Here is a 72,089-nt window from a genome sequence, read left to right on the forward strand (position 1 = left end):
CGGTTTTAGTAATCTTGAGATCTGTGGTAAAAACACTTTCAGATACAGACATTTTATCTCGTATATGTGTGTGTGTGTGTTTGTGTTTAAATTTGTGTTTTTTAAGTTCATCAACGAACTCTTTAGTCTTATTAGGAACCGAGGAAATATTCAAAGATATCCTTAAAATGATCATTAGTAAAGCTATTGTTTATGGGAGCCTGTGTGCAAGAACATTATCGAAAGGAAACAAATACGCGCGCACTCAATTCTTACTCTGTACCCTGACTCTAATTATAAACTAGGTAACATGCTTGTTATTGCTTCGGAAATGTAAAGCACCAGGCAAGATCTTTTTTGCTGAACAGTAATTGAATCCTCATAATACGACCCAAGTTATTCCTCTCACTTTGGAAACACCTGTGTTATCAGAGAAATTAGCTATTAATTTATTTTGATTGTATATGGCAATATCAAGATCTTTTACAATGTAGCCTATTTTCTGCTAAACCTAATAACCATTACACCACAAAATAAAGACAGAAAATAATATTTACGAACTAAAGTAACCTTATGCTTGCTATTCAGTCACATGTGCTGAAATTTAGTCCGACAACGGAATTAGTGGCTGATTTCAGAATTAAAATTGTTTTCTAATTCCCATAGATATACTTTAATATTATTAGTATAAAGTTTGAAGTCACGTTTCTGGGTATATATCCTAATAATATTATAAATGCGAATGTGCCTTTTTGTATGTTTGTTTTGCTTTCACGCGTAAAATATTCAACCGATTGTACTGAAACTTGGACATACTTAGGGTCCCTGAGTTATAGGCATATTCTAGTTACAAATATCTCTCCGAGCTACGCCCCAATAGTCTCTAAAACAGTTAAAAATCTCATACTGGTCTCTAAAGTTGGAAAATATTAATTGAAAGAGCCTGTTAATTGAAATAAACTGTTCTGTATGGAAAAAAGACAAACCAATTAATTTATTAGTTGATGAAGTATATTTAGTGAACTGAATTGTGAATGTGTACATGGAAGGTACTGAATTTTGTTTCCTTAGACATTGAGGAACGGCTTATTTGCAGTAACTGGAACAGAGGAACTGGACGTTAGCATGATTCAACAAACTATTCGCTCTGTGACCACCATTCGAGCAAACAAGCGAACGCTGTCAGTCCATGATATAGAAAGTGGAATCACAAAGAAATGCACGAGATATTGAATGTTATTTTTATGACAGAAAATCGTCGAGGTGACATCGCTTCCATTCCTCACTGATGAGGTATACGATACTGATTAGCTATATAAATAGTGATATAATTCCTAGACTGGATCGAGGAAATAGTATGACATAGCGAACATGGAATGGAAGCAAAAACTTTACCGTATTATGTATAATCTTTACATATGGATGGCAGCTGTCTTAATTTAAGTATTGCACTCTGTCAGTATTATAGATGTTGATTACAGTTTTTAGTTTTCACTAAAAATATTTATATTCATACAGTTTAGAAAACTGTACTGTTTTTAATACAACCTAATTACAGAATGACATATTGTTTCTCGGGGCAAAAGAGCAAACTCAAATTTTACGTTATTGCGAAATTAGTTAATTTGAACTAGAAGTGCAACACCTAAAATAAGAATTACTCACAATTTTGCTTAACCTCTGGTCCTTAACAATAAGAAATGGGTACATGATGATTAATTCTAATGATATAAATATCATAGGACCCTATTATATTATATCACAAGTGCATTTACTAAGAAAGTTATGAACTTTGACTTTGGAATTGGTATAAAATGTAAAGAATCTTGGAGCATTTGAAAATAAAAATAAAATTTATACTGGAAAATCTTTTATTCATTTACCAGTGGTAGTAAATTGGTCTAAAATAGTTTAAGTGTTACTGAAATCGTGGGAGTTATTCAATAAAGTACACGGAATGTTGTATAGAAACTGCAGGCGAAGCCACAGGTATGTGCTAGTACATGTATAAACAAACTTGTGTAATATCATAACATTTTTATATAATCTTTAATTACACAATAAATAGTTTTTATATTTATGGAACAACACTTTAAAAAATTCTGTTACATTACATTTTGCAAAATCGTTTGTTAACATTTTACATACATCTACACAATTCAAAATACGGCGCAATGAAGGCATTTTTACGAACAGGGATATTTCGCGCTGTAGCGGTCCACTGGTAGCACTGATAGTGTATTTTCGCAGCGGCGGAAGTTTACGCCGTTATTGTCATTGTAAAAAGTGGGCGGGACTTTTCTATCCACAACCTGCCCAGCCAGTTGCCGTAGGTTTCCGCGCTAATTCATTACATTGATCAAACTCGGTGAACTCGTTGATAAATCAAAATAAAAAGGTGTTTATGAACAATGCTTTTAAATCCACAATAACAATGAAATTGCATTAGTTACTTTCACCGGTTTTCAAGTGCTTTAGTTAAATTTGATGGCTAAAACAATGGAAGAAAGAGAATCCAATCATTTTCTTCTAGATAAATTATTATAAAGAAACAAAGGGAGTAATTTAATGACAACAATAATAGTACACAAGCACCATTAGAATGTTTCTGAAATTATTGTAAGCAATCCGCAACTTTTAGTATTGTTAGCCAAGACCGAAGGCAACAATAGTTAAATTTTCAAAACTGTGATTTTTTCAGATATAAAACACTTTTTTCGTATTTCAAGGAACGAAGGATGCCTGATGTTCCGTACGATACACCATTCACCCAATGAACCACAAAGCATGTTTTAAAAATGAGAGTGAATGCTAAGAGTATGACAATTTAAATATAAAAATTACTGTATTTAGGAAAAGTAAGGGAGTTGAAAATCATGGTGTAGAACAATCAAAATAGAAAGATGATAATGTAGAAGATGATATGATGAATGCTTATATACCGCAGGGAGGAGTCAATGAACACTCGTATAGGGACAAAGAGTCCCACCCTACGGCAGACAGAACAACCAAACACAACACAGTGGAACAATTTCTTTGAAGAAGTTAGAAAGTGATCGTGCACATCGCAAACCCGCATGTCCGGGTTTATTATCGGACCAGCACAGGAGTAAGCAGTAAACAGGTGTTGGCAGCTTATTTGTGCGTGGAGAAATTAGTGTCTTCACTGTTGAGCTTTCACTGCCATGTTTGTTTTGGCCAAACTCGATTGTTGCCCCTCCCATTCTTCTGCCAAATCCTAGCCGTAGGCCGGTTCAGACTTTCATCGATGTCACTGATAGCCGAGAACTTGTCTAAAAATTTGTCAAAGGTTTTCAGAAACGGGAATGATTAAACTATTTTCGTCAACCTGTCTTAAAAACCATCAGGTAAAAAGGTGCAATTCTTCGGTTATAAATGAAATCTGTTATAATTTGAAAATGAAGAAGAAGAACTAATTCTAAAATATTGTGGCTAGTGGACAAAATAGAAGAACTCATAATTTGTAATCAAAATAAATAAAATATAAATGAAAACTATTATTGTTTGTTGTAACTTGAGTTAGTGCATTAAATATTTTTCGGCTTTTAATCAACCCTTCTCACCGTAGCTACGAATTGTCTCCCCAGAAAGATTCACTTTAGGATGATTTATATCTTCCAGTTGAACCTACTCTGAGTACACTAAATACCGATGATAGCGATTATATGTGGGAAACCCATGGATGTCCAGGAACGGCACATTACCAACCGCAAATGTCGAGATGTTGGGGCGGAAGGGTAGATTGATTAGTTTAGTCTATTGCGGGGGATGACTGTTGGAGTGAGTGGAGCTCCCTTAGTCTGGACATTAGAGAGTGCTATTTCCTGGCCACTCTGACTGGAGATTTTGGAACAGAGCTGGCCTTCCCTTCTTACATGACTGAGATGTATCCCATATTACTCCTTATGGGATCTCGACAGGAGGCGACCCCGTCTTCCATACTTACCCTTCCTGAATACATGAATATGATAGAACAACTTGACCAGCGGATACGTGGGAGTCTTGCAGGGTCAGGTACTTTGTTCAGTCACCCCTTACGTAGGTGTGGGGTTAATTAAAAAGGATCGATATAATCGATACCACGGCATGATAATATAATATATATATAATTCTTTCTTTGTATTATATTTTTCCTGTTTCTTTGTTTTTTAAGGCAGTTCGTCAAAGATAATTAATACCTATAAATAATCCGAGTCCAACCTCAACTAAGTATGCACATTTGGTAGATTAGCTATATATTTAAAACCATTAATAATAAATGAAATAACTCTTAGAGTCTAATGTAATTAGAAGTAGTAAAAGATTAGTTGCAAGGCATTTAATGTGTTTTTATTCACATAATAGTAGAAAAGGTTTTAGAAAAGAAGAGAAATTAGACCTGATATTTTTTCTCAGACTGATAAAACGTTGAATTTGCTAAAAGATTGCCAAGAAATTAATTATTACAAGAGATCAATGATCAAATAGAGACTCATTTTTGGTCCACCTGATATTTTGCTTACGTGGCCCACGGATTATTTTTGGACGCTGTAGGATTAGATGTTGAATTTGTGGTTGTTCGACCTCATATTTCTCAACGACAGCCTTCCCGCCTGTTTAGAAACTAGCAAATAAACAAACATTGGCCAACCTAACAGAGTGAGTGCACTTTTCATTCCACGTAATTGCCAAATATTACGGGGTCGGTTCCCGGGTCGCGGGGAGGCGGTTGAGGTGAACAAGGCAATTCTCCAAGTCGTATTCTGGAGAAATCTTGAATTGATGAGGCACGGGGTATTGGGGCCAATGCAATTTTGTCAGTAAGTCATTTTTCTTTTTTTGTATTGCTGTTACTATCTCATATTTGACTTACAAATCCATTGTGAATGTTTAAAAACAATATCTGTTTGGATATTTTTGTAATAAGAGTGAGATAATCTATGGTCAATAACGCATTCCATAAATCACTCAATTACTTCGATATGATTATTAATAGATGTTGAGCTTTTAGAGCTCGCGTATTTTTTTACCTTACGCTACTTTTACGAGCTGTGTTATTGTGGTTTTTTTTAATGATACGATTAATATATTTTTTGTGATTTGTGGGTCAAAATTAATATTTTCCTTTATACGTATATATATATATATATATATATATATATATATATATATATATACATATTATGTATATTAGTGATGGGTTTAATGATAATTTAAGATTCTACAGGTATAATTGTTTTTGTTTTAAGTAAGTAAACTAATTTAGCGAGGCGAATGGCTCTTGTAGAGCAAATACCGTACCATGTGAATATTATGTTATAAATATTTTCAATCTATCAACCAAAAAACATCTTTATTTCCATTATGTTTCAATAATTTATAAATCGTAGGACTCAATTATTATCAATTTTCATTATATAGTATATACGTTTTAATTTCTAAAATACTAAGAATAATGCAAATAGTCCTATCTCATTGAAGTAGGCCTATTGCTTATAGCCAGTTTTTATCAATTATGTAAACTTAAAAATGAGCATTAAGTAATCTACCCTCTTCCATATCCCAATAAATCACATTAAGCATTGTCAAAAACAAGTTAAAATGCGGCAATGAAATGAAGTGTTTAACTAATGTAACAACTTGTATGTTAACAACTCAAGCAATACATGACTGGTACACCAACAGTACAAAGTCAGGACTGCGGTACTGCTATTAGTGTACCAATCAGGTATTAACTGAGTTTTTAACTACAACATATTATTAATTTAGTGTATGTGGTAAGTTCAGTGCCATACTGTTTTTTTATAAAGGTTTCACCTTATTTACTCGGATTGTCAATCGTGACCTGAGGAAGAGGGTGGATTTCATTCCTTGAAATAATGTGTTCCATTTTGTAGTAACATATAATTATGACAAATGTCCAAAAACGCTATTACCTTTTAAAATCATAAATTGTCAATAACCAACTTTAAACAACCGATTAAAATGATTATGTTTCACTCGGTGTGTAAACAACTCCAAAATAGATTTAACAACTTAAAATATTGTTTATAAATAAATATATTATTTCCTTTATCTTATTTATCTTAATCTTATCTTTATCTTATAAACAAAACAAAAATTAAGTAATTATATGTATATCAATGTTTAATATGTAATTTGTGTAATACCGCCTATAGTGGTAGTGTTACACCTTAATATGACACACTTTTATTAAAATGGCAAATGTAATTAATCTTGAAATTAGGCCTATCCTCTCATTTTGAGAGACATCTGTGTCTGAATTTGTAAATTTAATATCCTTGAAATAAATTATGTTTTATCCACTTTTTTTATTAACGCTTTGTTTATTTTCATGTTTATGTATATTGTCATCGGTAGGTATAAAGTATGTAAAGAAGTAGACGAAATTCTTTTTCTCAAAAAGATGGATATAACTATACTACAATTGCAGTTTCTTTCTTTACATTACTTGAACAGAAAGAATATTTGAGTAACTGCTCAAGCATTGGAGACAGCAAAGCAGAAATCCGCAATAAAAGGTTAAGACACGGGCGGGTCCGCTTGACCTTTATGTGCCGATCAAGACCATTAATACAACTTAGACAATCTGGCTGCTGAAGAGACTAAGTCCTAAGCTGGAAAGTAGGTCACTAAATTATTGTCCTTCGTTTTAGGGTGTAATATTTGTGAGATTGGCCACAGAGTTTATTATAGGCAACCTCATTCATTTTAAAGAAACTGCCATAAAATTGTCAACAACTGGGAACAGGCTCGTATATCAATCATCTCAGCTAATACATCCATTAATTTCTGCGGTTTCATAAAAAAACAATAACAAAAAACAGCTTAACAACGATATGAGTCCGTAATCGACCCAGGAAACCGGTTGTCGCCGACTGACTTGCAAAACCTACTGTCAACTGAACACGCTAGTTCCTGCATCTACATTTTATGGTGATCAAAATAATTGGTTTCCGCCATCGCGTCGTCGGGTTCTCAAGGAAGTCATGCCAGAGGACTCGTCCTGGAATCCCAGCGATGGTCCAGATTCCATGAAGCCATTAGAGGATTGAACTTAGCATTCTTGGGGTTCCGAAGACTATTTAAGGCCGGAGGACACTTTTAGGGCAATGCAGTATATTCTGGGGCTGTCTCGTGTAGCGTGTGTTCCCTGATAAGAAATCGGGGAACCGATTATTTTTAACTCACAATATATATGGTGATAACATATTGTCAATCTTGATCGATTATTCAAGTAAGTCCACGCTGTTAATTTTAAACATAAACACGAATTAAAATATATTTTTAGCAATGAAAATCAAAGGCCTTTTTGTCTTAAAAACCTTCTGATATCAAAAGATCTTTAAACACAGATGATTTGTTTACACAGTTTTTTAAATCTGGATCAAAAGACACTGAAGACTTTTATTTAACTTACAAATAATGAAATATTTAATTTACTCTTAAAATTTACCAAGTAAATTATCTGTTTGATGTATAAATGAGAATTTTTAGGTGAATAAATACAAGTATAATGACTTGTTTTATCAGCAAGTGTTAATGATGATGATGATTATCATTATTATTAAACCAATAATATCAAATTATTTTGGTTTAAATTGATAAGAAAGTTACCTTTTCAACTCTTCAATATATATAAAAAGCTAATAATAATAAATTTTGTAGTCTTAAAAATATTACATATTTTAGTATTATAAACTATGTAAAAGATATACCAATATTCTAACCACCGTACTAAGGTAACCTCTACAATAATTGCTATCATAATATGTTTTATACATTACAATGCACGGTAAATGAACACTTGAACTATTTGATCATAATCGCCTATTTTGTTTCAATTTAAATTACCTACTAACAATATAAAATACATTACTTTTTTACACTCAGTTACTGGAATTTTAGAAAGCTGATCTCAAATCTCGTGTATTATTATGTTCAAAAAGCTAAATTTGGAAACAAATTAAGAGCTGATATGGAAGTAATTTTTAAAAAGAAATCGGAAAAAATGTGCTATTCTATTGGCAGGAACCTAGTCAATCTACCAGATAACAGAAACGTTTGGCATGAAAGCTTGGGTTTGAGTATAACAAGTAGTAGTAGTATAAGTTAATAGTATTTATTATAAGTAATAGTGTAAGTTAAGCTAAGTCATAGTATAATCACATTCTGCGGCAAGCTTTCACTTTTATATGCGCTAATAGATTTTCGCCATAACAAAAAGTTGCCAATATATACTTAACGTAAATCACAACAATAGGTTTTCATCTGTAAACCTTCCCCTTTCGAAAATATTAGCCACGCCATTGGTTTATTAGATTCTTTGACGAGCGTTTCGTCCATGTCTAACATTATTCCGGCTCATTAGATTGTTTGTAGGTAACAGATGACCTGGCCAGTAATTGTGGTTTTGAAACAGTGATGAAACGTGCCTATAAGTACTCGTTAAGTACGGTAGGATCCATTACAACATAGACTTCACTGACGGAATATAGAGCAGAGAGTACAGACTACGCCTATTCAACAAAGAAACCAAAGAATGGGCTATCAGCTGATCTAAGTAAGATTCGCTGTGTGCAAACCGTCTAGTAACAGGGTCTCAGCAAGGACTAGCAGACAACACAGCACACGCCGCGCCGAGACGTACACTCTGCACACGTCCGTCTTGTACTCGGTATTCAGGCTGGGCGGTGATTATTCCACTGCACGTCGCACTGTGAACAGGTGTGTCGCGCAATAATGCTTGTGAATCTGTCTTAATATCCTATCTAACCACACAAGTAGCTTAGAGCTGTAGTAACCGCAATCAATCAACATCAATGTTTATTCAATTCTAGTGTTTTTAATAGCCTCTTTTTTGACAGCTGACACCCTCCAATGATAATATTGATGTAATGAAACCAAAGTAAAGAAATATAAATCATTACGCATCATCAATGTGTTAAATTATACTTTAATGCACCATGTACGTTAATGGCTGAGCGTCAGCGAAGCCTATCACTTGAGGGGCTAATAATTTTTAATTGCGTCTCTTCGTCTTTCTATCCGCACGATATCTAAAAAACGAATACACTTAAAGATTTTAAACTTCATGGAGTTTTATTCCAATGTTAGATGATGGTGAATATCATTTCACGGGATTCATCTGAGTGGTAAAAACTTTTATTGGTCTTACACGAAAACTGTAGGGTAAATAAATTTGTAAACCTAGCACAAACATATGAGAGCCTTGACATGTGACATAGAAATACATCTAGGCAACTACCCCAACACATACCATCATCTTTTGATGACTTGTTGTGTAGAGTTTTATTATTTAAACACTACTGTGAAACCCAACTCAATGAATTAAAGTTAGAATTTATGACGTGGGGATTTAAAACTGTGTGTATGAATGTCTGTCTACTTATCTACTCGAAGGACATCCCAAGAATGACATAAGCTATAGGCTTTGCATGCAAACTTAATACTGTTGTTACACAAGACGTGGTGTGGCGTACTCATACCTTGTATAAGTATGTTTAAGCAAGATATTAAATTCTGGATATATATCTGGCAAATACTTTTAAAAATAACATTTTTATTAGCTTGGTATACGTGTTTAAATAGTACGCCTAGGCTGTTTGTAAAATGCAGTGGAATTGGCTAACATTATTGCAGAGGTAGCAATAAACATTATTTTGAAATGGGAATATATTTAAAAACATGATTTTTCTAAGTAAAGATCGTTGGGGTGAGGAAAGGAGGGGTTGTAAAACAACAAAAAGTACGGTTACAGCTTGAAGATCATCGTGATGTTTAAGATAATTACAAATTTGGCAAAGTTATGTTTCGACATTATGTAATGTAAGGCAAATTGTAAAAATATTACGTACAAAAGTAACATGTTAACCAATAAGTGTCTGTCTATGGCCATCAACGTATAACGATTTTAATTAAGCGTGGTTGTGGAGATCAGATTTGATCTTATGATCAGACGAGGAACTGTGTTCTAGAGAATTAAAATTATTCAACTAGTTCCGTTTCTTAAGCTTTACATATTTCCTAAATGTTATCATGAAAAGTTTTACGCAATAACAAATACAATTCTTACAAAATCCACTTAGTTCATGAACTTTCCGAAGACGACTTCAATCACCGAGTCTAATTTGCGAATTAATGATAAGGAATATTGATAATAATTACAATTGATAATAATAGCATTAAATAACATTGTTCTCACAAACGGTGGATGTAACTAACAACCTTTAGCCTTAGGGAGCAGAAACAATCTTTTGGTACTAATCATAAATGCAGTTCTGTACCCTACAGAGGTTCGATTTTTTTCTAGGTGCGGTCGTTAAAAAGTTAATACAAGATCAATACTTTTTACTCAATCTGTATTTAATAAGACATGTATATTTATTGTTTTATAACCTTACGAAGTAATGTACGAAATCGGACTAACATTACATCTATATGCACGTCATTTAATTTAAATAGATATGAAATGACAGACCTTAGTGATAAGAAAGCTTTATATTTACTCTAGCATGATAAATAATCGACAAAAAGTCTAATGTTTCACAATAAGTAATAAATATATTATACTTCACAAATATAAGATTTCATTTTGGTTTGAATTATATTCTCTTAAAACGTGCACTTATTAAAATGTCACAAACATTGACAACACGAAACATGTTTGTAAAAGAACATAAAACATAAGTGGTATTAGTAGGCCAGAATGTGATAAATAGGTGAGATTTAAAATCCCTTTAAAGTATTTCACGAGGTACACATTTTTGGATCAAATATGTTAATAATAGAAGATGAATCAAAACTATCTAGAAAGTCAAGTTTCAAATTTCTCCTGAATCTTATCAACTAATGTGTCACATAGTCTTTCACATTTACCATGCTGATGTGTGAACCCGTTCTCGTGTCACCACACCCTGATACACATCTAAACCTTCGCCCCCACAGCGCCCCCTGGGTGGCCCGTGTCACCTGTAGAGACACCGGTAAGTCACATCTGAGACCGTTGTGCCGCTCACCAGTCGAGCTAAGGCCTATCTGGCCTTTACGGGAAAGGAAACTAATAAATATTGTAGTGGGATGCAGCCATTGTTCTAACCACCCAGGTGTTGCCACTGCATGTTTCTCTGATTCATCGAGTGGAGATGAAGTATTCAGTTTGGACTACCGTATGGTTTTGTTTCAAAATCATTTTTATTTGTACAATTTTCCGTTATTATTACTTTTTTTATTTCTAATTTATTTTCATGTTAATAAGTTTATTTTAAACATATAAAAATGTATCAGTCTATGTAGTAGTATGTAGATATCTTTTATTTTTATAGCAATTATATGTAAAGAATAGTTAAGTTAGCTTATCTGTCACTGTTTAGCTAATTGAGTGGTTAGATTTTCGTTCTTTTATGTTTGGTAATTTTTGGGGTTTACTGTAATTTCAAACTCCTTTTGGCAAACTGTGCTAGATTTGTCAAAATTGATTGTTTGAAAGAACAATATGAAGAAATCTTTATAGTTTTGTGAAGCCATTAAATTTTTATAAAATATACACGGAAGTGAGAAAGTGTATGTGTTTACAGTTAATATGAAGAATTTCTTCAGATTATTAACTTACTACCTATTTTATGCTCTGTTAAATATAAAATATCATTTAAGCATACAATTCTGCAACTGAATTTATTTTGTATTTTAGTTTTATCCTATAGTAGTGATACGTAGTTATAGATCGAAACATTAACAATAAATTAAGTGTGTTACAATTTTTTTAGCTCATACATCGAGCAATAATCTTTCTATTAGGTGTTAGATTTTTATTGGTTAATATTTCAAATAATACAAACACGTTTATCTTTTTTATATGTTAGATTCTTTCTTTTTACTTTATGTATTAAACATCTTTACTTTTGTACACTAATGTCTCCTCTGTTGTAAATTTCAGGTATTAGATTAAATGTGCATTGACGATGGTGTTCAAAACATTCACATGAAGCTATGTAAACATGCTAACATACGCTAGCATGTTCCAATTTGGATCTTGACGACTTTTTAATCTTACAAGACACCTACGTAAATAGATACAATAATAATTGGATTTCTCAAAAATGTATAATTTCAAACATTTCTATCTTCTTCAATAGGGTGTTATAAGATAAATAAATATTGTACACAAATAAAAATAGGTTAGGTTAAAACATTTAGTTAAATAGCAGCAAAAGTAATGAAACTAGATCAAATTTAAACTGAGGATTAATTTAATATAAGTTAGGAGTTTCGTAAAGATTTCATTAGTTATTATAATCATTACAAGGAAGTTGGATTCTACCTATAATTAAGCTAGTAATTGAAATAATTTATACTATTGCTTTGGAAATTTCCTAACATTTGTGTGTCTCATAACTTTACATTGCCAGTATCATGAAATTTTACAATCTATGGTAACACTTGCATATTTGTGCTGTATATGACCAAAGAATTTGTCTCCTAGGATCCTAGGAATTAGTCAGACCATTCTCAGGATACGCCTCATATTTATCATCAGCTGGCAAATTGTATCATGAAAATTAAGATTAAGCTCCACCCCCTAAGGTGTTTAAAGTAAAGTTATAATTATCCATTTCAGATTCTTTGCCATTTTTTGCCATAATGAAAGTTTAAGACATTTATTATAAAAAACGTATTTTGAATGCTTCCATATTTTACCACGCAATAATCTTGTCAAAATTGTGCAATAACTGAAATAAACGCTTTGGACAAAATGCATGACAACCATCTTCAATTGTTTAACGTATTGTTCAATGGAACTGGCTAACGAACTAGTCTTGTATAAAGTGAAACCTAACAGGTCGACCGTTGATAAGTAGGGTTTTTACTAATGAATTGTATTACTGGCAATAATTAACAACCAGAACAAAAGGGGATTTGTAGGGCAAGTTATTGTGTGAGTATGGCCCAAGTGTGTCCAAGTGTGTGAGTCTGGGTGAATTAAACTGGAGTCTACTGGTGTGTCATCATAACATACGATCCTGTGCAGGGTAAAGCAGTCGGTCCACCTCTCCCATGTGAGATTCGTCCACCTCTCCATTAGGCGTAGCATGAGTCTGGGTGAATTAAACTGGAGTCTACTGGTGTGTCATCATAACATACGATCCTGTGCAGGGTAAAGCAATTGGTCCACCTCTCCCATGTGAGATTCGTCCACCTCTCTATTAGGCGTAGCATGAGTCTGGGTGAATTAAACTGGAATCTACTGGTGTGTCATCATAACATACGATCCTGTGCAGGGTAAAGCAGTCGGTCCACCTCTCCCATGTGAGATTCGTCCACCTCTCCATTAGGCGTAGCATGAGTATGGGTGAATTAAACTGGAGACAGTTGATGTTGTGGATTCCACTCTCCATACTATTATTCCTTTCCATTTCCAGGTTCCATCCTTAAATTCGTTCCCATTATTAAGAAACCGACAGATTTTCTTAAAATCGGGTGGTTGTCTGCTGTCTACCTGCGTGTCAAAGGGCACGTATTATGAAGTTACTGTAAAGCGGGTCAAAGACCAGTAAATTTACGATAATCCGAGAAAAATTACAATCAGTTCAGCTATAACTTTCGTTACGTTTTATCGGATCCTTCGATTCTCCGTTGTTTATTTTGTTTAAAATGATCTCTTTGATAATTAGTCATAAGGTACACGTTGAAGTTTATAGTTAATATTTATGAGTTACAGTTATAAGAAACTAAGAATATTTTGTATTATTATTTTTAGTGGTGGTTATCATTCTAAGCTTCGCCATAAATAAAAACAACATTTTTCGTCTTCCTTTTGTGTTTCTAACAGTGTGAAGGGTATTAAATCCAAACTCCTCACTGGAATGAATGAGTGAGAATTCATGGTACATAATTTGCTATCGTATCAACTCAGATATGGACGTGTGTATTTACCATATACATTTAAAATATTTAAATTTTAAAACATGTAGAACATATTTTTGGACAAAATGCGTAAAAATAAATTCGTAAAATATTTTCGTATAAGATATGAATACATACAGACCTAAAATATTTTCAGCTCACTATATACAGACCTGTATCTAGTTGCCTGAAGGTCGGTACTAAGTGTATCAAGTTAGATTCAAGATGCATTTCGATCTTCACAAAAACTAACGTGGCTGAGTATCAATTTCTTTCTTGGGATATATTGCTCTGTAAATTTCAGGAAAACGTAAGTGTTATTCAATTAAAATTGGCTCTCTGGTCATAACTACACATATTGCGGTCTAGACTGAGATTGTATCCGCGTGCTTAAATGGCGTGCTCTTTCCAGGATTTGAACTCGGGTTCTTAGAGTGATAAGCTGAGACACAAAGAACTCAGCTCACAGGGTCACAATGATCAATCACAATAGCAGTGTCAGCAAGTTGAGACATTTGCACTTAGCAACATTACCCACGCATCAAGTCAAGTCCAGAACCTCTCTCCTAGGGCGGCATCTCTCAGCTCGGGAAAAGTGAGGTGATTCAGTGCTACAGTGTCGTATAAATCAGTGCCTGACAAGGCGAGAAACATTTGTCTGATTAGATAATTCTGTTTCTGTGATACATTGCTTAGAAATGAATACACCTTAGGCGTAGCAAAAGAATTGTAATGCTACCCACATTCCATTGAATAGCTCTTAGATTAATGCACCCAAGGATAAAAATAGAAACAGTGGTTTACCTTATTTTTTGTGAGTGTCGATCGGAAGTATGCTTTAGTTTAATTCGTTCATCCTGTTTAATACTATGTCAGCTTTCTCTAAAGTTGTTTGCATGTCATGTTTGAGGCAAGGACAAAAAAAGTGTGACAGAAAGCATCTACCGTATGCGAGTATGCTATAATTTCACTGGAACATGGTCTGTGTTATACTAGAAACAAATTTGTGCATGATAAATTCAATACTGATTTTATTTTCGAATTTGGTGGAATTAGCGTCAAGATGGAAATAAAAGATAACCGAAGAGAACTAACTTCCGCTAGGGATAATACTACCATCGATATTGAATTACACTGATCTTCTACCAGGTAGATCCATGAAATGACACTAATATGTGATCATGAGATGATTATATATTTAGGATTTGGAAACACACAAACCGTGTGTTAGTATAACAATTACCCCGTGTGTTTTGGGGTATTTATTTCTTCTACCAATCGACATTTTCTAGATATATTTCTGAAAACCTTTTGGATATAACATACTAACTACAGGAGATTCAAATAGTTAATTGAATATCTGAAGGAAAGAAACTAATTTGCACATGAAAGTTTTTAATTTTAACAGTGTCTTACGAAAATGAATAGCCTTTTTATGTTTTTGAAACAAAACTCGTTAACGAAACTGTTTGCTATCTAAATTGTTTGATATCTTTGCTTCTTCTGACGAAATGTGAGGAAAACTTACTCTAAGAGGTGACAGACACTCTTGGAATTTAATTATTTGAATTGTTCCTTCGAATTGCTAGATCGTGTAGAGGAAGAGTGATTCCTTTTTCACTTACTCTAACAAATTACGAGACTGTTACAACTTCCACCCAATGAAAAAAGTCAAAGCAAAACTAAGGTGATAAACTCAGGCAAGGTACTCGTTCTTGGTGTAGTTGGTCCTTTGCCTAGGAGTTTATCTGACCTAGTTATATAAAAAACATTCGAATGATGAGACCTAACCTCATGTTATTAAATTGGCATGACTCAGTACACCTGATCTAATTCCAATGGACACTGTAGAGATGGCGAGTATCAAGAAACACTTGATATATGCTAAAACAGTAATGATCCTACGAGGTCCAAAAAACCTCAAAGCGAGAACCTTGAGCACTCATACACAACCAAGAGGATATTTGCACAGCCCTCAAAGTGCTGCGCAGTCTATAAAGGTATAAATCATCTCAGAGTTCTAGGAGAGGCGTTCAGAGCTACGGGCATTGTTTAGGCTAATATCGCGAGCGAAAGATGAAAGGTGGAGGAATGACACAGAGCCAGTTTTGGAGTGTAAACACGGTTATCATCGGCTATCACCGGCTATTCCTGACTTGAAACGCGCCGACACCTGGCTATCACCGTATCGCACAATGGCGAAATGATGTTCCTCCTGTAGGGAATACTCAAGTCATCCCAACCCATTTCTCCCTTTCATGTTACAAACTTTACATTTCTACAAAAAAAATTCAATCAAAAATGTGAAAAATAAATGTTAACAATAGTATGTTTCCTGATTTTTTCTATTGATTTTTTTATTTTTTATTCCTTATTGCATTAGGCAAACAACCTAATGCATTCGGATTTCTAATATTTCTAAAATGAATTAAATAAGAAATTGAGTTGAAGAACTTTGTTTCGAGTTGTCTTATCTTCAGAAACCATTGATATGAATGCATTTTCGAAAACTTTCCTAGAGACTGCGTATAATCTTTTTAATATATTATATACTTAAAGGCATTACGTAACATTCCAGTAAACTTTGATATTTAAATGATAACTTGCGTCAGCGTGCAACATTTCTAGTAATAAAGTCGTGAGATTGGATCAATCGAGTACTGTAGTTTGAACACTCTGTTTTCATAAACTGTTTTATTTGTATTTAAACATTATTATTGACAATTGGAATCATTACTGTTTCTGTTTTACATGGATTCCACGGACGCAATTTATTCTTATTTTCATTTAGTATCAAATGATTAATTTACCAAATTAGTCTCGGATCATCCGGAAGTTCCCAAATCAGGAGTATGCAAAGTGAGTTACGCAGCTTAACGTGATTCGGGGTTTATAATTGTTTGACTCGCCTTCGGCTCGCTGGGGGCTACGCCCCCAGGCCCCCAAAGTAAACGCTTGCAAATTCGGGGATAAGCGGAATTCGGTGACTGGTTAAGTCCGGACATTAAGTAAATGACAAGGGATTTAAAAATTGACCTTTTTCATAGATTTTTTTCCGGATTCGTAAAAACTTTTGACTTTGAGGGCATTTTGCGGTTAAACCGTTAGAGATACGACAAAAAGTGACTGGACCTTTCTTGTTGGAAATTTAATTTTGTCTTTCGATTGTGCCCTCAGATCTGATCTACGACCTATGGTTTAGCCAGAAATGAGCTCGGGAGAAAAGTCTGCACGGGTCAGCTATCTTGAATTGTTTAGTATAAACATAATAAAAACCGACCTCAAGGCAGTATTTTAAGTCGAACAGGGGGTTTAATATCACCAGGAGACTATCTAGTCAAGGCGAGAAATTCCCTGGGTGGGTGATTAATGTTAAGGAGGTTAAGACAAGAGGGGGTTTAATTTCGTCAGGATATTGTCTGGTCATATGAACAAATTCCCAGGGGGGGTTTAACGTTACCGGGGGATAAGTCTCCAGGGGGTTATCTGGTCATACCAGGATCTTCCCAGGGGGGGGGGGTTAAGAGATTTGGTGACTGGTAAAAATTCGGACATGAGGTCATGGCAGGAAATTCCCTGGGGGGGTTTAATGTTACCAAGGGGGTTAACACATCAGGGGGTTGAATGTACAGGAGGTTATCAGGTCATACCAGGAAATCCCCGGGGGGGGGGTTAATGACACACTTGGGCCTTTTTTAGAGGGTATTGTGTCTGTGAACATAATAAATATTCCTCTGTCCCTATCTACTATTGACGCTTAGCTAACGCTCAGCCAACTCCCGAAGTCACTGAACCTTTTCTGTAGATCACGTGATTTCCTAAATCCCGTTTAAAATTTGTTTTGAGTTACGACCAACCGTTTTAGCCGCTATCAAGCCCGGAATGTAAATTTTTAGGCGAAAATGTCCAATATTTTCACTTAATCGCGTTTTGCGGTCAAACTAAGGGAAATATAGTAAAAAGTCACTTGACCTTTTTTGTAGGTCATCTTATTTCCTAAATAAAACGTTAGTCTTATTTTGACCTCCGACCAATGGTTTCGCCGCTATCGACCCCAAAAACAAAAGTTTCGCGTAAAAGTTACAACAAAATTGTACATAATCACGTTTTTCGGCCAAACCAATCGAGATAGGGCAAAAGATTACTGGACCTTTTCTGTAGATCGCGCAATTTGCTAATTTGATGGGTCAATCAGATTTGAGCTACGACCAACGGTTCGGCCGCTATCGGGCTTGAAACATTATTTTTATCGAAAAAATCTCTGGAATTTCAAATGTTCGAGCGTTTTGTCGCTTAACCATGGAAGATAGAGCAAAAAGTCATTAGACCTTTTTTGTAGTTCACTTCATTCCTGACCATGAATTTTCCGTCAGATCCGAGCTAGCTCCAACGGTTCGCCCGCTATCGGGCTTACAAAAAATGCCTGCAGGGGTGAAGAATGCGCGATTTTTTGGGAATTTTTTTGAGGGGTTGAAAATGAAAAATTCTCACTTTTCGGGATTTTCCTGGTGGTTACACGTGGAAAGCTATCTGTGTACCAAATTTCAAGTCTCTAACTCATCTGGAAGTAGGTTAGAATTAGTATACGTGAGTGAGTGAGTGAGTCAGTCAGTCAGTTACACATGCGGTTGTATATATATATTAGACTATTATTGTTGCATTGAGTCAATTGTTGTTACCTAATTAATAGAGTTTTCACTATTGTTTATTGCGTTAAATTTAGGATTTTTATTGATCCTTGTCTGTTTTTTAGAATGTTTATTCATTTTACGCAATCATTAACTACTGATGGATATACTCGTATCTCACGTTTTGAAATATCTTTGTTGAGGATCCTTGCACACAAATCATCGGCCCTCATCTGAAATAGGCTAAATTACTCGTTACTTTATTTGTTTAATGGCTATTAACTGACCACTGACATTCCTTTTCCAGCTCAGACATATAGTCTATTTCCCTGAGATCAGATGTCCAGTACAGCTGGTCACTAATAACTTCTTCTTCTTCCCATGTATCTAGAATACCTGGCCATAAAAAAAGTTTTTATATTTTATTTTGATGCTGCGGAAACGTAATAAAGCACCACATTATCAGGCAGAGTTGGTGAATCGACTTCAGGGTAATAGTTCTTAAAAGACCAGACCGTAATATGTTAGGCATTATTTATTCTATTTTATATATAATTTTTGTAAAACTGTTGCCAATTATTGAAAACTATAAAATAATGCTTATTCATCTGTCGATGAATAAATCAAACTGTACGATGACCAGGGAAATCAAGGAAGTGTAGTTTAACACGATTTTAAAACGTGTAAGTAAAATGGAGTTGTTGCAGTTGGCAATATCGACCTTCATTAAACTTGACGTTCCCTTCTAAATAAATCTATTTTGTAGAATCTCATGGGTAACCTTTTCTCCATTCCCTCTATCGCTGCCACGGTGATCCGTGACTGCTACGGCTCCAGACTGCATCTGGCCCACATCTCCTCGTCATGCCCTGGGACTGTGCAGTTTTCCGGTCGACCTGGTTCCACCGGAGTGACGCAACACGTCATGAGAACTCCGCTGAAAGGGAAATCGGAAATTGTTAAAGTGGGCTTTTGGGTCAGGCGGTGAAAGTGGCGCATCTTGGTACCGCCTAACTCCGTCCTTGAGCGGCAGCGACGGCGCTAGTGTTCAACTTATAGTAGAATCGCTGCGTCGCCGTACCGTGCCGAGCCGTACTCACTTTCACTTTTTGCTGAGTTACGTCACCCCCTACCTCCCCCCTCTTCCGTCAGCACGCCGGCTCCTCTTGGGGCTCCATGGGGTCGCTTGACACTGGAACTTCTTTGAAACTGTGTATGATTTCCATACTTGGTGTATTTAGTAAGATGGTGCGTATCCCACATCAAACCTTGCAAAGTCCTGTATACGAAAGCTTGGCACTATAATCTTTACTAAAGAGGTGTTCATTTTTGCCGCGGAAGTTTTGCATGAATAAGGGTCGGATCAAGTTCCTATCTTATCTTATTTACTAATGCCTCGTGCTATCAGTGCAGAAAGCGGCAACACTCGGTGTTGTCCCACACTGATGGAGACCAAAGAAAAACAGTTCTCACAATATTACCTATCACATCAAAATTAAATTCTAGAGTTTTATCATAAATGTCTGAGAGGGTAATCAAATATTGAAATGTATACAAACCTATAGTATAGTTCGAGTTGTTTGGCGTGGGCTAACAAAAAACACGTGATTGCATTTAAACTATTCGAAGCAGAGACTCGGACGGGACTTCAATGGTGACTATAAACAAAAACATCGATTATTTAATAAAAAAACCATTGGGCATACACTGTAAGGGGTTAACTTTAAGTGACAACATATATACAAATCTGGATTCATGTTCGTCTGAAGACATCCAAAGACACTGTACTAAGAAGAATGTGAACTAGAGCAAAACTCAACCTTCATATTGAATCAACTCCTCCCACCATAGCTACTGTATGTGCAGAAAACGCGCCCAAACACGATTTTAAGGAATGGGCCGAATAAGACTAGAAAAGAACGGCCTCTTTTCATTAGGAACATCGCTCTGTAACAGTTTGTTTGTTCGTGATCATTTTGTGTGTGTGTGTGTGTGTGTGTGTGTGTGTGTGCGCGTGTGTGTGTGTGTGTGTGTGTGTGTGTGTGTGTGTCTGTGTGTGTGTGCGCGCGCGCGCGCGCGCGCGTACGTGTGTTTTTACGTGACACATGCAGATTTCATAGAAAAGCTGTTTAAAGAATATACTTGAAGATTCGATTCTCCAACTATATAATTCTCAGACACATGTTTTACCAAGAAACTGCGTTTGGTGTAACACTGACCTCAAAACATAATCATTTAACGTGTACAATTCGTAGAAACAACATCGGGTTTTGTTGTTTATTAATTTATAACTTAAAAAGGACTCACTCCTTTATGAGAATATGCTGGGGAAGAGGGCAGACATGAAGGAAAGATGCAGCTATGCAAACACTCGTGGAAAATAACAGACAGAAGTCGTTGAAGATAGGGAACTGTAAAAATAATTGCAGATAAAGTATCGGCAGATAGACGTAAATAAAAGGTGTTATCAATGATAGATAAGGGACAGTTAATAGATAACCTTGTACAGCCCTAGGGCCTTTTGCTCTCTTCAATCGCTGGATAAACAATTTATGAATCTAATTTTATCTGCTTGTTGTCTATTTCAAAGTCGTGTATTTACGATCTTCCAATTCTAGAAAACTGCGCAATAATTCTACTAGTTAGGCCCATACTACTAGTTAATGAAATAATCAATAAATTATTAATGAATGATTAAACCAATTAATTTAATTAAGTAATCACTAATTATAACTCATAAACACAAATTTACTCTGTGTTTTAAGCTGTCCATTAAGATTGAATTTACGCCCTATCAAACCATGTGTATGTAACTTTAGTTACAATTTTCACATTAAGAACTGATTGATACCTTCTATCGTTCGTAGTCTATTATCGTGTATGGAATATATACCTGATTCAGAAAATTAATTACCATTGTAATAAGTAATCAAATGAAACAATCAGTCATTGTTTGAATCATTACTAGTATTGCACAGTTTAAAAGATATATTTGGACTTCCTTTCGCAATTTCCATGCATAGAATGTGTATGGATTACTCACTCTGTTCAGTTATATTTGTACGTTTATGGCTCTTACCGTAATGGTCATATTGCTGGCTCGGGAAGTAGCTCCCTGCAGTGAAACATACGAAGCAACCCACTGCGTAATGAACGCCAAATAATAAATTGTGCATGGCGAAATGACAATATTGACTGCCTTAGCATTATACGTTTGAAACCGCGTTAACCTTAGTTCTAGTATTTTCTATATTCGTCCATTTAATATAATTTATTCCTTACATTATTTTCTAGTTACAGCGTGAAATGAACAGTAATAGTGCGGGAGGTTAAAGGAGTTCAAAATAATTATTTGTTTTATGAAACATGTAACTTATATAGTCAATTACGTTCCTATCTACCTACAATGAAGTAATTAAACTTTCATCATTGGATTTTTTGTCAAATAATAGTTTGGTAGGAATACTCATTAGATTACACATTTTTTCCCATTTACTCCACCATTAAATTCAAGTTAACTTAATATTGTATATTAATATTATATTCTTTGGACATCACCTCTATCCGTAACCTTTTAATAGAACAATGTACATTCTTCTTTTATTGTGTGTTTTTTTGTTGACACTAGTAGAAGGAATGTCGCCACGATCCCCAACTCTCCTTGTGGTGACAAAATGCCCGACAACACAAACCAATCCTGACCTGTTTGGCCGATGGAGGTGAGGATACAGTGCAGTTATAAACAAGGAGGTTTGTAAGGCGGCCAGGACCCTTCGATAGGATCTCCCCTCTGGTGGAAGACAAAGAGCGAACGAGAGGGAGTAAGGCGCAGCTGCCATCGAGGGGTGTCAAGGAGTTAAGCAGCAGAAGATCCGGGGTGGACTCACTGCGGGGTCGCTACTGTTGCGCAATTTAATGGACACTTTGGTAAATACGAGGTAGCTGAAAAGGCTGAACAAAAGTTCCCTGTGCGACATAGCTGGGAAGGGCTGATCGGCGAAGCGAAAAGATCCATTTGGGATTTTAAAACTGGGGCACAGCTTCTATTATGGAGATCAGCCGCTTTCTTCAGCTGCCTAATACGTTTATTTAATCAGGACAAGGGCTTTTGAAATTACCTCACTGGGTTTTATATAATAGCCGAGCCTTTTAGTATGTTTTCAATTCTTAGGAGATATACTCTATTACAACTCTAGTACAACTCTATTTGATTGAATTCCTCAGACTGTAAAATGTGATTTTTCTAATTGTTATCCTATGTATTTCCAAACAATGTGAGTAAAACACAACACAAAATATGACAACAATATGAGTATGGTGTTTACTGATCATATTGATAAACGTTTTCCAAATATTATCCACGGGTCAAACATAAAAATACCTCAGAATAGTAAACATAACTGGACGCTTCAGTCGTAATACAGCGTAGTAATTTTTGTGCTTTTCCGTTTCCGTTAAAGGTGTTTTTCTGGAATTTTAATATTTATCAAATATTGATTATAGGAGAAAAAGGTTTAATTTTAGAATATAACATTCCTTCGTTGGAGGAAGATTCATTGAACGACATCTGCTGCACTTTTGGCTTTGACCTTGAAGGTTGCAGATTGGTTATTTGGCTGTCAATTTTGGGCTCGCTCCACATATGCCTCAGTGCCAAACTGCCAAAGCTAATTTAGACGATCGCTACACCAAAGGAACAATTCAGTCCGTCCAAGACCTTTTATTTTGACGCGCACCCTCGTGCGGCTCGTGATCTTTGACGTCCGACCTACTTGTGTCCTCTATCCTTGGAGTAAAAATAGAAACAGTAGTCATACCATGATATAGACCATCGGACTACAAGGGTGTTTTCCGCAAGTCTAATTATACTCTATCCTTGCTTGTTATAAGTGAAAGTCATGATAAAGCTGATATCTTATCATCAAAAACACTGCATACTTACGTCTAGTACCTAAATATATCTGTGAATATTATATGTTACTTCTGTTCATGTTTAGTCATTTAAAAGAAGTTTACCTATTAAATTTGTAAAAGAATTATACTTTTATATTGTATTAATAAGTTAAGCCATCTATTTAGGTATGATGATAATAGAGAATGGCAATAAGTAGTATTTCTGTTTTCAATAATGACAAAAAACATGAGTACTTGAACAAATTGTAGATTTACGTTATGAGTTTGATATTTATGCAGTTGCTAATAATAAACACCATTCAGTGAGTTTGAAAAATCCTTTGCAATGATACTTTAGAATTCATGAATCTTTTGCGGAAATGAGGATTCTTATTTACTTTCCTAGAATTCTTTAGATCTTCTTAACACTTACGTGATATTTTTTAATATTTCTTACTTAAACTTTACCTGAATAATAATAAATGTCTTTGCTATTACTAATACGTAAATGCTTGTTAGATGACATCTGTCGTTTATAGACTAATTTTCTCACAAAATATTCAACATAAGGGAAATAATTGGTCACAAACGATTAATTTTATCTATTGTTTTTTTGGTTCGGATATAGAAGCTCAGTAGTAACGTGTGCAACTTTCAGGCATGAAGCGGTCATCACGGAGACACTGCGCAGTAGTGTTTGGGCGGGGAGAGGGAGAAGCATGAACTGGCGATCTGAAGGACGAACAGAGAAAGTGTTCTGGGCGAGAATAAGATTTTGGTATTCCCCACCAGTAGAAAATTACCGTCACGGTTGAGGCGTTGGTGGGCAGCGGGGGTGTCCTGTCCCGACCCCGATCCGGGAAGAATCTGGGTCAGGGGCCGGAGGGTGCGTCACAGGTCTCTCTAGGATGTGGCTATGACTAGGTGATGAGTTGTAGGCGTCACGTTACTGGAATCCGACGTAGATCTTGGTCTGGATATAAAATTGATAGTTTGATCATTACAAAATCTTCATTAAAAAGAAATTCTGTTTTGAAATCCTGTCATTTTAACAAACTTATCTATTTAACAAGAATTCTAAAATGTGTTTTACTTTTATCACATACTTATCGATGGTGAATATTGCAATATTTTATTGCACCCTTGAGCTTTATACACATTAATACCTCATGAAATATAAAAAAGTATCAACCTACAAATATTATATCCATTGATATCTACTTTCTTAATTTGAGGGTGCTCAACCCTTTGTGAATACAAAACCAAATTTCAACTTCATAAGGTAGTTGAAGGTATTATTAGTGATTGCTTTATGATTTAGGGTAGATATAATTTTGAATTAGTATAATAGATCTAATATTAAATTCAGGTCGATTTACTGTCAAAAGGCTTCCAAGCGTTCCAAAAGTCATTATACATTACGAACATTTTAGGTGTGGTTTTAGTTCATATCAGAAACATGTACGTGATTAAACCAAATTTTCAAAAATATAAATTCTTCTCATATTAGCTCCAAATTTTGATAGGCAATGAAACAACAGCTGTGTCAGATCCAAAGTAACTGTTTCTCAACATTTACAATAGTTTTCTCTTTCAAGCTGACGAAAGTGTAGATAGTATATGATCGGTCCACGTACTAGTCTCCCAGGGTTGGATATTTACTACCTGAAAGATGCAACAGTTCAATGTCCTGATGGGCATTTGCTGATAGTTGTCAAAACAAGTGCGATAGTTTTCGGATTCCCGCAATTCCCAAACCCAAACGGATGCCCAGAAGGCTGGAGACAATTCGATGCTCCTCGACACTGAAGTTCCGCCTCTCCCAATTTCCCTGCCAAGGTGCCAGAAATATGACAGTGAAAGTAGGCCTATTAGCGCCTAACAATAGCCCGGTGTTGTCGGCTAAAGCTGGCTTCACTTTCAAATTTAGCCCCTCCACCCATCAGAGGTCACTGCAGGCACAGTAATAGAGTTATTAGAGGTAATGTATTCCGTGTTGATGTACTGAAGGCGTTGTTTTTATTCATGACTTTTCTGTTCCATTTTGTGCTAGTAATTCTTCAAACATTTCACATTTTAAATTTCGTTCCTGACCACTTTATTATGAATAACAAAAATTGTTTAGACAAGGATGTTGATTTTGCTCCACATCACATTCCGTTCAGTGCAGCTTTCAAAATCTGACGCTAATTATTGTGACTGTGGGATTTAGATTATTTTAAGAGGGGTCTGTAATTGGGAATGATAAAGTCTTTCCGATCATTCAAACCAGTTTTCACAAAAGTCCCACCGCTCTCCGATCGTCTGTTAATCCAATGCAGTATAGTTAATATAGTATTCGCAAATAAGAACTGGGGCTGAGCCCAGTAGTGTTCAGCCAACACATACACAAGTGCAGAGGATTAGGGCTGGCTGCATTTGTAATTTATCCTAAAATGAGTAATAAATATATTATAAATAGAAAAATTATGCAAAACAACGTATATTAGGCTGAAATTGTCACAGATCATTGCTTAGTCATGAGTCTAAGACGTCACCTGGTACGGAGAACGACAGGTACCGGAGCTGGCCCCAACCCTCTGCGCTCATGAATGTGGCGGTCCGTGCGTACGAGGCGACTACCTGACCCTTCTGCCGCAATCTCTATTTGATAATACTATTGTAGATGTCATTCAATAATAATAAGTCAAAACAGAATTTATATACGTGAACACCATGATAAGTCTAGTTAAACAGATAATTAATTGGTTAGAGCAAATCTAGGGTCTTTATTGGCACTCAAATGCCTCTCTGGTTGTAAACACTTGTAGATAACGGGTTAAACTAAAATGTGCGCGTGCGGCCGCTGCACGTACTAGTTATAGCTACAAATTATATCAAATTCAAATCTTTTATTACCAGGACATTACAAAAAGTGTATAGTAATAGTCATAGTTTTTCTACAATGAGCAAGCACTACACACCAAGACCGCAGTCAAACATATAGTATTTTCAGTCGTATCGCATTAATTCACACCAATTTCCTCATAATCCTGTGACTTACAATTCGGTAGATATCGCTGCCTCTTGTCTCATATGAGTGTATGCCTCGGCCACGTGTCATAGCACATTTAGACATACAAAACAAGGTTGTCTCCAAAATGTAGGGACAAGTCAGAGTCAGTTGCAGTTTCTTAAAAGCTTCCTTGCATGTTTCTTTGCACCTTAACTGTGCGAAATTATACGATGCGGTTGATTCTACAATTTGAATGCTCTGAAGAACTGGTAGTTTGCGCTGGCTCCTCACAGCACCAAACCGTAGGTGAGGTATCTGAATGGGGGAGTATCTGAACAAACGTATTTAATGTGATAGTTCCAAGTCAATCCCCGATCCAGGCATATTCCGAAGAATTTTGAACAGTCGCCTTCCCCTAGAAAAGAGTCATCCAACAGAACGGATGGCCCGTCATTGGAGTTTCCTGATCGCAACGCTTTTGCGTTCAAAAAAAATTTGAACAAAAAAAGAAATTTGATTTTGAAGAATTCTCTTTGAGATTGAGGCTATTGAAGTGGTGGACACAATTGTGGGTGTCGATAAAAATTTGCTGTTCCAGAGTAGATTTTGATTTTTGGTGAAACAAAGTGTCGTGTCATCGGCGTACTGCACAAGTCTTCCGTGTATTAGTGTACTTTTAGTAGTCAGATTATGAACCAGATCGTCCAAGATGATCTGACGTCAGAAAAATTGGACGATCTGGGAAATGATATTAGGTCGGGAAAGGTACCGATCAGAAATTATTACCGTGTTAATTATAATGTCTAGCGATATGTAGAAATAAAATCAGTGTACTCACATCTGCTTAAATACAATGTTATCTTTGATAATACATCTTAAGTATATATATACAATGTAACGTATGAATTTATAACATATCAACCGAAACCGGATTTGTGGAATTTTTTTAGAGTAGGTACGGAAAGTAAAATTGCATTCAGGTCAGGTTAAGTGTTCGCCTCTTATTAAACTAAGGCAGACGCAGTTACAGGGATCTGTATGAGATAAAAAATAAAACCATAACGAATATTGTTTGTGAACTAGGAAAACATATTTTTGCGAGTTGATATTATTTGCTGCTATATATGTACGACATGTGCACACCGACAGACTGAAAAAACGAAGTAACTTTACGGTAAAGAATCAAACCCTTATTCCTTTTTAAATCTTATTAAATTTTCATTTAATCTTTTGGTAGTGTCGGTGTTATTTCAAAATCAGAGAAACAAATTGCTATTGAACACTACCGCATTTTATACGCAATTTAGGCTATATTTACCATGTTCAGTTAGATTCCTTTAACTACCCCCAAAACCGGTATAGGAAGTTAGGCAAGTATATTACTCGTGTTGAGTGTTGATCTGGTATTATGTGATAGACACTGTTGCCAGAGATGTTTTTCGTTCGTCACCATGGCCGCTACTGATGGCCGCAGGCATTAGTGTCAGCTCAATATAACACTATGAACTATGTTTCGATAAGATAACAGTTTGAAACTAGAAACTCTGTCTAATCTTGTTCAATCATATAGTCTGTTTTCTTGGATTATATTTCTATTTCAGTAGTTAAATTAGCATTAATAATCATGTTTAACTAAGGGGAGAAGACAACGGATATATTTTACCATTTTCTGAGCGATTCTATAAATAGTCGACGAAGCGAGAGTCAAATTGCATTTTGTACGATCTTTCAAAAAACCTAAATAGGAAATGCCCTCGAGAAGGAAAGTTGATTTGAATAAGTTCGGTAACGGGTCTGAATAGGCGGGGGAAAAAATGTTAAAAATAACGAACTAATAAATTTTCAGAGGTTTTAATTTTTGACTTGGCATCTTAAAAACCAATCGTCTTATACGTATATAATAGTTATTACAGCGTAGGTAAAGAAACTAAAGATATATTAACCTGCTATTCTCACGCTTCGATCCTCAAAACGATGATCAATTCCTTCTTACATGAAATTCCTTTATCGATTTCACGATATGTTAGGAAAATTGACTTATGTCAGACTGCAAGTTATATGGCCTTAAATCATCCACTAAACAAAACTTAGAAATACAGTAAATTTTGAGAAGTTAGAGATTTCACAGGTTAAGTGTAAGAAAGGGCCATGCGGCTCTAAAATTGCCTGTATAAATAAAGAATTTTTCATTTCACTCATATACTCACCCAAGTAATAAAGCAAATTATTATCTAACTTTGTACATTAATAAGAATAGATTTTCACTATTTGTAAATAAATCTGAATGGTAAATTCAACTAAGCTAATATGACAAAATGTGGCGTTTATAAATTTAATATTGTACAAATAATGTTTGTTTTGCATTTATTTAAGTTTGACTAAAAGAATTTATGACGTCATATAATGAACCTTCCTTGTATAAGACGTTATTTGATTAATATTTTTGAACTTCACAGTGTCTATATTGATAATAGAACTTGTATAACTTGTGTTAATAACAATATAAAATACAAATCATAGTCAATAATATTAAATATTAATTTTTAAATGAAATTGATTTAAAAATAATGTTCTATACTACACCTATAATTTGTAAATATTGAATAGTTATATTTGTACGAGTTCTGCGAGCAAAATAATTTATAACCTTTCATGTGCATTATATATATATATATATATATATATATATATATATATATATATATATATATATATATATATATATATAGTTGGGGAAGTGCATAATTCAGTTTACTTGTTATCTTTCTGCTTGAACCTTTTTTTTGTTAAATTTTCACCTATTCAGATTCCAAGTGCTCACACAGTGATAGTAAATATTATTTTAAAGTGTATTAGATTATGTTTTCTGAAATTTCATGGTCGACTTATTTCATTTATTACCTGTAATTTGCTCCTCATACTTTTATTTTAAACAATAGTCTGTATTTTAAACACTTCACTTATTTACTTTAAACTTAATTTAATCTCAAAGCTGGGTTTTAGTGTGGTTTGTGTAATATGTACAAAAATTCATCAAAACTTTGTTTCATCTTGAATATGATTGCTTTCTATATAAAGCCGAACTCGGTCACACACGTCCACCGTGGGAAAGATAAACCGAGAATGTATTTGTATGGATTCACTCAGGTTAGGGAAGGTTGTCTGTGGTCGTGGCAACGTAAAACTACTTACATCTGCTTTAGTAGTACATTACAGAGTATTAGCTGTAGATAATATTTGTATTCAATACAAATATTCCCTTCCTCCTTCATTAAGCTTATTTTATCAATTCAGAGCTAAAATTTAATTTATTCGTATGATCTATATTTAAGGTTACGTACGTTTGTGTTTTTAGTTTAAAATTGACAGCTACTAGACAATTCTGCATTGATAAAATATTTTTCTCGTAAAGACATAACCGTAAAAATGTACAAATATGTTTTATATATTTTTTAAATCTGTGGCTGTTTAAAATAACGATGTCAACGTTCACAATAACAAACAATAAGAAAATAATTGGGTTTGTATTAAATCACTTCATAAAAGTGAAAATTTCTAAACCCAAATAATTATTAGGTAAGCTATTAAAATACCATTGCATTCAACAAAAGTTGTCTTGCTTTACATTTATTTGTGATGCGAAGTTGCTGGAACACTTGCACAATTAGTACCTAAAAGTAGATGTAGAATTGTATACTTCAAAAATGTAAGGAACTGTTTTAGCCGGAAGAAATTCGAGATACAAAAGAAATTGTATAACAAAATGTTTAGGAAATGTTATAAGCATTCCAAAACAGTTTGTTTTCTATAGGTTCTTAAAAACCAGTTCTTTTTGAAAGAATAGTTCTTAAGGGATTTTCATGTAATAAATATATCGAAAACAGTTTGACATACCACAACATTATTTATTACAATTTTACTTTGCAATTCTAGAACGCTTTTAGTTTTGTTTTTTTTTTTTTTTTTTTTTTTTTGTTCATAAATATCAGAATTGTACATTTAAATATCTGGCCATATTGAAGTACGAAACTGGCCAATGAACTTAGCCATAGCTATAGATAATATCAATGTTTTACCAAGTTTTATCTTGTTTGGCCTCGTTATAAAAATATAAAACTCACACACACAACTATATTCTGTTATTCTGTTCTGTGTGTGTTTCCAGGTTAAGTGTTAGAGAGGGCTTCTTAGCCCTAACTTCGCCTGGTAAAATAAGACATTCTTTACTTTTACTTTTTTTATATTCTAATTTGAGATTCCTACGACACTTTCGGATCCATTCAACATTCAAATGTAAATACTGTCTAGAATACCATAAATAGATCTAAAACTTCATGTGGTAAATACTCCTATGACTTTTCGGATCCATTCAACATTCAAATGTAAATACTGTCTAGAATACCATAAATAGATCTAAAACTTCATGTGGTAAATACTCCTATGACTTTTCGGATCCATTCAACATTCAAATGTAAATACTGTCTAGAATACCATAAATAGATCTAAAACTTCATGTGGTAAATACTCCTATGACTTTTCGGATCCATTCAAATGTAAATACTGTCTAGAATACCATAAATATATCTAAAACTTCATGTGGTAAATACTCCTATGACTTTTCGGATCCATTCAACATTCAAATGTAAATACTGTCCAGAATACCATAAATATATCTAAAACTTCATGTGGTAAATACTCCTATGACTTTTCGGATCCATTCAACATTCAAATGTAAATACTGTCTAGAATACCATAAATAGATCTAAAACTTCATGTGGTAAATACTCCTATGACTTTTCGGACTTATTAAACTAACGAAATTATATACATAACAAAGATTGTTTTAACATTTCTAAATTCTTTAAAGTAGTAACAATATTTTATGTTAAACAATTCTTAAATAAACAATTATTTTACTAAACATTAATATTCGTTCTATAAATAAAGCGTGAACATGAAGTCTGAAAAATCTCTACAGTTTATTACGCTTAAAAACCTTATAAAAGAAATAAAATAATGACTGTGATAAACTTCCAGAACATGTTAAATACATTTTTATATATTCTTCGTTTAATTGAGAAAGGATTTTTCAAATCATCAAATAAACTGTAGCACATACATTTTAGGGGCTATATATGAATTTTATTTGAAACATGTTGTAAGCAAAGTTAAAAAAAAACAACAACGATCAGAAAATTTTTATTAAATTTTCCAAAAGTTTTGGAATAAATATACTTTTTTCGCCATAGTAAATAATAAAATTTCGTTAAATTTTAAATAAAGTAAAAATGCCTTATTTCACCATTCGAAGTTAGGTTTTTATAATAACATAAAAACTGGTTGACAATGTTCCAGTTAAAGAGAGTTAGTCATTACTCTAATAGTTCTTTTCTGGAAGATTAAAATGTCTTCAATTCCCCGCGAGCCCTGTCTACAAGCACTGCGATGTTTACCGAGAATATCCGACTCTCACTCCATCATCATATTTCTGGCTTATCACAGCTAAGGAATATGTTTACTGCTAATCCAGCTTCTGAAGCAAGATATGTCATATTTATGACTGCAGTAAAGTATAAACTGTATCAACAAATAACAAAGATTATTCGATTATACATTAGGGTATTTTGGACATACTGACACTTCAACTAATTAAATAATATTTATGATTTTTTCTATCCCTTTTCATTTAAAACTATTGTCTCAACAAAATAGTAAAGTGGCAGCCACACGACACAAAAGTGATACATCAATCAGTAAAGTGTATTACTGTAATTCACAAAATCCAGAAAGCCTTCGTCAAGCACTGAACGTTCTGCAAGTTCCGCGAATCACATTGACGTCAAGTCACAACAAACTTCCAATTACTTGCTCTTGGGCTATTTGCATTAATTAAATTTGGAGAAACCCAGTCTTAACAGTATGCGGAGATAAGGAAAAGTTAACAAACCTAGGTGACCTTTATCTTGTATGCTACTTTCTTCAAAGAACAAATAGGTCATTGAAGGAGTAGGGGATATGACGTTCGTTTCTAACTATTTAGATATATGAATAATACATACAGGTATAGTCATAAAGGAAGAGGCCATTGAGTTTTTCTCTTGAAAGAAAAGTTGTATTTCGTTAAAAATGGAGAAAACATTCACAATAATTCTTTAAAATCTGTTTGAGTAAAAAAAGCACAACTACGCGTTTTTCTGAGAGCTGTAGGTCTGATAAGGCTAGACACACACTTCGTTTGTACACCACGCACTATGTACATCTTGTGCTTGGTATTCATCTCTTCTAGTGTCCCCGCCGTCGTAACTTAGGCTTATCGCCTGTAATCCCCCGTGTCCCTGTGGCTTTGGCGCCCTATAAATCATAGTTGGGAATCAGATTTATCACAATTGTTCGTTACACACGTGTCCCACATGCTTTTGTTGGAGCTTTAGAACACAAACCAACAGGGGACACAAACTAATCCGAATGTATGTATATTATATCCTATATTATATTTCAACTAATACCATTAATTTAAAATACCGTGTTGTCAAGTATTCTACATCTTTAATAATTGAATATTTATCTTTATTAAATATTTAATTGCTAAGAAACTTTTTCTATCGAGTTTTTCCAGCTGTTTTAAAGACATTTGATAGTTTTGTCTCTAGCGTTGTTTGTATATCATTCACTTGCAAGTCGAGTGACAACATGGGATAAATTCCAATCAGTAACTGTGAAATAATAAGCGTAATATTAAAACTATTTTATTTACTTTTAATGCTTTTTAATATTTTAAATATCAGAACACCTTTAATGGGATAAAATGCCAACAATATAGATCGTACTGGCATGTAATCTTCATTTCAATATTTCTTTATCTACTTTGAAATTATTTACAAATTCTCTTTATTTACAATCTCCTCCTTATTTAATACGTCATTGTGAATATCTCTCTCTCTTATTTACTAAAAGTCTATTTCGAAATTCGTTGTTCCATAATCTTCTTGTTGTTTTTTTCTTATGTAGATTTTATATTCTTGTGTTTTATATATTCATTGGAAATCGAAAAACTTTTAAGGGATAAATTTCACTTAAGTGTCACGTATTTTTTTATTATTAGACTTATACCACACCTAAACCCATCTTCTTTATTACAGAGGAATTTGTGTTAATGTAACACACATTTCTTTATTTCTACTGGTCATATTCAAATTTAAAAGAGTTTCCTACGTTTTATAAGATAGATCATATAAAGACTTTATCAATGATATTAGTTTAGGAGGAAAAATAAAGAACGTATCCGTGATATAATATGTTAAAATAAAGTGTCTTGGAAAAGAAAATGTCATGACATTTTGATGGCATTCTACAAAATTCCATTTTAATAAAAGGTAACCTGTGGTTTTTCAAGATTTAGCCTATACAGTATAAGTTTAAATAAATATTTTTTTCTTATTTCAGAAGACTAACATCCAAGACCCATTGATAGGATAGTAACAAAAACGTCTATTTAAATGTTAAGTTCCAAACCAATATGGTTACAATATAATAATCAAAGATTATATATGCTCTTTCCATATGCTCTTGCAGTCTAAATGATATAATAAGGAAAAATGTCCATGTAATTATTATTAAGCTGTAGAAATTTATTCCCGGAGTCAAATTGCATAGTAATTGGATTCATCGTTACATTAGAAGCCAGCAGGAAATACTGGATCTACTATGGATCTGCGTTAAAAACATCAAAATGAAGCATGTTACACTGATACTTTATAACTATTTATTACCTCTATAAATCTAACTACAAGGCTACAGAGAGGTTTTATTCCCTCCCTGAAGTCTATTTGTATATACGTCATAGATTGGACCTCCCTACTAGGTAGGCCGCTAACTTTGTTACTTTACTTCCTTCAAACCTGGGGTTGGAGGACGAGATATATTTAGAATTGTTTCAAATCAAATCAGCTATTTTTTATTGCGGCGACAATATTTACATTGTACGGCAAATGTCATGGGTTTTTTTAATTTCTGACATTCAAAACAATACACACTCACACATACAATTTTTCAGTCACGCCCTTTTCATTCATCGCCAATGCAATCCACTTAGTACAGCGGAGTCAGTCTTCTAATTGGGCGGTCTCCCAGTTGAATACCAAAACCTCACCTACATTATAGAATGCTTGTGATATCAAGAAGCGTTTAAGGCGAGTCTTTAACGCCTTAGGCATTGGAGCATCTTTAATTGAATTGAGAAGTCTGTTGAGGAAATGAACATCCGCCTGCGAGGGCAGGCGTTCATAAACCACCATTCTGTCTCCCAGTTCGGTAGTTAGCTCTCCCACGTGTCTCATACATGTGTATGTCTCGGCCTCTGGTAAAGGCACATACAAAACAAAGTTGTTTCCAAAATGGAGAGGCACGACAGAGTCAACACCTGCAATTTCTTGAAAGCTTCCCTGCACGACCCTAATTTGATTTTGGCAATTATTTGAATAGCTTTTTTTGGAGTCTGAATGCTCTTTGCTACTATGTGTTTGTACAAGCTCCCCAAAGGACCACTCCGTGAGCCAGATGAGGGTAAATCAGTCCATAATACGCTGTAATCAGTACCTGACTCGGGCAGTATTCAGCGAAAGATCTCTGAACAAAACTTCCTGAGAAGATTTTGGCTTATTGTAGTAAAGTACAAGTAGTCGTATCACATCCATAAAATATTTACACCAGCAAGGAAAATCCTTGTCATTGACCTAAAATCGATATCCTAGCTCCAACCACCGTATTGAATACCAACTAGCAAATCTTCTTCGGAATGATTAAACCTCGGATGCTCAGGCTGCTCTGTCGTAGGTTACCGACCCCGTGCGATAAAGGGCTAGAAGGGCGAACTGGAGACCCGCGACGCAACTCATGCACGTGGTACCGTGACTGTCGAGCGCTGTTTGTCTGTGTACCCAGTCTACGCGTGTTTACGCACAGTAGCTGCTACCTACTCCATCATCATTCAAGTAGTATTTCAGGCTTATCCTATCTAAATCCGGCGACTCCGGAGAAAGCGATACGACTCGCCCACCTCGCTGCTCGCTCGCTCGCACTCGCACGTACGCACCCGCCAAATTTCACTTTTTGTCTCTCCTTTCACTGTTTTCAAAATACCTTCTCCTGCGCGTATCCTGTTGTTTGGTAGGACTACGCACCGAGTAGAGATCAATACACTAAACTTGTATTTAAAATGTTATTTGCATCTCACTTGCTAAATATTATGTCCCAGTAACACAAACTATAACAAATATGAAGCTGTAGCATTTCGCTACTTGCCTTAATATTGCTAATGTTTGCCGCTTGGGTTCATAGTTGCCTGTCAAGCCAAAAATAGATTCTTGTATTTTTCAGCTTTTCAGTTATTTTTTACAATAATTATTACAAACAATGTTTAGTAATCCAATGATAATTAATTTTTCATCCCCATTTACGAGAATCGACTTCAGGTCAAAGACTTGTTCGAGTTAATCCGTATACACACTATATTCTAGAACAGGATCTAACGTTCTATTTAACTGATAAAAACACCAACTTCTTTATTTTTATTCACGTCAATCAGTACTTAGCGTATTTGTCTATTGAATATCTAATAAAGCTTGTGTGTAGTGCCTATCTCTTCACTTTCTTAAGAGTAGGCTAATTGTAGCTTACATAACGGCATCTTGACGTAGTACGTAACCAATAACGTGAGGAGTAACATTATCCGCGATCAGACCCTCTGGGATTTTAATATATCAGTCAGCATTTTTAATTAGTTTCAAACCAGCTTTAAGTAAGGTCGTTTGGGTCTTATTTTAAACTTGATGATGTAGGAGTAAGGTAAATGTTTATCTTACTCAGATATTTAATTTTTTTAAAGGCTAAAACAAAAAAAGTGATTCAATACCTCGTCATCTATTTTGTACATGTCTCTACACTTTCTAAATTAAAACCGTACAGTTTTGAGAAGTAATATCGAAACAACAAAATTCAAATAGTTTTCAATATACAGAAGTTTATAAATGTTTGTACTATGCCTGGAATCTTTCTATTAACATATTATAAAGGTTCTGAATTTTATTAGTTGAATTAATTCATTGTAATTAGTACCCTTTCCTCTTCACAGTCTATGTATGGCCATGGAGGATATTTGCCAATTAGCTTGATCACTGCAATATTTGAATATTGTAATTGTATAGTAATAATAAAATAATTTCAATTTACATTGTTTTAGTATGGCGTCCGAATATGTCAATTTGTACAGTTTTTTCATTGTTTCACGATAAAAACCATTACTTTAAATGCTGTAAATTGTAAACTTATAAATTCTTAAAAAATTTTCTGTTCATTGGCTTAACTAGTTCTAGACATATTAATTTGCTTATCAATTGAACACCCTGTATATATATATATATATATATATATATATATATATATATATATATACATATATATATATATATATATATATATATTATATATATATATATCTGATACTAACAGACCTTAAATATATCTTTCTTTTGACAGAGCCGGAAGTGATATTCCTAAGGTGTTAGCAGTCAGTAAGTACTATTTAGGTGGTCTTGTGGCGGCTAAGTAAAATAGTTTTTCTTATAGTTAATAACCGTGAGAATTTCACGGTTAATTCAGTTTATATAGGTATGTATCCATCCGGATATAACATTTCGCCAGTGTCGGGTGACAGAAATGACGGTGTACCACTTCAGTTCCCGAAGCAGTAAACGTTGTGCAACACTTTATTAAAACCGCACGTTATGTCATGGAAGCACACTTGCGATGGTGTTTTGGATTATATAACAACAATGTTACTCTGACCTGATAACTCGGTTGGCGCTTACTGTAAATCAGAATTAGAAGATAAGGTCACCCTGACTGATAAGCGGAAAAAGTGACCCATGGCCTCTTATCAGTGATTGAATATCACGGAGCTGACGAAGCTAACAGCTTACAGATAACGGTAACCAGGCAGATGATTTTCATAAGATCACACGATGTTCTGGGAAAGGTTTTGACTTGATGGAAGACTGGATAAGACTCCCCATTTAGATATAATTAGTTCTCACTCAATGTTCATTTGTTTTTAAATTATATTTATTGCATGTATAAAACTGAATATAGTCATATAATAAAAGGCTAAGGTTGATTAGAATCTTGCAAGAAAGTGGATAGAGAGTGGGAGAGGGAAAACAATAATGTGTATTGCTTTTAAATTATTTACATAAATCAGTATTCTGTTCGTGATGAAAGGCCGAGAGACTCAAATCTAGAACATTTCACGTTTTTTGCAGTGACGTAATATAAATATTTACTAGAATTTTGAATTGTATCATTCAATTTCTTTCAATCATTAGATATGTTTTGAAATAACTTTTTGGGGTTGTATATTTATGATCAAAGGTTCTTTTAAAACAGACTGCCATCTATTAGATAATAAATTTGACTGTACCTTCTATGTAAAGCTTTAAATTGTCATTTTACGCGTGTGTCGATTGTTATATTTCAATTTCCCGTATGTCCAACCCCATCCGACGAACAATAAACGACATGCAGCTATCCCAAAACTCATGCGTCTGGGCATCTAAGTTTCAGCTCAACTGGACTTCTTCCGTAACATTAGCCACGTCTTCAGGAGGCAGGTCTGTTTCATCCTCCACGACACTTTGAATCAAAAGATATAACAGTAATTGTTACATATAGTTGTTTTTCTTTAAGGTCTAGTCCATTTATAATTCTCTGCTGCTATTCTATTGTTATTTATCTTACCTTGTTACACCACTTGTTTACCGATTTTTTCAAGCCATTGTTATTATTATTATATGGTTTTCGCTTTTGCTGCTATGGTTATGGGTGTACAATACCGTATTTTGTTACTATTGTTATTTATCATCGTTGTTGTTGAATTTAGGTTTATAATTTATTATCATCTAGTTGGTGTAAGCCTAATAATGTTTTATTTTATTTTTCATTGTACTGTTACTTGCCTCAAACATAAAATTTGGAATATATTATGAAATGGAGATTACCGTAATTATGTAACTAATGTCAGAAATTCCGTAAAATACATTTGTTATAAGTGAAATAAACAAATGAAACCTTTGTTTTAAGACATACGCTGCTTTAGTTATGACTATCTGCTAACTTTTTCGGTTTGAAGGCCGCTAAAAACAACAGACATACTGAAATCCGCCACTGTAGAACGCAAACATATAGTAGAGCACGACAAAAATAATAATATCATACTGTTATCCAAGGAGAACTAGGATTAGTAAATGGTACAAAAATAAAATAACATTAAGATAGCATTAGATTATTAAATGGCAGCCTCTGGTGAAAAATTGATAAACTGTTTGAAAAAGTCATATTTATCGCTGATTCGTAGCCAACAACAATACAACTCTCCCGCTCTGCTCACTCACCCTCATGAGGATATGTGCATCACTGGCTCAGTTATAGATAAATCTCTTTCTGCTGATGATGGCTCACGACAGCAGGGTCGAAAATCCCGAAATATTAAACGAATTTTAAATTGTATTACAAATCTGTACGCGTTGTGAACTGGAAATCATAAAAGATAGTAAAAACTAATATTAATTTGTATGTAACCACATATTTTACAGTACATTATGAACCCTTCTATATACTATAGACAGCAAAGAATTCTTAAATAATTTTTTATATGCTTAAGAGAAATTCAAATCCTGGACTAATTAACTTTAAACTCTCCTTCGGTGGTTTTTAAATAAGAGTTACAAATAACGTACGTTCAAATTTTGTCTGTCATTGTAGCATGTTTGTTAGTAATGTCGCCTATTTATCCCTCAGATCAACGAGGAGAACTAGAAAGAAACCACAGAAATATATATAATGTAATAACCGTTTACTAACCTTAGATTATGCGGCATTTCTTCATTCTATTTCTAACTGAAAATAATTTTACTTTGAATACGCCTGCACCAACATACTCTATTTAGACAGATAACAGAGAAGATCCGGTACCGTAATAAGGCACATATACCGATTACTACTCAGGTTTATCATATCTACATAACACTTATCCATGTCAGACCTACGTAAGTGACTTTCCCACCGTTGCCAGTAAGTCTACCGTTTACCAACACAATGCACAGAGGCGTAAACACGAGAGGTGATTGAATAATGAGTGATCATGTAATGAGTAACTTGTACTTGACCTTGAGAACATTTCAATGTCAGCTGCAGGCGGCTGGCAGCCTGATCAGCTGGTCCTCTGCCAGCCTACGGTATCAGTCTTATAGTTCAAGGTCAAGATTATAGAAGTTATAGATTTCAGGGTCACAAAGATTTTTTAATTATATATATATATATATATATATATATATATATATATATATATATATATATATATATATATATATATGTGTGTGTGTATTTTCTTATACTAATGATATGATGTAAGTTCATATTTTTATATTTTCTTTGTGTGATAGCATTCATTGCGTGGAGCATATTTCAGTTGTTTCTTGGGGTTTCGTGCTAAAACTATAGTACATATCTTAAAAATATGAGTGAAGGAACACGTTTTTGAAATGTTGAATACTTATGAAAGATACTGTACAATTGACTGTATACCAAACCTAACTAAGACAATTATTTTAAGTGTGTTTATTTTTACGAAAGAGAATTGGAAAATATATACATGCAGTTTTCTAAATATACAGGTATATATATATATATATATATAATATATATATATATATATATATATATATATATATTATATATATTATAATTTTGTATTACAGCTGGACAGTTAATGTGCATTCGTAGTATAACGCTGCAGGCGCCTGAGGGAAACCATATTGAGAGTAACCGGTCTCACTCAGCTTGACCAGCAGTGAAGGTGTGAACTACATGTGTTATAGCTAGAAAGTTATGGTATAGAAGTTTAACTATACAAAATAGTAGTAGTTTGGTAGTCAAAATATAGCTTCCAACAAATTTAGAGGTTTTGCCAAACTGACCGTTTCTTACCGAATACTGGCTGATTGCATGTACTAAGTAGTAGCTGGATTAAAATTGCATTATTTATCAATTAATAAAAAAATTCAGATTGAGGTGCAAACTAATTGTATTATAATAAATATTTGTCAATAATAAATAGACTTTTTCCTAAAGGTTGTATTTTTACATAGATATTTTATAATTTCCCAGAAGAGCTGTCCCAAGTGTTAAATATTGATAAACTGGGAATAGTATTAAGACTATAAAATGGTAGGAAAGTGTAAACCTTGAGAATCACAATATTTATTATATACAGTTATGTATTTACCTTTACTTCCTTATAATGCAGACTCTTCAGTCGGACATCATGAGTACATATACCAGGTGCATGTACTTAATTATACATTATACTGGCGGCTCTTGTAGCAAAATAGTAAAATACTAGAGTTGTAGTCAATTATTAATCCTGAGACATCGATCGTGATCACGCACGCAGTGATATAACTGCAACTGCCGCGGCTAACAATGCTGGCTTCCCGCCAACCGAGAAAGGCGGTAGCTTCTTCGCCGCCGTCATCATTGCCATCATCGCCACATATCACAGCTCGTACATTGTCAGGTCAGGTCAGGAGTGGAGAGTAGGGCATGAATTACAGTCAAGGTAATTCTCAAGGTCAACAATGTATCAACTTAATTAAGCGCCAACTATAGTTCACCCCTTGCTCATGTAGTCGAAAGCAAAAATAGCACCAATAGTTTTCCGTCCATTGACTAGCGACCGCGTGTGATAAGAAGAGCCACATAAAAATCATGAATGCAATGCCGAATAACATTCAATATGGACTGAAGTGAAACTTAGGGTAAAGTCTGCTTTTAAAAATGATTTTATAGATATATTCTTTTGCTATGCATGTTAATGGAGAAACCAATGAATAAATAACAAGAATAAAGCAATTCTTAGCAAATGCATTACTGAAGTAAACTTGAGAACTAAAATGGTTGAGTTAATTTTGTCTAGCAAATAATCTCATAGTTTGTGGGACAACTTTGAGGGACAGCGAATGATTTCTGATAACATATGTGTGGGGGAGGAAAGATTTTCTGATGGTTACTTTGAAAAACAAAGAAGGGGATAAAGGTAACAGATGTCATCTGTGAGGGAGAGGAAAGGTTTTCTTATGCCAGATCTGTGAAACTAGAAAGGTTCACACAACTTTCTGGGTTTTTGAGAAATGAAAGGATTTTCGATGACAGCTATCAATGTTGGACTGGAAACAGTGTTTCTTGGAACATCACATACCTCCTGGCCTGATCTAGTGAGGTATGTAGGATATACGATACAATGTAGGTTTATCCCAATTATTATCATTATGCGGCTTCCTGTAGTATATGAAGCTACAGTTTGAAGTTGGAACTACCGTAGATGCGATTCTTATCCCAAAGTATATAAAAGTGACATAATGAAATATGCTTTTAAATTAATAAAAAAATACATAACAACCATTTCGAATAGATTTGCTTGTGGGAAATTAGAAAAATGTTTGAGCAATATTATCGTAACTATGGTAGGAAGGGTTGATTCAATTGAATTTTGAGTTAAGCTTCAGTTCACCTTCCCTTTGATTGCAGCGTTTGGTAACTGACACTGTCTCAGAATTGACATCTGGAGTCATGTTCGTCTGAAGAGATCCAAAGAAAAGTCGACGACAAAGTAGCTCAAAACGAAATATTTACATCGTTTCGACATCAGAGTCACTTATAAATAGGTGAAGTGGTAGTCTTATTGTTTCATCAGGTACACAATTGAGTGCACTATGATATGATAGACAGTATATCTAAGCACGGTGGAGCAACAGAGTTTTCTATACGTAATGTAGCTATGGTAAGAAGGGTTGATTCAATTTAATTGAGTTTAGCTCCCGTTCATCTTCCTTTTATTGCAGCGTCTGGTAATTGTCGTTGTTTTCGGCTTTCTTTGGATCTCTTCAGAGGGGCATGCATCCAGATTCCAGGAGTCAAGTCTGAGATAGCGTCATATAGCCTACCAGACGCTGCAATAAGAAGAAGGTGAACTGGAGCTAAACTCAAAATTCAATTGATCAATATTGTTTAAACAAGAAGACCTTTGTAATACATTTATCAATAATTGCATTATTGGAATATATTACTGCAGTACTTGTGTGTCAGAAAGAGTCCAGATGGCTTCCACATAGTGATGCACTGTACAGTGACATGAAACAGAACCCAACTGCAAAACTTTTCCTCAATCCTCTATTCACCCTGCTAGAGAGTACGTTAAGCTATATCCAATGTTTAGGTTAGAAACTACATTTTGTGCAACCGAAATTGATAGTTTAATGAGAAACCTTTAACCGATGTTCCATTATAATATTCTCTATGACCTGAGACTATCAAAGTTAAGATTGTTGAATGTTGTAGAAAAGGTAAAAGTATCAGACATTGATTCAGCAACATTTGACCACGCGACGCTGGTACAGTAATCATATTCGAATTAGAACAGAATCTTTGTTATGTCCTAAAACCTTAACTTTTGAAAGTATAACCACGGGTAGTCAACCCGTCAATAAAGTCTGCAATATAAGAAATGTTTTACTATTGACTTGACATTGGAAGTTAAATTTTATTACGTATTAATAATTAGTTAACCAGAATAAAAAATATGTCACACTGTAATTTTACAATTTAAAATAGTAAACCATAATCCAAGAGGTTAACCACCAAAATGTAATACAAGCCCAAAGTGAGGGTAACTTTTATTTTGTGAATACCATATACTGAAATCAACTTGATAAATATTTGTCACTATTAAGATTATTCTTATATTCTATACTTTATCGACACAGTTATATATTTGATCAAAAATCCATTGGAAAAAATCACAGTAATTGGGCTTATATAGATCTCCAAATGGGTGCATAGCACCACATTTTTTTGAAACTTTGAAAACACTTCTAAATTTTTTTCATTCAAAATTATTGAAGTTCATCATCATTTGGTGACTTCAAACATCGACGTTCAGGACCACGCTAAACCCCCATAGTGTGGCCTGGCCCAGCGGCTTCGGCGATATCTTATCTTCTTTCGGTTTAAAATGGTCCGTGAACTCACCAACACGAGTCTCTGCCGCGTCGAGTACGGCCATCGATCGACAACGTCATCACAAACAACCCAGACGTTTTAGGTCTCTGTTGCTGAACGCGGCCAATCTCGGATCACTATTTCGCCCAGGAAGCCATAATTACCCACTCCAAACCAAAATTTAAACCTCCCTCCGTGAAAATAAAACGAGATGTAAAGTCTGCAAACGTTGATCTTTTCAACAATTGTCTCAGGAAGGAGTCGTTGGTCATTCCTGGATTCTTTCGATCAAGTGGAGGAAGCCTTCAATGCATTTTTAAAGCGAGTAATTTTTCATTTAAATGTCACTTGTCCATTCAAAAATTTCAAAGAACGTTTTCAAAGGAGAAGAGATACCTGGATTACTCAGGATATTCTCAAATCAAGAGAAAAGGCAAGGGACCGAAAACGAACAATTCAAAACTTTTTTTCGAAATTTCAAGCAAAATTATCGAAAAGAAATAAGGATGGCCAAGGCACGAGATGTCGAAACCAAACTGAGACAATCAGACAATTTTTCAAAAAGCGCTTGGAACATTTATAAAAAACAGCACAAAACAACAAAACTTTTCCAAATTTTCAACTCCGACACTTAAAACAACAAATAAAATAATTGATGATCCGTTTGAAGTGGCAAGCGAATTTAACAAATTTTTTTCAACTGTGGCTGAACCAGACGACTCATTTTCGGATAGCCCTCGCGATGATCCATTGACGAGACCGATCTCGTCTATGGGTTCTTATTCCTGTGAGTGAGGTAGAGGTGGCCCATATCGTGCGGGATTTGAGACCGAAAAAATCCAGTGACACCAATGGCATGTCTGTGTGGTTGCTCAGGGGGTGCTTCAAATACCTCTTGACTCCAATCACCAGACTGATCAATCTTTCATTTGCTCAAGGCGTATTCCCGTCGGCATTGAAGATTGCTAAAGTTATACCAATTTTCCAAAAAGGACGATGCTTGCATTTCCAAGCAACTATCGTCCAATTTCTATACTCCCAGTTTTTCAGCAAAATTTTTCGAAAAAGCTTTTCTCAAACAATTTGAAAAATTTCTTGATCGTTACGAGATTCTATGTCCCGAACAATTTCGGTTCAGGAAAAACAAGTCGACAATCGACGCTGTAACGAAAATCTAATTTACAATGTTGTCGAGGGCCCTAGAGAGGCGAGAGCACGTGCTAAGCATATTTCTCGACCTCTCTAAAGCTTTTGACTGTGTGCATCATGCAACACTGTTGCACCAGTTGTGGTCAAGTGGTATTCGGGGACTGCCGCACGATTGGATCTCGTCTTATTTAAAAGATAGAGAGCAGTGCGTGCAGATTGCGAGTGTCTTGTCAGACAAAGTCAAAATGCCCTACGGTATCCCACAGGGATCAATATTAGGACCAGCCCTTTTTTCTAATTTACGTCAACAGATTGAATTCTACAATCCAGAATGGAAAATTAATTCAATATGCTGACGATACGACTCTCTGCATCAGATCAAAATCAATAAACGAACTTGAAAAATGGAGTCATTCATTGAATTGAATTCATGCATCGAATATTTCTCCAGAATCAATCTGAAAACAAACATGTTCCAAATCAAACGTCATACATTTTTGCCTTCGGCAACAAGGACAAGAGCTCCGACCCGCGTGATGGTGGACGATTTCCTTCTGGAAGAAACAGACTCCATTAAGTTCCTTGGGAATGTACCTTGATCGGGGGCTGAACATGGGACGATCACATTGAAAACGTTTGCTCTAAGATTGCTTCGGGAATTTATGTCCTGCGCAATCTTGCAAAATTTTGTTCGGTTGGATGTATTAAAAATGGCCTATTTCGGTCTGATACATCCACATTTGACATATGGCTTGAGATTGTGGGGAAGCTGGTTCCAAGTACAGATTTGGAAAGAGTTTTCAGATCTCAAAAGAAAGCCGTAAGAATTCTTTCAAAATTAAACCCCAGAGAGTCGTGCAAATATGCCTTTAGGGAGTCTTGGATTGCTTGACCCTTCCCTGTCTCTATATTCTCGAGGTGGCCTTGTACTGCCGACTTAAATGCGAGTTGGTACGGGGCAGGGATGTCCACCAATATGGGACTAGAGGCAGAATATCTTTCGAGTCGAACAGCACAGAACGGCAGCTTTCGAACACTTACCATCTCAAGTTGGAGTCAGACTAATCAATAGGCTCCCTGAGGGCATCAAACAACTCAATGAAACAAAACAATTCAAAACTCGACTAAAACATTTTCTTATGTCAAAGGCATTTTACTCAACTGATGAGTTCATGATGGGCCCGCTGGGATGAAAATTTTTGAAATTTAACAATAACCACGAAATCCCCGGTTCTGATACATGCAATGTAATATAATTCTTGTATGTATTTACCTTGACCAAACATCATTTATCTGATGTACTTATTTACTTTATATAGTTATGTTGACGCATGCCATGCAATATTTTAATTGATTTTCACGCAATAAAGAATATTATTATTATTATTATTATCCGTGCTTATACTTATGTTAGTATTTGTTCAAATAAAATCAATTTTGATTGACACACTATTGAATATTCAACTCTTTGTAAGTTAATGCACTACGCAGATTTATGTAACAATACATTAATAAATTAATCTAATACATCATATAGTATAAAATAGAGTAAAAACAAACCGGTTTCAAAACTGTAAAACAAAAAAAAAGGAACTACAAAGAAAATCTCAATTATTCTAAACACGAAATTATTCTGAAATATATATATGTTTAAAAGTGTCGATTTTTTAGCGGGGCTTCCACATAGTGATGCACTGTACAGTGACACCCAACTGCAAAACTTTTCCTCAATCCTCTATTAAACCCTGCTAGAGTACGTTAAGCATATTCAATGTTTAGGTTTAGAAACTACATTTTGTGCAACCGAAATTGATAGTTTAAATGAGAAACCTTTAACCGATGTTCCATTATAATATTCTCTATGACCTGAGACTATCAAAGTTGATTGTTGAATGTTGTAGAAAAGGTAAAAGTATCAGACATTGATTCAGCAACATTTGACCACGCGACGCTGGTACAGTAATCATATTCGAATTAGAACAGAATCTTTGTTATGTCTAAAACCTTAACTTTTGAAAGTATAACCACGGGTAGTCAACCCGTCAATAAAGTCTGCAATATAAGAAATGTTTTACTATTGACTTGACATTTGGAAGTTAAATTTTATTACGTATTAATAAATTAAGAGTTAACCAGAATAAAAAATATGTCACACTGTAATTTACAATTTAAAAATAGTAAACATAATCCAAGAGGTTAACCGCCAAAATGTAATACAAGCCAAAGTGAGGGTAACTTTTATTTTGTGAATACATATACTGAAATCAACTTGATAATATTTGTCACTATTAAGATTATTCTTATATTCTATACTTTATCGACACAGTTATATATATCCGTGCTTATACTTATGTTAGTATTTGTTCAAATAAAATCAATTTTGATTGACACACTATTGAATATTCAACTCTTTGTAAGTTAATGCACTACGCAGATTTATGTAACAATACATTAATAAATTAATCTAATACATCATAAAGTATAAAATAGAGTAAAAATAAACCGGCTTCAAAACTGTAAAATAAAAAAAAGGAACTACAAAGAAAATCTCATTATTCTAAACACGAAATTATTCTGAAATATATATATGAAATATATATTATATATATATTATATATATATATATATATGTTTAGAAGTGTCGATTTTTAGCGGGGCTTCCCACACATAGTGATGCACTGTACAGTGACATGAAACAGAATCCAACTGCAAAACTTTTCCTCAATCCTCTATTCATCCCTGCTAGAGTACGTTAAGCTATATTCAATGTTTAGGTTAGAAACTACATTTTGTGCAATCGAAATTGATAGTTCAATGAGAAACCTTTAACCGACGTTCCATTATAATATTCTCTATGACCCTGAGACTATCAAAGTTAAGATTGTTGAATGTTGTAGAAAAGGTAAAAGTATCAGACATTGATTCAGCAACATTTGACCACGCGACGCTGGTACAGTAATCATATTCGAATTAGAACAGAATCTTTGTTATGTCTAAAACCTTAACTTTTGAAAGTATAACCACGGGTAGTCAACCCGTCAATAAAGTCTGCAATATAAGAAATGTTTTACTATTGACTTGACATTGGAAGTTAAATTTTATTACGTATTAATAAATTAAGAGTTAACCAGAATAAAAAATATGTCACACTGTATTTACAATTTAAAATATTAAACCATAATCCAAGATGGTGGATCGAGGTTGACCGCCAAAATTTAATACAAGCTAAAGTGAGTATAAATTTTATTTTATGGAAACATATATTGAAATTAACTTTATAATAGTTGTCACTATTAGGAATATTCTTATATTCTATACTTTATCGACACAGTTCTATATTATCCGTGCTTAATACTTATGTTAATATTTTTTCAAATTAAATAAATTTGTATTGCCACTATTGAATACTCAACTTTTTGTAACACTACAAAGATTTGTGTTACAATACATTAATAAATTAATCTAATACGTCTTATAGTATAAAATAGAGTAAAAATAAACCGGCTTCAAAATTGTAAAATAAAAAAAGGAACTACAAAGAAAATCTCAATTATTCTGAACACGAAATTATTCTGAAATATATATAGTACGAGTATATATATAGGTATATATATATATATATATATATATATATATATATATATATATATATATTTGTTTTAGAAGTGTCGATTTTTAGGGGGGCATTCGTCATTAAGGCAATAAACCTTAATTCATCCTATGTCAAACAGTCTGCAATGTACATAACGTAGCTGTGGTAGGAAGAGTTAATTCAATTTGAATGCTGAGTTTAGTTTCAGTTCACCTTCCTTTTATTGCAGCGTCTGGTATCTGACGCTGTCTCAGAATTGACTCCTGGATTCTGAGTCTGTAATGGATCGGCACTTCATACTTTGACACAGTAAAGAACTTCCCACTCCATGTCTGAGATTTTATGCAATTTAAGAAATCGTAATCTCTGAACTCCATACTGTTCCTTGCTCCGAGAGATAAATTTTAAAGTACCATCTCAAAATATTATATATATATATATATATATATATATATATATATATATTAAATACTTTATGCTTTCTCGTTATTCTAGAATGGGTCCAAATTGCCTCTATCTCACACAACACAACATATCCACTGACACTCAAAACCAGTCCAAGTGAAATAGCCAGAAAAAACCCATCTCGTCAGCGTATTCCATATATTTTCCCCTTGTCATGTTTCCAACGCCTCCTAGATTAGTCGTGATATAAATTAAAATATTTTCATAGTTTCTGTGCGGTACACAATGTTTAGTTTGAAAAGTTATGTTCTAGTCTCTCTCCTGTTTCAGTGCTCTAGGACTGATTCTATTAGTATAAACAATATTATATGTTCCCTAGCGTCTGCGAGATAAGTTATTAGTTAATAAACGCGGCAACTTAACTGTCACATTGGTTCATGTAATGTTTTAAATAAATGCTATAAAGGCGTTATCTGGGGTTCTGAGTAGATTTCGAATCTTTTTACAGCAGCTCTGAGGTAACTTAATGATTTAACAAATTCTCATCTCTGTACACAGTCCTGTCTCATTGCTCCAGAATAGAATCCACGCTGCTTCCAAAAGAGACATTACTCACACAGTTACTACAAACTACAATATGTTCTATAGCATCTTTGAAGTACATTATGGTCATTGGAAGATAAATACATATCGGCATTTTTTCTGTCTCGTTGCTCCATTTGATGTTCCAAAGGATTTATACACGAGCGTTTTATGGAACCCACAGTAAGGATCAGGTAACATATAATCATTTGTAAAATTACAATCTCTGCACTTGATCTTGTGCTGTTGCTCCAAGACGAATTTTTATATTGCCTCCAATACGGACGTTACTCGGGCCATCAGTACTCATATATTCCCTAAAATCTTTGAGGTAAATTATATTCTCTAGAAGAAAATTGTGTCTCTGAATCTTATTACCTCTCGCTGTTTCATTGTAGGACACGAGCGTTTTAGACTAGAAAGGTTCCCACAACTACTCCAAGGTAATGTGATTACAAAACAAATTTCTTTTGTGCCGCACTTAATTTTGTGCCTTTGCTCAAGGACAGATATTGTGCCTCCAACTTTAATAGGGCCATTATCATAAACAGATATACGTTTCCTAGCATCTTTGAGGTAATTTATGATAATTGGAAAAAAAAAACTACTATACATCTTATTCCGTCTTGTTGTTGTATGTAGTCGTGTTTTAAAGAACTACTACTACAGGAGTAATTTCTGGAACTCTGAAGTAGACTATGGAAATTCTCACAGTGACTGAGATAACTAATAGTAATTTGGAAAATTCCAATCTCCGCATTTAATTCTGAACCCTTGAGCGAGGATGGACGTTATATGTTACCTCCATTAGGGACGTCATTCCGAAGCCAAACACTAAAAGTTATGTTTTCTGGCAGTTCTGAGGAAATTTGTAATAATTATAAGAAAACGGCATCTCCACAATTTGCTTTGTTTGGCTTCTCCATATGGTTTTATATGTAACATTTCCAAAGTAATTCCCTGGTCAGATACTTCTCCAAATTTTATAAAAGTTGTATGGGACCACTTTGGGTAGCCCTCGTTTATCAAAGTAAATCATAAAAATCGGTTTAATCGTTTTGGAAAATATCAGTGGACGTATATAAAAATAGGAACATTGAATTGTATAACATTTCCCTTTTAAAGTCGGTTGAAAATAGCTAACTGAACAATCACATTAGTAATTGTGTAACACTGTCGTAACAGTTTGATAATGTGATCTTACTACCACCCTAAGTTAAAGAGATTCTTCAAAGGTAGTGTAAGCCTTCCAAACAAAATGTTGTTTCAATAATTTTTTTGATAAAGTCTTAATATGTCACAATGTTTATATCATCAAGAACGTATTAAGTACAAGATTTTCTTAACAAAATTATAAAGAAGGCAGTGTCAGGACAACATCTATTTGGAAACCCCCTTTACAACGTTCCTTTCCTTACAGTCCTCAAACGATCCGAAGAGCTCTTTTTCGCAGAACGAAAACCCTGTTCAAGGCTTGGAGGTTACAAAATCCTAAAAACAGCATACGTACCCCATCATGTATACAACCAAAGACTCCAATGAACCAAAATATGCCAGTCGGTGAACTTGTCTGGAAGCGAAAAAGGGTGATCAATAGATATATTACTTATAGAATTAACTTTTCTCCAGGGAAGTTCGCTTATGGCTGGATTGTACTTTCCAGTTGAACTCGTATATTGTATAAAGCAAAAACCGACGTGTCGCTTAAATCTCGGCAACCCAATGAATGTCGAACACGAGGAGAACCTTAGCTTACCCGCTTTGACTATAAAAAGCTAAAAGAGCTAGCCTTCCTTTCTCCTAAGTGACATCACTTAGATATAGAGCTCGCTAACCTTATGGTATCTAGATAAGCGGCGGTCCCTATCACCAACCTTACCTCTCTTGGAAATCCTATTAAGGAAGCAAGCGCAAATGGCCTTTGAGGACTAAGTGTAGTGTGGGACTTCTCCAGCTTCTTATACAAAGTGAACAAAATACAGTATTTCAAAGTTTAAATACAAGTTTTGTCTAACTATAAATCTTTGAAATTGGAATAACACAAATATTTAGTAAGTGTTCCTTTATTTGTTGATTAATTGTAATTTTCCTCAAGTACGTTTTCTCTTACCTTTTACGATACTTAGAATAATGAACCTACCTAAACACATTTAGATTAGAATCTGTCTGTAATAATTTAGCGCTTAAACATCAAAACTGTGTTAGTAGAACAAGCTGCAATAAAAACAACTGAAAATACATTAAAGTGGGTTAATTACCCAAAGCACATTAGAATCAGGAACTATAGACGCAGCATTTACGTGCATGCATTGAACCTTACAGACAACCTTGAAGTACAATAAGCATCATACATTGTAAATCAGTTGCCATGACAAGCGAGAATAAACGTCTGTTTCCAAGTACTTCAAAGAGGCCGAAACGTTCTTTATTACTATTATTTTGATTAATTTGCAAAGTAATTAATCGAAAAGACGATACATTACCCATATTTTTTTTGTATTCTTATAGTGTAACGCATAGATTCTGGCGTATTGTAAAACAACTATACATACATAATACCAAATGTCAAATTTATTCCTCCCGTAACAAAGCAATATAAATAACCATATATAATTGTTCTAAATAGTAGTTCAAATATGAACATTTACCTAATATAAATTTATGAAATGTCTAAATTTTACTTCACTCTAAGACAACGTCCAGGACAATCCCGATTTTCAGAGCCTTGCCTCGGACAAAATTCGTTTTATGGTTATTCGGAACGAACATTAAACTTCAATTTTTGGATTTGATGTAAAATTATTCTTAAACCTGTTCTTTGTATTAATATTATAAAACCGAGTAGTCTAAAATCTATCATTCATACAATTTAACAACTATTTTATACGTAAACAAAGGAAACAATAATAAAAATTAAGATTTTTATCGTATGTAAACTCGCCGGTGAGAGCTCTGATTGTAATGTGTTGTTGATTCAGAAAAAAATTTCAAGCTGATATTGTTTAGTTTCCATTAACCATCATAGTGACACCAACACAATTTTTCAACTAATAAACTAAGTATTCTTATCTAACTACAATTTGAAGTCGAATGCGATTGATAAGTTGAGTTTCAACAGAGAAGTAAATAATTTTACAACAAGTTTAGTTCAAACAGAGGCTAACTCAACATTTATTGTTACAGTATCTTATAAATAATGTAACACTTTAACTATCTATAGCAGTTGGTCAGAATTGTAACTTAAGTTGCAACATTGTAACTGTTGCATTTGTAAAATGAATCAACTTTATTACCTAATTAAGTTTTATATTTGTTTATTTAATGAATAATACAAGCAATAATTTGATGAATACGGTATTGTCTATTGTTAATTTTATATTATGGTATTTTGCTTTAACAATGGATTATATGAGCATTAGCTTTAAAATGTAATATTTATGAATAATTACCAAACCTGTGTCCCAAATTTCTCAGAAAAAGTATTGCTACCCCCAAATTTCAAAATCTAAATATTACCTCAGAATCTAGTTACTCATTAAACTTTAAAATTTTCCTTCAATAAAATACTTAAAAGTTATACAGTCTAAAGTATCACACGTCCTCCAACAATTCAGATCTTAACTTTAATTAAGTACTGAATTAACATTTATAAGTACATTTATACTAACATTTAGTACTTACAATTTTAAATGTAGCCCCTATGGAGTTCGAATAATTAATTAAATATGAAACGTACTCACCTTCAACTTAACACACATGGTAACCATACCCTTCAAGAGTTAACGGAATTACAACACAAGTCCAAAGACCTCAATCTGTTTTTAGATTCACAATACACAGAATGGAAATTTTGATAACTTCGACTCATGTGTTAGTTGATTGATCACCATGTACGTCGACAGTGTAAAAATAAACGAATATAATTAATTAATCAAAGGTCTTGGTTTGATTCAAGCTCAAGGTCACAAGGTTTTAAACATTTTACGTCTTGTATAAACATAACTTCAAACGTCTAGAAGTTTTCCATGACGTAATTTCGCTTTCCGGGCGAGGGGCAGTGCAATGTTTCAATGTTTGTGCGGATGGAAATGGGTCAGGAGGGTGACCTTGAACTTGAGCAGTGTTGCCAACTCCACCGGAAGCGCTGCGATCAGCTGAGCGACCTTGGGAGGCTGTTTCGCTATTTCTAGATTGCAACTGGCACTCACCGCGCGAATATTAGCAACCCGTGCAAATCCCACTCTCGGTCCGCGCCAATCGGCCTTTAAATACTGCGACTCTTTGCCACCTGCTTTGGATACTCCCAAGTACACGTTCCAGTGGGAAAGCCGAAGTGCAATTATATTAATTAATTAGGATCATTTTCTATAATATTTTTAATTTGCATTGTTTTTTTCCAAACAAATGGTGGTTTAATAACATAAACTTAAGGAATTCTTTATAACCAATACATCTTACAAATATCTCATCACTCGTGGAATCCTTCTAACATTTTAGACATGTAAATCTCCTGTCTCCAAGGTATCAAATAGACATTAAAATCTTTTGCAGGATATGTATTTCTTAGTGATAACGGTTCATAGAAGCCAATCAATGGAGACATATGACGGAGAGACAGACAGACAGATGCACGTAGCTGTAGCTGATATCGCGTCGTGAGTTATCGCCAAAGGAAATGAGCTAATGAAGACTCCTGGCGGAAGTCCGTGTCAAAGTCAAGACGCCAAAGCTCCATCTGGCACGTATGTGAATATCGAACGATAAAAGAAGTATCGTGTTTGAGTATTTTATGTCCCACGGATACTTCCTCAGCGAAGGAATTAACACGTACGAGAGATAACGACTTATGTGTTTATAAGTTATCAATGATTAAGGTAGTTGAGTAGTTATCAGATCTCTGTTTATCATTCCGGGAATTTGGTTGAAGTTAGGTTTGGTCAAGGGCTTTTGAAACTCCAACTAAAATTATATGAGCCTAGCCTCTATGATACACGGTTTCATGATAGGTCTTCAACTTATTCGTATAAAACGTGTCATTGCTGATTGATATTAATCAACTAGAAGCCAAACATTTCAAAGATGAACAACAATGGGGACCAGTATAATTGTTTACAACGTGTTAGATGCGCTTTTAACTTTGGGTCAGCTTGGTTACTGCTGCTGGTCAAAACATTGATAGTACGTTTTGAAAAGCTCATATAAACGGATATTTTAAGGAGTTCAGCCGATTACCTGTTGGGTTCTTCTTTCGAAATAAAATATGACGAAATTATTTTCTATTACTCCACGAATGGTTCTAGGTATTTAGAGTGGTATTTAGACGTATCTTACGATCAGTTTAAATCACATAAAAATTGTGAAAAATATGGATATGCATTTTTTAGACCAAACAACACATGATATTTATATGGAACGTGATACATTTATTTCAAACGTTTCTCTCAGAGTAGTTATCTTAAAGGGCCGTGACGTTCAAATTAAAAAAACTTCTAAAAATAACCACTAACTGAAACAGACTGTACAACTTCAGTCCACCAGAGTGAGGGTACTCGTTACATGCTCCTATTAACTGTTACGAAGAACAGTAAGACGTTTTGAAACAGAAAAGTTTGAATACGTTTGTTTCATGATTGACATATTCTAATGTTTAATTCAGAAATCCCATGATGGACAAACAGAATGTTTCCTTGAGAAGGGCCTACAGGTGGTGTGCAGATAGGTAGAAACTCAGAAGACGTGTTTAATGTAGAAATGTCTCAGAGTGTTCTGTGAAAGTAAATCTAGCTGTACAAGAATATTACGCAGCATAAAGTAACGCTCACTGCAAAAATACAATATGTAGAATTTAGAAATGTTGAATCTAAAAGAAAGAGTTGACTGAAAGAAGCGAAGCAAGTAACCTAGGAACAGGACTGTGCTTCAAAAGCACAGGACTGTCAACCGCGAAGGATAAGCGCTCTGACAGATATGACAATTACAAATCAGCGGATTAGTGGGAGGCTTGAAGCTTGTAGCTCGATTCATTCGGGCTTTATCGAGTGAGCTCGGGGGGAAATAATCGAACTTTAAGAATTAACGATCAGGCGGGGTTGACAAACGATTTGTCTTAAAATAAATTCGGAGGTTCCTTGTACCTATCATCATTCTATTTAGTGTACTGTTTTGTGTAGATGTTTGGGAATAAGAAGTTTTTAGTACAGTATAGCTACAATAACTACTAATAATTAGTAGGTTAGGTTTGAGTTGAATTTTCTATTGATATATATTTTTAACTAAGTTTCTTCTGAACTGGCCTTTTAAATACTGAAAGGGATCATTTTCTCTTCTCAGTTTCTCCTTCTTGTTTAAATTAATTGCACATAACTGAAAGTTGATTGGACACTGTATTATGTCCAGAGGACCGTCACTTGAAGTATTGCGGCTCTCACTGACACACCCGCACCACAGTCCTACTAATAATTACATCACTGGTTCCTCTCTGCCACAGACTTGAGTTCTACTATGTATTTCACCTTTATACTAAAATACAGATCATAGCACTAGAATATAGGCTACCATGCCGAGTGAAGACTCACTTTTATAGAGATTATACACTTCATAATATTCATTAACAAATAAAAATTAGTGAATGTAAGCCAAGGTACCAGTTGATGACTCAGACCAGACCTCAGGTAGAGAGCGGCCAGCTGTGGGAGTGTGTGTGTGTGTAATGCTAAGGGTCTATAATCCGTCAGGGGCAACGACCCTTTGAATTACAATAGGCGCTAGAGTTCATCGATCCAAGTAAAAAACCCATCTAAACAATCTTCCCGTTTTTAAGCTTTTCCCGCCTCAAGCATAACGCCTTTATTATAACTTATTTACCAAAACGGAAATACCGCACGAAGATGTGTTATATTTATACTATCTGAGTCAGTGTTTTTCATCTTAGCATAACTCTGTTTGTTTTTGCAAACAAATACTTCCTACTGATATACCGAACTGATTAAAAAAAACACAATATTAAAAAAAAGTAGTATTCATATATCGTTAAGTTTACTAATTACTATTCATAATTTGCAATACATTTGATACTTGATTTATCACTATGTATTGCTTTTTCAATAACATACTCGTATATTTATTTTTTTATTCAATAACAAATTTTTAATAATTAGTTGTTATAATTACTCTATAAAAGACAACTGTAAATTTGTCATGTAATTTTCGTAACTAGGCCAAATTATATATTATGGACTTCTTTATATTGTAGGACTAGCAGTTACCCGCGGCTTCGCCCACAAGTTCGTAACAATACACGTGTATGAGGACTTCTGGTTCGAGTGAATTAGTTTAGTTCGAGTTTCCGACGCCAATGTTAAATTTGCCTTGTTGCCATGATCAAGACATTTTTTCAAAAAGTGTATATTTATAGCCATTATAATTTACTCTGGTCTTAGTATTTTTTTGCCACTGGTGATTTCGCTTGTTACCCGATCAATATAATATATTTACATGCACAGATCCGGAAATTCTAGTTCTGTCAAAATACAACTCAGATGGATTTTATAACAGTTTTCAAATTTGCAGTACAAATTAGATAGTTACTTAGTATTTGATATTTGCATTACAGTATCGACCAAGCACTTCATACTTCACATTTTCTAAAATGTACGATAAAAAATGTTTTTATTAAAAATTTAACTTTTTTATCTTGATATTTTCTTAATTTCTGCACAGCAGCGGTTACAGAAAAGCTGAAATAAGAAGTTTCGTTACTACCAAGCTTGCTCTATGCCCTCAAGACAACAACAACTTAAACAAATTAAAAATTCTGGTTTAATTAATTCAACATATAGTTGCGCTGTCATAAAACAATGTTTGCACAGAATAGTTAGAATAGGCTCTTTCAGTTATTCGTCTCGCAATTTTGTAAACCAAGATAGAATTTTTCGAACCCCAAAGCTGTATTTAACAATTATTATTATGTTCCATATAACCAATATACGACACCTTACCATTTTTGAATGATACACATTCATCCTCCTTTTATTTCAGTAATTTAACTATTTGCTGCTTAATATAGAGGATAGATAGAAGATTATTGAAGTTGTTCAGACATATAAAATGAGTATACGAGTATACAGAATAGGCTACCAAACAGTATGTACGAGAATAGAATGGAAAGGAAAGAATACCTAACGAAAAACTGGAGTTAAACTTAATATTCATACCTAAGGAAGGTTGGTGAATACGATGAAATAAAAGAGAGTAGAAGACTGCGAATATGCTGTAAGAGAGAAAATACGAATACAGAAGGATATGCAAGAGGCTTTGTGTTGAATAGGCCTAGTGTTATTGGAAACTTTGAAACATTACGACCCATCTTTAAAAATAACAAAGCTGAGCTATTACAAAAAAAGTAAAAACCGTAAAAACCAAAGAAAAGTAAAATGCATGCGATGTATGAATCTTGCTTTTTAAATGAAAAGTCGCGAACTATGAGATAAAAAACAAGAAGATAAAATGATAGGATTGAAGGTTAGCTTTTTGTTCTATAACTTATAGAATAAAACTCAAGGCCGTCATGGTATACAGGTGGCTCTTAAGTTTTTTATTCAAATTTAAGTACAAACTACCTAAAACTAATTAAAGGCTGTAAGTAAATTGCCAGGTTTATTACAGTAAGCTATATGTTGGTTAAGGAGCTTGCAAGCAATGAGTGCTTGAATGCTTCTGTGCCGCTTGCAGAATGGAAACAGATGTTGCAGTTACACTGCATTCAATCAAACAGGCTGACAGAGCAACTTCCTTTCACTTCCAGTAGTAGGATATACCTTGTCTGCTTGTCTATCTGTCTGCGTGTTTGTTCGCGTCAATAGCTCCAATGTTTACTTCATTCCACAATTTGCTGGATCCAATAAGACTTCCGAGATCAAAATTTTTGTCCCACACCCTGTCAAAAATTTAAACGGAAATGGTAGAGAAAGGACATAATTAGGAAAGGAAAGTAAGGATAGGAAGGACGCTAGTTATTAAAAAAACTGACATCAAAACTCATACACATCATCTTACTCCACTTACCTCATATAGTGCAAATGTCAAGCCCCTTTATAAGCCGAAATGTAAGACCCAAACTCTCTATACTAACTAGTTTGAACGACCAGTGCCTTTCCAAGGAAGTCGAGCCTGACGACAACAAGATAAAGCAGGTATAAACTTGAGACAATGTCTAGCATAAGTGAATATTTTATGAGTAATATAAATATGAAGTAAATACCAATCATAATATTAAGGTAGTACATTGTTTTAGTTGAATTTCGTGAGAGATCTAGTGTATAGAAGCATGCACCATGAACAATCTGGCCCCCGAAACCCTATGAGACCTTAGAGTACTGAACCAACTGGTACTGGTTTGAATATTTGGAAACCAACAGTCTACCTATGGGGAAAATGGTCGGAAATCTCGTATCTTATTATATTTGACCTCTAGCAACTTTCAACTCTTAGCTTCTAGTTTATGACAACATCTGGCCTCCATAAAATTTCAACTTTTCGGTGCTCTTGAGCTTCAACAGTTTCTAGTTATAGAATTTTGATTCTGAACGCGTTTGATTCCAGGCTCAGAAACTAAGAAGAATAATACAATTTTACACTTGTGATGACAACCGGAAGATAAAACTATAGGAGCCTGTTAATTTTTCATCTGTTCTGTACTTGCTACCAATACAATGTTTATATTGTGTAACTTCTTTAGTTTACTTAACCACAAAAATCGTTCTAATTAATATTCCGATTAGTCGTACTAATGTACGACTAATCAGTTATCACACAATTCACGGCATTGAAGCAAAAGAGTATTTAAACCAGTTGTGTTCACTGTTTGGTAAAATTAAATGAAGTGTTTAAAAGCAAACTGCGTTGTAAACAAACATTCCAGTGACCTCGATGCCATGAGAATTCCTTACGGATAATTGTCTCAGCGTTGGCCAAAAAAGTAATTACATCTTATAAAGTTGATACAAGGCACTAGAACAAGTGGCAAAAACTGCATATCACATGTGTCCGCTTGTTTGGTTGCAAAAACTGGCGCAGTTGAGTGAACTGGGGCCAGATGTCAGGGGCCCTAAATGGGGACCAACTTTTGATTTGTACATTGTACTTTATTGTTCTCGGAGGTCGTCTTGAAATTGTAGTTAAAATTTGCTTATAATTACCAAAAAATAGTTAAATGTAAAGTAGCGTGACTTTTATATTTTATATAGACATAAAATACAATTTTAGAGGGCAGGAGTACTAAACAAAAGGTTGCAAACAAAATCAAATTTGAGTAATTCTATGGATTAAATCACAGAGTTATTATTAGCTAAATCTTAAGGGGAGGAGACAGTATCACGGAATGGAAACGGGTAGGAAGGGGTACGAGCAAAAAGGTAAGGGTAGATGGTAGGAACATAGACGATCAAACATAAGACTATAATGTAGAAAACAGAGTTGGAAATGAGTTTAATATCAATAAAATACAAATAATATTCAGAGGGATACATTTTGATCAGAAATAAATGGAAAATAAAATTGCTGTGTTATAAAGTCAATATATGTATGATGCAGAAACGAATTTATATAAAAAGAACAAAGTCGATAAACAGAGAAGTAATAAAACACAAAAAGTTAAAAAGTGTGATATCAAATATAAAGCGTTGGGAGGCACTACGAAGCTTGAATACAGTAATGTAAGTAAGAAAGTCAAAAACTGGAGCACAGTGCAGTAAAGTACAACATAAGATGCTGAAAAAAGAAAATAAAGTATAAGAGGACACAGAGTAAGAGTAATATAAAAGACTAAAGTCCGAGGCAAGAGAAATGTTAAAATGTCTATAAAGGCACAACAATGTTAATGATAAAATACAATGTCAAAAGATACAAACACAGAAATGTACCAAAAATATCTTGATGTTGGACACAATAATGTAATTAATCAAGAATAAAATCAGAATTAAAACCACTCTGATACGTATTTCATACCACATCAGTTAAATTATTTTATATTTTAGGTATTAGTTACATCTATTCTGTAACTGTCTGTATTCCTGTTTAACTTAGACTACTTATTACACTCAATTATATTTTTAATTATGTAATTTATTTATATATTAATTGAAACATTTGGTACGTTCCTGACTCGCATTTTATGCAATTTGATCACAGGCGGTTACTTGTTTGTCAGCTAAAATTAGCAGAAACGATTGCTGATATTGCGAGGCCCGTTAGTTATTAAAGACCGTTCATTCATTACTAGCTCGATGTCGTAATGTTTGTTGTTGTTGATAACACGTTTGACAACAGACTGTTTACGTACATCACGAGTGTGTCTGTTTACTTTCGACGATTATTCAAAACTATGTTATATTCATATGAATCTTTTTTATATATTTTCATCCACGAAGGTTCTTCTGGAAAACAAAAAACGTGACAGACGAAGCGGTGTCGTAGCAAGACAATCAATGGTGGAGGTGAAAAAAATGCAAGGGTTTACAGAGTCTGGAATGAATACATACATAATGCATCGATACTAATTAGAGGGCGGTTATACTTTATTTCAACAATGGACACTTTGTAAAATGAAAAGGAATACGTCATCTCGCAAGTCGGTATAACGGTTTAGTTTAATAATCGAATGTGTTGAAGACAATGCACGATTTCAACTTACGCAAGTTATAATCCACCTCAATGGCCAGTTGTCCTTGACCTCTATTACACTACCTCAGAGGATAAATGACGTCCTGGCTAATCTTTTTAGGGTTTTACCTTGGGAGGGGGGGGATAAATGTCTTACTAAGCCGAATTCTATTTCGTTTCACGGCTTTTTATATTTTTCAATTAAAAAATAATAACTCAAAAACTGTATATGTTGCAGAGTTCTAATTTTGCATAATACCATTTTAATCCAAGGACTTAACACTGTAATATCATTAAAACAAAGGTCGATATGGAAGTCTTTTTCGTTTAAGGGCCAGCACCTTACATATAAAGCGTGGTGAGTTGATCTGTGCTTGGACTTTGCTAGCTCGAGTTAATTTTTTTTTCTCTCTGAAAGAGCAAGCAGCGCGAAGCGCTGCGCAGCGGGCAAGCATCGCGTGATCTGAGTTTTGAATAGGCAAGCTAGGGTCTTTGGTGATGGCCCTTAAACGAAAAAGACCCGTATTTTGTATTGTTAATGTTATTCATATCGTTGCAACTAAAGTGACATGGATCCATCGAGAGACACCACGCATGTTACCCAGCACTATTACAAGGCACATGAGATGTAATATAGTTATTAATAAAATCAATAATCTTAATTCAGAGATATTACTGATCTTCGCACTGCGTAGTATTGTTAACGATGACAGATGATCAAGGAAACTCATGGGTTTTTCATGTGAAACCCTACAACACAGTTGTCAGGAAAATGACATAACCATCAATTCTCGTGGATCAACACCAGTTAAATATCAGTCCAATTATAAATTGCCAGACAGTGGTTAGTATATACTCTCACCTTGCCTGAAGCTCGAGTTTCCTCTCGTAATTGATTAACTATAGAGTGACTGCAAGAATACCTTGTTAATAAGTAACTGATGCGTTACCGGTCAGTAAATAACTACGCGAGAACATTTCCTGAACAGGTGAATGCGCATGTGATTACTTCCAGGTCGGTCTGGGATTACTGTGTACCAGTTTCCCGTGAGTCTACTGTGCTAACTTTAGCCACATGAACTGAGTTTCTAGTTTAACATCGAATGTAGTTTCATGAAATTCTAAATTAGTTCATAAAACTATAACTAAAATAAAGATAGAAATAACTCTTTGTAGACTCTTGAATTATTCAAACGTCACCAATCTCTTATTTTGGTTTAAAATTAAAATATGTTTTCTTCCATTGAATTTCAGTCCCCACGTAGGCTGTCTCTTTCATATACAGTTATTTCAAATCATTGGAAATATTCTGGTAGTATAGACAACATGCGTATGAATTTAACAATTCTAATGCAATCTCTTCTTGAGATACCATGTGCTTAGATAAGCCCACAAACAGATACCGATAATACGATAAAGTTTTGCCTTCACATTAAATATGGTGAATCAAATTAAAATGCAGCGTAATTAGTATTACTGATTACTATGTCAAAGTAATCAGTAATATATCACAAATTGATAAGGAAAAACATTGCATTAATTGCATGTCATGTATCCGCATTGTAATGCACATGATGTAGGCCTACTGGGGCAAAAGCTTATGTATTTGTTATATTTCCATAAACTATACAAACTGACAATAGAATATAAATATAATACAGAATTGTGGAAAGATGCTGGTTCCCACAACTCTCTTAAGATACCCAACTACTCATGGGATAGATAGATGAATTGACGCAGCTTTTATAAAAGCGTATTTCATCTACCATAGTTCTTGAGAACCAGAGTCGATATAGGAGCAACAACCTCACCAAGAGAGCTGCGTTTGGAAACGACAATGACTTTTGTTTTGTAATCATTCATGACGAAAAGACATAATCATCTAGCCAGTTCATCCGAAAATCATAAAGTTGTTTAAACATGCAAACCTTAAATTCACTAGTAACTAAGTTCACTAAGTTGTTTCTGATTAGATTATTAGATTTCCTTGTATTTTGGTTATATCTGTACAGCACGATTACGTGGATGAATACCTACTTCCAGATCAGTAGAGGCCTACCGAACTAACGTTCTCCTGGTTTGAAAAGTCCTTGGGCCGAGAAAGTGGCCTGATAAGCCGTGCCTGCGTGTCCCGCACCGCTGGCTGTCGTGGTTAACGTCTTTGTTTTAATTCTCCTCAGCAAGTCTTACTGGTCCGGTTACGTCACCCATCATCGTGCTCAGGCGAGGATCGAGAGTGTATTTGGTGAGCACGAGTCACCTCCTCTGCCATCAGAGCACTTAGGGTTGCGTAATGTCATGTGGGGGACTGCCAGAAAAGGGACTTGGATACAAACTTCCTAGAAATCGGTGACTAAATACATTGTAGAAGCTCTTTCTTATTGGAATTCTGAATAAATTTTAAAACATTCACTCTAATGAAAAAGTCCAACTTTTGGAGTCCAACTTTGAACTCTAACATTGAATTCTATATTTTTTACATGGCCACATCAGGCTTATCAGGCCACAATGGTCCTAGAAAGTATTGAATACAAATACAAACATAAACTGGAAAAACTCGAAAAGAAGTTCTGTACACTTCTGGGAAAACCCTAAACATAAAAAGATTGCCTGAAAATAATTCTTCAAATATTACGTTAGTTCAAAATTAATAGTCATTCACATTTTCAGTTGCAGACTTATCCATCTTTAATATAGGTTTAAACTTCGGCATAAAACCATTTAATGAACAGGAAGATGTATTTAATTGTTGATGTTGAATCAAAGAATTACCAAAGACGCATTTAGAAATAAAAATAATACAATAAAATCTTTAATAAGTGAAGTTATTAAAGATTAGATAAAAGTAACACAGTCGATATATTAGAAAAAAGTAAATATTATTCCAGAGTAGCAAACGGATGCTTACGGATGGCTCTTATGTAACATTCAACAAAAACCATTTTAATCAATATATTACATCAGTTACAAATTCGCTAGAACACTGCAAGATAATCAAATCAAAAAAAGTCTTAAATCACTCAAAGTATCAAATCCAATTATTCCAGGATTGTTCTATCTTCCAAAAAACCATAAATTTGGTAATCAAATGAGGCCCATAGTTTCGTGTATAAATTCTCTTTCTTACACTTTTTTATCAAAAAGGTTAGTGGAGGAGTTTCTACAATTTACACTTCCCCGGCTTTCTCCATTAAAGATAGATATGATTTCTTAAACTCCACAAAATATTTAAAGATCGATGAAGATCATCATTAGATGTTGAATATCTCTATCCAGATGTACCTATTAAAGATACTATAAAATTTAGTAGTATATCAGGATTAGCTGATATTCTTAAATTTAGAAAAAAATACTGTTAACGAATACGTAATTTTGTAAATAGTATGTCCTAGAATGTGTTTAAATTTCAAGACAAATATTACAAACTGCCATGGGAAGTCCACTTTCGTGTTTTATCGCAAACATATTTTTCAGTACATTTGAAACTCATGGAGAAGAAACTATGGATTATTTTCTTAGAAAATGGAAGCGATACGTTGTGTATGGCTTTCACATCTTTTTCAAAACCTTCAAAATTGCATAAATTATCTTTAACAATGAATTACATAAATATCTTATTACATAAATTATCTTTGAAATTAAACATGTTCAAAAATTCTATGACTAAATAAGGTTATAAACGTGCATTAGATATAATATCGTTGTTATAGGGCTAAAAAGAAGATGGCCGCCAGTACAGTCGGCTCTCAATAATAACAATAAGATAGTTGTATGCACGTATTTATTTCTCTGATATAACAGGTATTATTTTTAAATATTACTTTACTTTCACTGTTCTAGATAGTTTATAACTATTTGTTTCTAATTTTGAAGAACAATATAAATATTACAAAATCATAAAATATATTTTATTGATCGAAACAAATAAGTTTTGTAAAAGAGGATAATAACATGTTATTGAAAGAGTCATACATTTTCAAGAATTTTCAAATAATTTTCAACTAACTTTGTCTATTATAGAGAAAGCTTTTAATGTCGGTTTAGTTTGATCGTACGGGTTGGTGGTACAATGTAAAATCTACATCGAAGAAGTGTATAGCAACTGTAAACTAATTGGGTTCATTATTTGAGAAAGCTCAATCCTCTTACATTTCTTCCAATCTATAATATTTACATGTACAAGATATTCTTAGTTAGCTCACATTAGTACGATCTCATACCTTTCATCTTCATTATTAACAACTTCCAGGCGTTATTTGTGTCCAATAAAATATATATTCGAGTTGAAATGTGTTAGCATATCGCTTGTCCATTCTAAGTTTTGAAGTATATTAAAGAAGGTTGAAAATATAAAATTAAAGTAGTTTTTTATTACATGAGTTGTAAATGTACTTTAGACGCTTCATTTTAAACTCTTCAAAATTAATGTCACGTGTAAACATATCATAATTGGATGGGTAGCAGATTTAAAATGTTTCATAGAGATTTAGAGTACACATTTCTACAAAACATCAAAAAGCAGTAAAAACTGCCAACATTTTTCAGATCTGTACGAATATTACATATTTAATATATATGTAAGACATGAGTACGTCCGAATTAAACATATTAATGTAACAGTAGAATTGTGAAGATTTGAAATACCGTATATAATTTTTAAAAGATGAGAACATTGGTATTAGTAACGGACAATGAACTAAATTGATTTATAAAAAATAATTATTTGATCATTAAATGTCGTAAGAAGAGCAATTTTATTGTATCGTAAATTATGGTCATCCAATGTCAAGCAAAATATAAAAAAAATATCAACATTCTGAACCTATATAATATTGTTGTAACTGTGACAGTTTACCTAATTAATATACATTTCACCAATTTATTAAATATGTTTATTAATTTCTTACTATAAAACAGTTAATTTAAACTTAAAATTACTAAACTGTTTTGAAATATAATTTTTGATGAATTTGTACTCGTAATAAAGTTTTGACATAACTATATGGAAAGATTTTTATTATTTTTCTACTAAATTTCTGAGCAGATGTTTACCAAGATGTTTTATTACTGAGACTTAGTAACTTAAAATAATACAGAATTCCACCATCTTTATCAAATATTCCAATGTCCTTACTTGGAGAGATATTTGCTAAACGAGCGACGGCCTGAGGCTGTCAGTTGTCCTGGAATGTTGTCATGCAGCCAAACTACCAGCTTCAGGGAACATTTGGCTTGGAATCTGGTATACAGAGTAATGCCAATTACGAACAAAGTTGTATTTCAGCTTGACAGACTGTCTACCGAGTTTCAAATAGACTTTTTATTTCAACCAGCTATTCCAGAAGTTTTTAAAAAACATTAGATTTTTTTCCATTTGTTCGTTCTCCAATCTTAAACTTTGACAGAGCGTGTAGGAACCTGATATAACATACATGGACGACCCGGGGACATGAAACAACTACTTTATAAAAAGGTACAGTTAATGGAGAATGCTATACATGTTCCTCCTAGTGTGTACACGCATTGTACAGATTCGCACAGCGCTGTAGTCAGGCTCCTCCCGGAGCCTAAGGCCTTGAGCTAAGCTTGACTGTTTTACAGCGGTTGGTTTTAACGCTCCTCGTGCCTTGATCTTGGCAATGGCCCCCCGACTGTGACTAATGCTGTCATTCCCGGGTTCCATTCTCTCTGGAGTGCGACAGATTTACTTTTGAAGTTTGTTGGAAACAGAACTTATGTGAGGCCACAATAAACATTTAAAGGTACTTTTCACTTTATAAAATCAATTCTACGAATTGTCGTTAATTCGCGTACCATCCACTTGATGTTGTTCCAAGAGGCCTTTTTTATAGCTAACGTATTTAAAAAAAAGTCTTGAAGAATAGCATGTAGACCGTTTAAACATGTTTCAATAAAACTCCTTCAAATATGATAGTACGTTTCTAAAAAATAAATCAATTTAAAACATAAATTAACAAATTCATGAGGCTTTTTAACATTACATATTATTAACGGCGTATTTAAGGGAATGTATGGTGTTTAACAAACCTCCCTTGAGGGTATATGTGCAGACACTAATAATAATAGAAAAGAACAAAAAATTGTAAAATTCATTCAAGTTAAGTAAATCATCTCCCAACCCGCTACACCTAATACAAATTTCAGGAGAAGATTCCCCTTTTGAAAATCGTCATTACGATACTGAATGATGTTGAATCCTTTTAGTTATTTCAACTCTTTGTTATATTATATTCAATCGTCCATATACTGATAATTATATAATCATATGGTGGATATGTATCTACTCTGTCTGATGTACCAACAACGCGTAACGTCAGACGTTATAGAACACAGTTGGTGTAGAGATACAGGATTTGCTGATATACACGGCGCGACGTTACATCAACAACAAAGAGAAAAGATTGGATTTTCGTATCGTCATGTGAAGGATATAGTGAAAGGATTGTGCGATCTTCATGGCCCTAAGTGAACTACATACATAATGAGACGACTTAATGATCTTTGTGGCATTATGTAAACGGTAGAGACGGTGGATTCGGTGGTAGCCTCGTCCCTATGTGAATGACAGAGAATTCGGTGACCATCACAACGTAATGTGACGAAACGAGTAGGAGGATTCTGTGATTTTTGTAGAGTCATGTAAAGGACAAAGCGAAGGACTATTCTGTGACTTTATGGAATACTGTTAGCGATAGAACGAGAGGATTTAATGATAACTATGGCATCATCAGAACAACATAATGAGAGTTTTCTGTGATCTTCACGGGATCATATGAACTACAGAGCGAGAGGATTCAGTGATATCCACGGCGACATATGGACGACAGACTGAGAGGATTCGGTGATCTTCACGTCTTCATGTGAACTACAAACAGCGGTGACCTTCTCGGTGACATGTGGACGACAGAGTGAGCGGACTGATCTGGTGGTCCTTATCGTAGTATGTAAGCTAAAGAGTGAGAGGATTATAATTATAATTGTAATATAATGTAAATGGTATAATTCGAGAGTATATTGGTAAACGGAGAGATTCGATGATCCTTACGGCGTCATGTGAACTCCGGAGTAAGAAGATCCGATGATATTCACAACGTTATTAATCCAGTGTGCAGCACCCGATGGTCTGAATGGCACTCGACATGTTTCTGCGTTATACATTTTGGATGAGAAACTGAACAAAAGCTAATGAGTGGCCACGTCGGATTTTTATCAAAATCACAGGGAATTACGAGCGAGGCAGCATCACCTTCGCGCAGCGGCGTGATAGTGCGGGCCGAGCGCGTGCGACATGGAGGCCTTGGAAGGTCACTGCCCCGAGATCTGGGTCACCCGCGCCCGCACGCACATTCCTCGCTAGCACTTTTACTGACGCTGCCGTTTTTTTGGGCATTGGGCTCGTTTTTGTAGGACGACCACCGCAGTAACGTCGCTGCGTTTGAGATTTAACAAGGGGTCTCGTGCTTAGACTAATTATTTCTCTTGCAGTTAGATTATCCTTTTAGGAATATAACTGTTTTGATTGCACAAGAGATGTTATTCGTTTTTTGTTTACAAATACAACCCAATTTTATTAAAAATTATTTTCCTTTGCAATTTTTAATTAGATTTGGAGTCAAAATATAATTCTTATCAAATCGCATATACGTATTACATTTGTATAACGTTTGCCAACCAGTTCCAAGTTATAAATCTGTTTGTGCCGAAATTTCGTAGAACTCCTGCCTTGGAACGTTACTATTTTTTTCCAAAAATGACAGAGCAGAATCGCTGACATATATGTATGCTGCTTTCCTGCGTTGCTTGCAAAATACTGTGAACTGTAAATTCGTTTCTGAGTTGCACGATGTATAGTGCATACTTTAGCCAGCATTTCATAAATATTTCATTTAAATCATTGCATTTGTCTTGCTCGTTGCATAAAAATGTGCATTAAGTAGACTCTCAAGTATTTTAACGTGTACGTCTGAAATTGTTTCAAAATTGATTTTTAATATATGGGTGACAAAAAGTTATTATAACAAATTTAAACATATTTACCAACTAAATTCTCTCAAACCTTTTACATTCTTATTTTTGCCGAAAAAACCCCTTTACTTTATGTTACACTGTATAAGTATACAACATACCTAGTATTTTTAATACAGTGTTATTTATTACGTAGAAAAAACCAGGACAGGGAGCTGGAAGATTATACATCACAATTAAATATTAGTATACAGTGATGCATCCTCCATTATACATTCGGTCAACCATTAAGTTTGTAACACTATTGATGATAAGAACTCAACCTACGTTGTACACGTTACGGTTATAGCACAAAAGAAAAACATCGTCGGAGTCCGAGTTCAGCTGAAGTTGTGGCCATAATTATACAGGGTGAGTTTTTAAGTCCCTTCCCCCCCTATTTATTTTTAAACCGTATAAGTTAGGAGGTTTAAACTCCGTATATATTCGTTAGACCTAAATATCTTGTTTTTTTCATGGGTTCATTGACTCTCCACCTCCAATGGGGACGGTCCACGAGGAGTAAGCCGAGATTCTTAAATGTAAGCATAGGTTGATATGCACATCAAATTAAAGGTCTCTGTAAGTAGAATACAATGCCCGCAAACCGGACCCTCAAAAGGTTAATCCTAATGAAAATTACAGGGTTGTTAAAAATGTACAAAATAGTAATGTGCTATTATCTGCGCGTTTTATTCGCGCAACTTTTTAAAAGTTCATTTCAAAAACAATTTTTCTATTGCTGTTTATTCTTTAAAAAGAAACTTTATTTTTGTTGTGTTTTAATGATTTTAAAGGGATCACTGGAAGTCCGAGATCTAGGAGTTAACTAAAGGATTTAATAAGAAGTCGGTCATGTGATGTGTGTCGTTTTAACATTGCCTTTTAACGCTGAAACTGTGCTACAATCTGAATTAAAAAAAGGATAATTCGTAATTTTTTGTTAATAATAATTTTGTTCAGAATCTGTGGTCTGCATTTTTAAATGTAATCTTTGACCTAGTCCCTGTGTCGTTTTGTAAAAGTTAAAGTTGTATGTTATCTGGGTATTCCCAGAGACTTGTTTATGTTTGGTTTCAGTTACTTGGGCCATTAAGTATCTGACCTTGTTAGTTGCAGTGTGGCTACTGACCTTGTTAGTTTTAGTGCTGTTTAAAGTTAGAAACATGTCTCGCACTCTTCAAGAAAAAGTTGACATGGTGTTTATTTTTGGCGCTTCTGGGAATAATTAACCACGAAAACAATGAGACGATTTAATGAAAACCATCCAGAAAGACCTGTTAGCAGAACCTACACCTATTCTTTAAAAAGAAACTTTATTTTGTTGTGTTTAATGATTTTTAAGGGATCACTGGAAGTCCGAGATCTAGGAGTTAACTAAAGGATTTAAATAAGAAGTCGATCATGTGTTTTGTGTCGCCCTTGTAAGTATTTTATTTAAAGAATTGTTGTCTTACAAAGGTTTTTAGACCCATTTATTTTTATTTCAACAGCGATTCCGGTTCTAATATTGTACGATTTCCGATACTAGTAGATTGTTACTTACCCTTTTATTGTAGTAGATGCTCAAACTGATTGCCTGTTACTACTTCCTGACAGTAGTATAGTCTGTTAAACAAATTCACTTCCTTACACGGGTTAGGATTTCTGGTGTTTACTTTCCTGCAGGCCTCAGTAATTCTGTTCCGAAGATCTTCCACACATGCGAGTGTGTACAATAAATCACAGACTTCAAGTGTTCCCACAAAAAAAATCCAGTGGTTCAAGTCAGTGGGACCGTGCCAGCCATTCTATTGCCCCGCGTCGTCCTATCCACTTCTCACGATAATGTACATTAAGGTAACCACGACATTAACATCGTAGTGTGGAGGAGCACCGCCCCGCTGGAACCTTACTTCTTCTCGATTAAACTCCCCACCATTAGTGCGAATTGTATTTTTCTATTAATGGATGAATATTATTTTGGAGCATATGTAAAATAACTTTCCTCCATTTAAATTTCCGTCAATAAACAGTGGTCCAATCACGTGGTTACCAAAGAGACCTGCTGCCAAACATTTACTCTTCTGGGGATACTGGGTATGATGTTCTCTGTGAACATGGGGATTAGAGTTATCCCAGTATCTGCAGTTGTGTCTATTCACTAAACCATTTACGTAAAATGTACTCTCATCACTAAAGCAGATATTATTTACGGTTGTTGGATTTGATATAATTAGTCTATCCATAGTTTCACAAGAACTGCTCAATCTTCTGTCCGGGTCATCTTCATTTAATGCGTGATGTAGCATAATTTTGTAGGGATGAAATTTGTGCTTCTTCAGGGTTTATTAATTGCTTTGCGTTGTGATACCCCGATATTGTCTGCTATTTGTCTCGAAGAGGTTTGAGGATTTTTCACAACTGTACAAAGAACCTCAAAATCAACTTCTTCTGACAAAGGAGGACGGCCTGAACGTTTTTGCATCAGTAACGCTAACCAGTCCCTCTCTAAATTTTGTTATTAACTGCCTTAAATAGGTTCTGCTAACAGGTCTTTCTGGATGGTTTTTCATTAAATCGTCTCATTGTTTCGTGGTAATTATTCCCAGAAGCGCCAAAAATAAACACCATGTCAACTTTTTCTTGAAGAGTGCGAGACATGTTTCTAACTTTAACAGCACTAAAACTAACAAGGTCAGTAGCCACACTGCCAACTAACAAGGTCAGATACTTAATGGCCCAAGTAACTGAAAAACCAAACATAACAAGTCTCTGGGAATACCCAGATAACATACAACTTTAACTTTTACAACGACACAGGGACTAGGTCAAAGATTACATTTATAAAAATGCAGACCACAAGATTCTGAACAAAATTATTATTAACAAAATTACGAATTATCCTTTTTTAATTCAGATTGTTAGCACAGTTTCCAGCGTTAAAAGGCAATGTTAAACGACACATCACATGACCGACTTCTTATTAAATCCTTTAGTTAACTCCTAGATCTCGGACTTCCAGTGATCCCTTAAAATCATTAAACACAACAAAAAAAAGTTTCTTTTAAAGAATAAACAGCAATAGAAAAATTGTTTTGAAATGAACTTTTAAAAAGTTGCGCGATAAAACGCAGATAATAGCACATTACTA

At 34.3% G+C, this 72,089-nt stretch overlaps 1 long non-coding RNA gene across 1 annotated transcript; it reads right to left on the reverse strand.

Annotated features, from left to right (window-relative positions):
* Positions 1 to 24,036: 24,036 nt before the first annotated feature.
* LOC124367482 lies at positions 24,037 to 53,313 on the reverse strand. The gene is made up of 2 exons (XR_006922904.1): positions 53,014 to 53,313; positions 24,037 to 24,417 (listed from the first exon to the last, which is right to left on the reverse strand). It is a non-coding gene; the product is annotated as an uncharacterized LOC124367482 (long non-coding RNA).
* Between the last annotated feature and the right edge of the window lie 18,776 nt (positions 53,314 to 72,089).

This window comes from Homalodisca vitripennis, chromosome 1, assembly GCF_021130785.1.
Source record: "Homalodisca vitripennis isolate AUS2020 chromosome 1, UT_GWSS_2.1, whole genome shotgun sequence".
Classification (NCBI taxonomy): Eukaryota; Metazoa; Arthropoda; class Insecta; order Hemiptera; family Cicadellidae; genus Homalodisca; species Homalodisca vitripennis.